We start from the raw sequence: 72,089 nt of genomic DNA on the forward strand, positions 1-72,089 counted from the left end.
AGGGCTGTTTGTGTCAATCAAACCGAGCCCCCTCCCATTCTTCCCCTTCTACCTCTCCCTCTCCCTCGATCGCTCGATCGCCTCCACTTGTGTAGGCGCTCTTAAACCAGAGCATTTACGCACGGCAGTCAGTCGCTAACCGGCAGCCTGATATCGGTGCTCCTCCGTCTACTCGCTGCCTAATCTCCACCTTAAAGAGCCGAGATTAGGGGACAAGTGGGCATAGCGGGAGAGAGGAGAGGACAGCGGGGGAGACGAGAGTAACAGAAAGAGAAGAATGATGAAAGGGGGAGGAGAGCGGATCATTCCGGCTGCCCGCATCTGCTGCTCTAGTGGAGGGTAGAGAGAGAGAGAGGAGATGGCACAACGCTTCAGCATCCAAAACACACGGGAGTGGTGCGCCACCGAGACCGGAGCCCCGGACCCACCCGAAGCAGCATCACATTCACCGCTCTCCCGTCACGCCTCTTCCCCGCGCGGCAGCGCCTCAGCCTCGGCAAGAGGTAAGTGGGCGAGTCGGTGCTCGTTCTTAACATAAACTTCAGCGGCAGGAAGCGGGATGGAAAAACTCTCTGGAATCATCTGCTGTTAGTTTGAGTTAATCTTTCATCCTGTTACTAGTCAGGGGTGTTTATGCAGCGCGATGCTTTCTTTTTCATCTGAGATTTAACAGCACAAACAGAATGGATTTATCACCACTACTGCTTTTTCCTCCATTTTTCTTAGTGTTTATCTTATACTTAACGCCACGACCCTTCACCGTTAATCACGTGTAATTAACGTTGGATGATTTTATTAGTGGCTTTCAAAAGATATTGCAGCCATGAATAACGATTCTTATTAAGACTTCAATACAAAACAAAATGGCACACTCTTGATTTTGAATTTTAGCACATCTTTGGTTTAAATTTGAATTTGAATTTTGAAATGGTTGGAAACTTTTTTTCATGTAGCATTTCACAAAATGCGTGGAAAACACATTGTAGGCCGAGTATATTTAGCTTCTTTTTTTTTCGTATTGCATGATTTAGAACACCAGTGGGAGTTTTAGTTATTAAAACGCCAGAGGAAAACTTCCATGTGAAGTCTCTTGTGCTTATCCAATTCCAGCGCCCTCCTGTGGCTCCTAATAGTGTGACACATGCATACCTCTAGTAACAGGTTAAACCAACGCTCACCTATAGTTGAGACACTCAGCTGTGAGTCAGAAGTAATGTTTCTCCTCGTTTTAAAATGTCAAAACACCAATTTGAATTAACCGTCTGTAATTGTACGCTCCTTATCTAAATACTAGAGACAATTTCCTCCACATTTTTGGTGTGTAATGAAAGTCTAAAGCAACAGAAGGCAGAATTAGTGTAGTCATTCAAATACCAATTAAGATGGCTCGCATTTTATTCAACAAAAAACGACTTTCTCCTCTGTGCTGGCTATAGAGGAAACTGTTAAGACTTCTTTTCCTTCTCTTTTCCATTTTCTGGTATCACATTTAAGGAATATGACTGAAGTCCCTCCTCTATGACCTTCTCCTCGCGTGTGTTCTCTGAAGGCAAGGAACAAGGAGAGAAGGATGGGGAACGTGAGGAAAGACTATTGATATTCAAACAGACAGAAGGAGAGAAAGAGGGGGTGTAGAAAGATAGAGAGAGGGGGAGAGTGAGGCGTAGATAGAAAAGAGAGAGAAAGAGATGCTGTGGGATCTTTTCTTCTCCGTGGCTCCCGGCACATACATTAAGATGCTAATCCTGGTCTTTTTTGTCTCTTTCTATAATTCATTGCATTTTGTTCCTCTCTCTGCTCTTTTTCTCTGTCTCTCTTATTCCTGCACTTTTCTCTTGCTCTCCATTTCCTCTGTGCTGTCATGGGCTCCCCCCAGATTAGTGCTCCTGGCAAAAGGATTCCAACTCTAATTTTGTGGTATTTCAGATGATTAGGTTCAGAAATAGGACAGAAGTGCACAGAGTTTGGAGCAATTAGAGGAATTCTCAGTAGAGCTTTATGGGACTGATTAGTTGAGCTCCCATCCACCTCCCCACATTGCCATATTAACACACAACCAGCTGTTGTTTATTTGTGAGGATTGACTTTTGTGTTGTGTTTGTGCTTTTAACTGTGGTGTCACTTTGTGTGTGTGTGTGTGTGTGTGTGTGTGTGCGCCAGAGGTTGGATAAGCCCTAAGGATGCAAGTTGTTTTCAATCAGCTCTGTAGTTACCAGCTGTGCCCTCACATTCCCCAGGGTGGCACAACCTAGGTACACACACACACACCCGCGAGCACGCACACAGAGAACTAATGCATAGTATTCAACCTTGCCCAACAAATTCACTCTTTCTTTTCTCCTTGTCCCCTTTCTCTGCAGACATTAATCATCACTCGCTCCGTCTCTGCATGTGATTCCTCCGTGAGGATTGGAAGGAGAGTACCGCAACTGTGTTTCCTCAGTGAAGACCTTTGTTCCCCGACATCCAGCACAGCTCCCTTCTCCACCTGCCATGGTGACATGACACACCCCTGAGTGGCTTGTGCTCCTTTCTCACACACACAGACAATCTCTTGGGCTCCTCGAACCCCCCAAACTCGTGCACACCTTCTTCTAGGCTCCAGCAATCTAAAAAAGACATCTCCTCCTCCTGAGCACGACACCTCCCCGCTTCGCGATGACGGTGGCCGTGCGATTCCGTCGCCACTTACGTAGGCTCCTGCTCCTGCTTGCCTCCTGCTGTTTCCTCTCCCTCCTCCTGTCTGCTTACTTTCTGTTTACAAACTCCTCCCCTTCCATGCAGCTTGGACAATCCCCCGAACCTGCCTGCTCCCAGCCGCTCTCCGTGTCCCCGTACCATCAACTTCCATACCCGTACCCTCCTAACCCCCCCCACACAAATGTCCACACTGACCCGGTGGTGTTGGTGCTTGTGGAATCCCAGTACTCCCAGCTGGGTCAGGACATTGTGGCTATATTGGAGTCAGCACACTTCCAGTTTCGCATGGAGATCGCCTCAGGGAAGGGCGACCTTCCGCCGCTCACAGAGAAAGGACGCGGCCGATATTCTCTCATCATTTATGAAAATTTATTAAAGTATGCACATGCAGACACATGGAACAGACAGCTGTTGCATCAATACTGTACGGAGTACAGAGTGGGCATCATAGGTTTCTACCGCTCCACTGAGAACTCCCCACCTCTCCTCAAACTCAGAGGCCTACCTCTGGTGCTTAGGACCAACCAGGCACTTTGGGACTGCTGTGTGGTGTCTAGCTCACCTCTCCTCCACCTGACCAAGCCTGGCACAGATCGAGGGGCTTTACCTGGGGAGGACTGGACCTCCTTCTCGTCCAATCACTCCACCTACCAGGCTGTGCTACATGCACGGGCCAAGGAGGGAGCAGGGGCAGGTAGCGGCGATAATCCAGGGCCTGGCTTTAGTTTGGGCCTCCAAGCCACTGTGGTACAGGACATGGGACTGTATGATGGGGTGAGGAGGGTACTATTTGGCCAGGGACTGGGCTACTGGCTCCACAGACTCATCCTGGTGGATGCCATCTCCTACCTCACAGACAGGAAGCTTACTTTGGGTCTGGACCGGCACATATTGGTGGATATAGATGACATTTTCGTGGGGAAGGAAGGAACACGCATGAACGCCAAGGATGTGAAGGTACTGAGGGTGATGGGTGTGTGATAATATGCATTAGAGAGAGACAGAGGGGAATAGAGAGGATGAATTCATGTCGGGTCAGTGGTGTTGGATTAGATTTTCAACTTCTAAAAGCAGTAATTGTTGACAATGCAGTGGTGAAAATAAGGAATGTTTACTTATTGCAGTGTAAATCTGCAGACACCGCAGCAAAAGCTTTTACCTGGAGTGTATTTCAGAGGATTTTTGCTCGGGCACGGGTGCACTGAGGGGCTATTTGGGAAATCTCATGCGTGTGTGTGTGTAATGTCTGTGTGTGTTGTGGCCAAGTGCATATGTGTTGGGGTACAGCGAGAGGGTATTTATCTCAAATGGAGGTTTAGCCAGAAGTAAAGAGGCCATTTAAGGGAACAAAGACGTGGAGTGAAAGAGAGAACGAGGAGAGATGAGAGAGAGAAAGAAAGGTAGTGAATGAGCCAGTGAAAAGATGAATAGCACTTATTCCTCTTTTCCCACGTTCCTCCTCTGAGGGAAACTAAAGGAGAGTCAGCCATGCAGCCCGCCTCTCAAGACAGCTATTGTTTCAACACACACGCTTGCATGAGCAAACACACACACACACACACACTCAAACACACGCATACTGAGGCGTGCATCTCCACAGATACACACTCACATGCATATGAAACCTTGTTTCTGTAGGAATTTAATATTTTCAAAAAGAGGGGGGAAAAAAGCTTTGCTGGAGTGCGGATAAAAGGCTTCTGCACGAGGAATTTTGTTTGAAATCGGCGGTCACATTCTCCCACTGCGTCCTCACTCAGGGCTACTCAAGAGAAACAAATTGTGTTTGGTGGGTTTTCATGTGTATGTGTGTGTGTGTGTGTGGGGGGGCTCTAAGACAGGTAAGATTTATGCTGTTAAGCTCTTCAGTGATGTGCATGAGCGAAACCCAGAGGCGTCTGGCCGTCTCACTGCAGCCACAGGATATACATGATAGCAAACTGTGTGTGTGTGTGTGTGTGTGTGTGTGTGTGTGTGTATGTGTGTTTGTGCGTGGGTGTTTTCTGAATCACTACGTTAGATTAGAATGTCACTTTCCGTCAATGGCTGACACCTGTCTCTTCTGGCTTTGAAAAAAACAAAACGAGCCACCTGTCTGTGGTTGAAACTTGGGGAGGAGATGAGAGGAATGGGGAGGCTGAGAAAACAGGAGGGCAGTGGGTGGTGAAGTGGAGAGGAATTCCACCCTTGAATATAAAAAAGATGCTTGTATCCAAAAAGGATAAAAGAGTGCATATTCACACACACACACACACACAAAGTGCACACATTCCCGTGCACATACACATTCACAAAATGAGCACACAAACTCTCTCTAGTTGGAGTTTTCATTTTAAGTCTGCCTGACTCTTCAGCTTTGTAGCATAAATATACATGAGGATGAACCAGTGCCATAACAGAAGGACCGGGAGATGGGAATGGAGAAAGAGGTGAAGAGAGGGAGATGGAGAGATAAGAGAGCGAGAGGGGCAGGAAAAGAGAGAGTGATGCCATTTGACACACTCACACTCCCTCCACATTTCTTCTCACCTTCAGGATAGTTGGCAATCACAGAGAGGACTGGAGGAAAAAAAAGAGGGAAAAGAGTTGGAGGGAGGGGAAGGTGGAATTTGGCGCCTAGAGGAAGAGCTTGCAGCTAACTTTGCGATTTCAGAGAAACAAAATGCTGAAGGGAAATGGGGAAGCAGAGGAGGGGAGGCGGAAGAGCAGGAATATGCTGATTTGTAGCAGCCCTCGCCTCAGAGATGGAGAGCCTCAGGTAGATTTGTCAGATTACAGTTTGAACGTGTGACAAGTGTGTGTGCACGTGTAAACCAAGTATGTTCCTAATCATGTGCATCAACCAAATTATTTTGCTGTTATCTTTTCTACATGTCTTCTATCTTTGTTGTGATGCTGATGTTTGATTATATTGATTTGGTGCTGATTAGTAAATCCCGCTGGTTAGTTCTCAGATGGGCTCTTAAATGGAAGTCTTTCTCTTCTAGCAAAGTGCCATTGAGAAGCTGTTGAAAGGATGATTCATATTAAATGACCACGTGTCAAATAAATGTCTAGCTTTGGGTGAAGGCGACAGCTGAAAAGATGTCTCTTCATTTTATGAAAGAAGATGAATGCTCGTGGAATCCAAGGAATTCTTTCATCGCGAAAGCAAGATGTAATTTGGTCAACAAGTTGAGGTTGTGTAAAATCGCCTGGGTGACTGATGGCCATGAGGACATTACAGACCAGGTTTATCCCAAAAAATCTACAGCTGAGCATGTTAAGTCCTCTGTAATTTCATCCTTACTTTTACTAGGACACCACTGTGCAAACACATCGCAATGAATGCTTATGAATGACACACAAGTTATGTGAAAATGTAAATCCTCTCTCATCCCCTGTGCTTCAAAAACAGCTTATGTGTAACACTGCATCAAAGTATGTAACAGGATGTGTTATTGACCAATTAGCAGGACAAGGCGGTTGCAGTGCCAATGTCAGAAATCCCGCCTTACCTCTGTAGAGCCAACATTCAATCTCCTGTTCTCCCTGAGAGAAGAAGAGCGAGGAGTGAGACATGGAGAGAGAGAGAGAGAGAGAGAGGCCAATTAAAATGCCTCCCTCCTTCTCTCTGCACTCTTCATTAGTCTCACCCCACGAGTTCATCTGGTGACAAACAATACCTACACCCCCTCCTGTCTGCACACATACTCACACACACAGCTGTATTTCCTCTATTAAAATGATTCACAGGGAGGCACCCCACGGATGACATTTCTCAAAATGAGGGATGATGCCAGTCAAAAATTCCCGTCAATGATACGCACGTGCCGGTGCTTGTGTTTTTTTTTTTTTAATTAATGCGTGTAGGATTTCTCCTCTTCTCTGCCTTGGAGTGGTCGTTAGGGAGGTGTCCAATTCTCATCTTCAGATCCCTCCTTATCACCTCCTCCTTTCACCTCTTCCTCCACTCATCTTCTTCCGTACCCCCTCCTCGCGTGAGTCATTGATCACTATCTCCGGCCAATTTGTATTCCACCCTAAACCTCTCTATCAACTCGTTCTCACTCTTTTCGTCCCCAAGGTGCTTTCTGAAGCGGTGACACACATACTGTACATGGACTCAGAGACCAAGATACACACTCTCTTTTCACATAGGGCTGCATTTACCTGAACTGACTAGATATTTATACATCTAAAGGAAGGTAGTGGCACGGCGATATGCACAGTTAGCTCATAGCATTGTCCATTTTACGTTGTGGCAGTCAGTCTCTTGTACTCCCGGAAATGAGTAGCTTAATTGGCTAAATAAGATTAAAACAAGCGTTTCCAGACACACAGGGGGGCCGTTTTTTGCTATTTCATTACTTTGTGTAATTTGGCAAGGCAAATAATTACTACTTTCATGTGGCCTAACAAGCCATAAAGTGCTACATTATTTCACCTTCATGACTGAAGAGGAAACCTGTTTAAACATCGTATCCAGCTAGAACAGTGGTTCCCAAGCTTTTTCTCAAGGGACTCCCCCACCCACAAAAAAGGGGAAAAAGTAGCCTACTTCTTTTGAAATATCTTCATGTTTATTTCATTGTATTCATTGCATAAAAAACAATAACAGCATATAACAATTAACTGTATAATTAACCTAAATAGTGAACTTAATACCTGCAGGAAGTTTGAAGTTCGAAAACAATTTTTCCTTATATTTTTGGGAACACAATTCTATGTCTGTATTATGATTTTCTTTTAATTTCACAATCATACATACATTTTAATAGTCCAAGCAGCCTGGTTTTATAATAAATAAATAAAGATATAAACCTCAAAAATAACCCTTAAATTTTGTTGTCTTCTCCACAGAAATTAATTAAATGCATGTATATTATATTTTATATATATAAAAATCAAGAGAGCTTCGCAACCCCCGTGGAGCTTTGGTGACCCATGATGGGGGTCGGGACCCCCAGGTTGGGATCCACTGAGCTAGAAGGTAGTTATTCTACATATTACATTACATTGCACTGAGGAATGTATGAGTGAGGTGGAGGAGGATAATGGGGTATAGGCATTTGAAGTAAAGAGTATAAATATCTAGGCTAAATTGTTTTTCATGTCCTCATGATCACTTTGGTCTGGCAATGACCTAAAATTTGAAACAAAAAAAAAAAAAAGGAATTACACAAAATGGGCAATATTCTGACTTCATTGAAGATTTTTGGCTTAGGAATCTGCAATTTATTGTGCAGTCCTACTTAGAGTTAATCTTTAGACCTAATTAAGTATGATGCATATTTGCCACTTAAGTCAATGGAACTGAGCTCATTTCATATCCGTTTATTACTTTTCCAAATTCTATTACATAAGTAATGAAGAAACATATAACTAAACAATGGAGAAAAAAATTGATAACCAGTGGAGAGAGACAAGGAAATGGGAGAATAGGAGACAGATTTTGGTCTTTTGTTACGAGAGGCATACACATTTGTTTTGTTTTTTTTAGACGACATCATTAATTTAATACATGGCAAAGGCCGGCACCCTTGCCAAGGAATCTTAGGTGTTCGATCTTAATGGTTTTTTAAAATGACAAAGTTGCAGGTGGGAATGGGAGAAGAGGAGATGACATATAAGATGGCAGAGAGGAACAGGATATTGCTTCCAGCATGATGCTTCCTGACATCTGCTCTCATTCGCCCCCCTGATCTGGACAAGTGAAATTATCATGTTATTATGTCAGCCCCGCAGGGAGGGAGACGTTACACAGTTATTAGCTATTAGAAAGAAAAAACGGCTGTTACATGTTTATCTATCAGGGGGTTTTCATTTTTAACATACAGCACAAAAAAAGATGGTCAGCGCAGTGTCATTGTAATGAATACTCAGAAGAAAGCATCTGTCAACAAGAAAATCATCTTAATAACTTTTTTTGTTTAATTAACACTTTTTTTCAGTGCTCTTGTTTCTACTCCAAATTAACTCTGAGAATGTGGCTGTGTGCCATGCATTTTATTCCACAAAATGAGGCAGGTTTTGCGGTCACAGCAATCACTAAAACTCAAAATCCTTGTGGGGCTGCCAAGTAGAATTTAGTGTAAGTATAGCGATGCCAAAGCAATCATAAGTACCTTGGAATCCGTAAATGCAAGTGAAAAGATGATTTTGTAAAATGGTCCAATATAAAAAGCTACACTGACTTGAATCTGACAAGCGAGACTGGAAGTGAGACAGAGAAGGGAAGAGTAAGCAAAAGGAAGACTGGCATTAACTGGTAAAGAGCTCTTCCTGCTCATCAAATAGAGATGCCTGACCCAGTTAAATTTGCTGGTCTAGTGTTCACATTACAGGCACAGATACACACACATAGGCACAAACACTCATACATGCACTCATGTAGATGAATCAAGAACTTTGACCTGCTTTTGCGCAAGACTTAAACCCCCGTAAATGTGTCTTCATTTTCTTGTTCCTCTTCAGATCTGTTTGCACATAAAATCCCACCCTCAATTAAGTTCTTTTTTAATTACTTTTGTTATTTTAGATCTCTCAGCCAGGCTTAAGGCTGTGAAAAGAAAAGAAGCAGTGCAAAGGCGAGAATGACAGAATGGGGATATGGTGGAGAGGTGGTTGGTGTAAAGGGTTTGTGAAAGGCAGTGAATGCCAGCTGTCCAGATGCCTGTCTCCCATCTGTTTGAACCCCAACATCTAGCTGGCACCTCTTCCAGTGCTTACCACACACGCATGCAAGAACACCCAAACACACACACTGTCGCTCTCACGCACACAGAAACAAACTGGCATTGCTTCTGACGCTAGCAGTGTTAGGCAGCTGTGGGATTGGGCACAGAAATGAGGGCTATCGCTAACTGCTAATCACAGTGTGTGTTTACCTTCATCGCAAGGATTGTCAAGATCTCTCACATGCTACATAGTCCCACCACCTGCTAATCCAAATCCCCCCTTCTTTCTTATGGAGTATCTCTTATGGCCCATTTTAAAACTATCTCCAGCTTTGAGGACAGATTGGCTCCATATTGCTGAAAGCCCTCCACTCTCCCGGATCTGCTGCCGTTACCTTCAGAAAAACAGCAGGAGGGGACTTCATTGACTTCTCAGAGCCAGAGATAGGGTTTTATCTTATGCTCCGTGCCAGTGTTTCTGTCCAAGAAGTGCGCTCCTTTTTATTGCTTGGCAAAGTTTGTACCCACACTTCTGCCTCCTCATGATGATCTACAGTCATCCTCCAATAGCTCTCTAGTCTTGAGGGTTTCTGAGATCAACACTCAGGTCTTTAGTTTGAGGGCATGTAAACTGCCACAATTCGCCCAGGACAGTGTTTTTGGTTCACTCAGGTGTTAGCAAAACATCCTGTTACCATTGCTGTGGTGTCCTGATGTGGTTGTGTTGTGAATATTTAGTCAATAACGCACAAATTTTACAACTCTATTATTGCCTGTGACACACAGCTGGCAAAACAAACATATCCCTGTTGTCTGGAGCACGACTGGATAGGACACACACACTGAGTAGTCAAAGGTTAGGACAAGTTAGGAGGTTAGGCTAGGCTTTTCAATCCACCTTCGAGTGTGACCGTTCCAATCAGGTATTAACACTTTCAACGTGATCAGACAACACGTTGTAGGAACTAGTTCTGTTCAAGCATAATCCGACCCTCATTGTAGGGAGGAAACAAAAGAGGATACAAACAAAAAATGTGCTCATAAACTTACTGTTGTGAGTAATGCAATTACTGCAGCATGTTTAAGTTAAAATGCCATATGATAAAGAAATAATGGATAAAGTCGGGTAAAGTTTAGAATATTTTGAACCTTAATAATTAGATAAAATAATTTGTAAAGTCACTATTAACTACCAAATCTCCAGACGAACATTATACTAATATCAAACAGGGTTTGAAAAGGTAAAATTAATTTAATTGAAAAAAAGTCATATTTATACTTATACTTTATGCTTATAATTTTACAATGGGTTACTTGTCAGTAGTGTCCGCTTCATTGGTAACAGCAGCATTATACTTGTCCCTCAAACTGAAATGAAACCAGTAAACTGTAAAGTTTATCTATTAAATGTAGCCCATCACATAATACATCTTTCCATTGGTTTGAAAACCACTTTGCAGAGACTTGAAACTTGCTTGAGAAAGCTGATCCATCACAGTGAGCAATTTGTTGCCTGTGAAAGTTTCATAATCAGTGCTGCGGTTGCAAACAGGGAGTGCTTTGAAAACTCCCCTTGTTAGTTTGTTCTCTGTAAGATATGGCTGCTGAACAACAACTTCTTTAATGCGAGAAATGGCCAAGTTCACATTACCTTTTTTAATGTTTGCCTTTCGGTGTTGGGGATTTGTCAGCGCAATACTCCTTAAAAGTCAACCATCAGTTCTCAGATGAGGAATGCGGCACCTAGAAGAGCTTTGAAAATGGTTCCCTGCTCACAATGGGATTACTGCACAATGAAAAGATTACTTTCCCAAGAAAGAAATAAAGGTGACAAAATGTTCACTGTGATAGTAAAAGTGCTAAAAGATGCAAAAGCACATGTATGGTCGTTTGTGGCTCTGAGTCACTGATACATCACAAAAAGATTTCCTGCATGGCTCTTCTGTTTTCTGCTATGGATGTTAGGTAGCAGAATACAAATGAGGTGTTTAAACTAATATACTGCACACTTGGACACACACCTATGTCGACTCTCAAAGATACCAACACACACGTTAATAATGCATTTCGACCAAGTGCATCGAGGAGTGTATATTGAGTTAAGATGCAAAGCACTCAGCTACAAACTTAATTTAATTCTTAAGTCTTTGTATCTGCACATTTGCCTGTGTGTGGATGGGCAAACGTGTGTGTGTGTGTGTGTGTGTGTGTGTGTGTGTGTGTGTGTGTAAGATGTAGAGGATGTCATAACAGAGGAGACAGGGGATCAGATTAGGGAGCTGTGCACATCTGTCAGCATGCAGCCATCTTCAACACCATTAGATTAGAGCTAATGAAGACACTCTGTGCTTGTGTCTGTATATTTGTTAGTTTGGGACACACACACGCACACACACACACACACACACACACACACACAGGAGGAGGGAGGGTGAAAAGAGAGAGAGACAGTGCCTGGAACCAATTCCCTGCTCTGACATCAGCTGCTCAGGTCTCGTAAATCAGGCAAGGTTCGGTGGGGATCGATTAAAAGCAGCATGACAAAGATTGGTAATAGAGATGTGGTGCGTAGCCCAACAGACTGAAATATACAGACAATTATAAGAGTTTCATAAATAAAGATATTTGCGTGGGACCAAACGGCAAGAAGTGCAACGATAACAAGAAGATGGGGTGGGAGAGTGCAAGAGAAATAGCAAGGGGAGAGAGTTATAGAAAGGGAGAGGGAGCGATCTTTTCCTCCATGCTGCTTCAGCCTTCCTTTCAAATTAGAACAGCCCCGTCTCCTGAGAATGTGACATTTTCACGGAGCAGGCGAGGGAGAGATGGAGGTTCACAGAAGGGTGGGGTGGGTGGGGAGACAAATGGGGAAGGGGAGAGGGAGGGCAGAGAGGCGACTGCAGGTTCTCAGAAGCGGGAAGATGGAAGAATAGAGAGAGAATCAGAAAGAAAGGAGGCAGCAGCAGAGAGAGAAAGGGAGAGAGAGAGGGAGAGAAGGGGGATGCAGGGTTTCACTTGGTAGTGTTAGGGATGGATGGAGAGAATGATGAGAAGGGAGGAGTGTGTGCGGGGGTTATTAGTCCACCCTCCAGAGGCTACTAATGCACTGACCTTCATTAACTCGCATTACTGTCGGTGTGTGTGACTGTGTGTGCGAGAGTGCAACTCTCTTTAGTTAACACTCATTACAGAGTCTTTGTTTAAAGGCCAGTAAACTAATGAAGTCATTAAATAAGTGGAGAAAATCCTGATTCAAGTATTGAAACCAGAGACGGAGGCAACTTTAAGGACAGGGACAGCCACTGGAACACTTGGTACACATTGAAAACACACTGTGAAAGCATGGTGGCGACTGCCATTGTCAAAGCCGTGGGATGAGTACACACGGCCATCATGATAGTTCTCTGAGGACTTAAATATACAACAGAGAGACGTACGACCTAAATCAGACAGATCAGGTGTTTACCTGTACAAGTGCAGGCTGGGGAGAGATTAACCTGATGTACCATGTTCTGTCTGAGTGGTTGAAGGGGTTGAATGTGATTCTGTCACTAATGTTCTTTTCTATCCATCTATCTATCTATAGGCTCTCCTTGACACTCAGAAACAGCTGCGTTCTCAGATCTCCAACTTTACCTTCAACCTGGGCTTCTCTGGGAAGTTCTACCACACAGGTGTGTTCTGTTTATGTGCTTTCGGTCCTGACATATCGCTGCTAGACCTAAACAGTAACTATGAGAAATCTGAAAATGATGACTAAAATTCTAACACTTTATACTTAATTTAGACATGTTTTGTAATTAACAGTTTTTCATTAAATAACATTTTTCACCTTCACATTTGTTGGAACCTAGTAATTTAATTCATAACATATATAATTAGAATTTAAATTTAGATCCTATTCAGTTTTGGTCAATAAGAGTAGCTTATTGTGTGGAAGTAGCACAGTTCTTCTAACAGTAAGTAGAAGTAGTAGTAAAAATCTGTGCCTCATTATTTGAAACATGGCAGTTTACATCACACTGTACAAAATGTGAACTAAATCTTTCACAGTTCAATGTGAACCAATTGCTTTTAGTATGTAGATTTCTGTAGAAATTATTTGATTTAGATACGTGTATTGCAGTAAAATCCCATTTAATTTATAGTAACAAAAGTATATTTGTGTAAACTACATAAAGACTATTACACTCAAGTCAGCACTGAACAAACTACCAAATAAAACCTTTTTTTTTTTTTTTAAAGACAGGAATTTGCAGCACAGTGGTCTTAGCAGGAGTAATCAATCCCACACGGTTGCTATAAATTATAGTTTGTGTGATAAATTATGCTATTCATCATAAAAAAATATATATATTTTTTTGTCTCATACTATTTCTAGATTTTGAGTTACAGAGAAATATTAATACAGACATATTTGTGAGGCGGTGACATACTGCTGTGCATTGTACGCTCTGTTGCGGTTCCAAGGACAGATTTTATTGATTTTCTAGTTAAAGTGTCCTGATCTGCCGCTAGAGAACAACAGAGTAGGATCCAGTGGAAAAGAAAAATAGAGGTGAGACTGAACATAATTATAATTAGAAGAAATCTGAACATATTACCATAGCATTTGTTATTGCTATGGCATCCTTTTTATCGCCATGGTATCACACCGCTACCTTATTTAGGAACTTGACTTAAAAATAATCCAGTTGCTTGTTGATATACTCCTTATAACCCTATACCAGCGAGATGTTGTTTATACCAATAATTTTTTATGCGCTCTGAATATGCATGTGGATGTGCATTTATACATGTTATTTCCTTTCCTTTTGTCCTTATATATGTATGTGTGTGTGTGTTTTTGTGTGTGCAGGCACGGTGGAGGAGGACGAAGGAGACGATTTGCTATTGAAGTATGTGGATGAGTTCTGGTGGTTCCCCCACATGTGGAGCCACATGCAGCCTCACCTCTTCCACAACGAGTCCTCACTGCTGGAGCAGATGGTCCTCAACAAGGAGTTCGCTCTGGTGAGATGGATGCGCACCCACACACACACACACACACACACACACACGTATGCACGCACCTTTCTCGCAGCTGTCTATTTCGTGGTTGCTTTCTTTTTGTGTGTTCTTTTAATCATGCTCTCTTCCCATGATTGCATTTTCTTCAAGGATGTCTGTTGCTGTTAGTGATTGTTTCTTTGCCACAGCAGATTAAAGACATGATGTTGTCAAGTCAAAGCGCTAGAACTGTTCTACTGTAACTAGACTTTACTTGGAGGCTGGTAGTGTCAGAAAAAGAATACACTCTATGTTACATACTCTATTTTTTTTAGGAAAAATAATTGCTGCCTGGATTACGTTGTGTGACATTCCTATACCATAGGACGTAGACAACGGAAACCGGGTTTCATGTCCTATGCCTTGCTAGTTGTTAGGTTGAGGTTAGTCTGACTCACCGGATGTATGCTGTTGGGAAGTCTGCCATTGGCTAACTATTTCAGTCAGAATTCTCCTCCCCCTCCCGGGCTTAGCACCGCCCAAGACGATTGTGATTGGTTAAAAAAGTAAAAACAGAGTGTTTTTCCCCCCTATACACACCAATGGTGGGTTGAGCCAGAAGTCTGGAGATAGGTCTGGCTATGCGAGACTAGGTTGAGGTTTAAAATTAGTTTTAGTTTCCACAAGCCAATACTGTAGGGGAAACACGTGGAAGATATTGACAGTGAATGTTTTGCATATGTGTACAATATAAATATATCCTTGTTATGTTGATAAAAAAAAAACAATCAGGGAAGGATACACTTCACATGTTTGCTTATGCAAATTGGTTGCCTGTGAACGTATTTTTTCTGGACAGGGTTGGGTCAACAACGCTGTAGGAAAATAGATGTACTTCTGTCTGTATAAACAATAAGAATGCTTTTACAAAATGTTTTCTAAAACAAAACAAACAAAAGGTAATATCCCTGTTGGGGAGGGATGCACTTATTATGATGGGCACAGCTGAGCCCTGTTTAATGTCTCCTGTTTAATCTGAAGTCCGCAAGGTCGAGTGCTGTTGTTGCTCTGCTCTGCCTTGTTTCCCTGTGCTTTGTTTGTACATGTGTGAGTGAGTAGAGATGATTTGTATGACCGCATTGGAGAGTCGCATCACACATACAATACAGTGAGGGAGGTGGGGGATGGCTGGTTCATGTGGTTGAAGGTGAACGTGATCATAAAGTGTGATCCCTAACCTCTATTGTACACACACACACACACACTCCACTCCCTCATCTCCTGACCGCTGATGCTTAGCTTTGACAGTGTGTGTAGGTGTGTGTCAGAGCGAAGGACAACACCATCAGTCTGCGAGATGCACCCAGCAACAATCCACCCTCACACTCCCACACATACACATGCTCACACAAACTTTTTTTTTAATTTCCAACCCGAAGGCCAGCATCGTAACAAACAGATCACAAACCACGCGCTTCTTCTGCAAGGTCAGACTGCTGGGCCCTGTGTGTTTATGTGCCACCATGTCCTTTGTCAGAGTTGTAAATGTGCTACAGCGTCTGTGTTTATGTGTATAACCCTCACATACATGTCTGTCTCTGTGTATGCGTATGTATGTATGTCCACCACCTCCAGGAGCACAACATCCCAGTGGACATGGGCTACGCCGTGGCCCCTCACCACTCAGGTGTCTACCCGGTTCACCTGCAGCTCTACAAGGCCTGGAGACGTGTGTGGAACATCCAGGTCACCAGCACCGAAGAGTACCCCCACCTCAAACCTGCCCGCTACCGCAAGGGCTTCATCCACAACAACATCATGGTGAGGAGACAACATTGTTAATCACATGTCTGTGAAAAGCCCCAGGGGTGCACACACATGCAAATGTGCTCATCCACATGCACATCCACAAATGCGCTTTGATCAAATGACGTATTTTTGCACATACATGAAAATTAATTAGCACCTTCACAACTACCAACTGGATATTCATTATTGAAAAGATATTATTTTGTTCAGCAGAATGCCCAAAAGACTGCCACAGGTCTCATTTAAAAATATGTTTTTCAGGTAAAGATCTCTATGATTACTTGATATTTTCCTATTTAACTATTTTGTTGTTTTGATTTTCTTTTTTATCTTCTGTAGGGCTAGAGGTAGTAATAATTTAGCTCGTGTTTCCATAGCTGGTGGATACAAGTCAGTGTTGGTGCCGTGTGTAGACACATTTTATAAAAGATATTGGCCTGGCAGAGGCATAGCTGTGTTTGTTGTCTGACAAAAAGAGGCGAGTCGGGGGTTAGTCAGATAAACATGACAAAGTGCATCGTTGAAGAATTCCTGAGTGATATCATGTGCTTTCCTCAACACAACACCACTGATCATGCAGAAGTCATGAATCAAACCTAACACTCAAAGCACGTTATGTAGTGTCCTTGCCCGCCAGGAGGGAAAATGATTTGCTTAATTCATCTGACTGAAATTAAAACCATGAATTGTAAATTCTCAGAGCAACAAAATCAAAGCCAGCTTAAATACAGAATCATTTAGTACAAGAGCCTGTTTGGAAATGTTGCCTCGCCGCTCTGTTCTTTTGTCTTACTTTGAAAAAGTGTTTTTATCTACTGTCTCTTTGTTCAAGTAAGTGTTTGCTGAATAGTAAATTGTGTGCTGATGGTTTCTTGCGGTCTTAAACAGAAAATCAATGATGCTGTGCGTGGTGTGTAACCTCTGTGTGTGCATGCATATGTGTGTGTGTGTGATATGAATACTTTGACCTCGTCTCACCACAGCATGCTTAGCTCCATGTAGATTCAATATTTAATGGCTTCCCAATGTGGCTAAAGGGGTGAGATTTGTGCAGGATGTCTATGATAGAATAAGGGTCTAGGGATGAGGGCATTTTTACACTTTCATGTCCCAATAAATAATTCATCAGTCACTGTTTGAGACAGCAATAGAATAAAACTCTTGTCACCCATTCCACCTATAAGCAAGTTGTCTTCATCCCTCCCTCTGTCTCTCCTCCTCCTCGTCTTCATTCACTTGTCAGTCAGGCTCTTTGTCAGTGTGCACAACTGCTCCCTTATTGACAAAAGAACCAATCACATCTGACATCAAAATTACCCGTCCATGTTGTTCTGCTGTATTTGGGTCTTGAGCAAACAATTTGAACCGACAGCTATGTCAATTTCCCAATCAGTCCTAGAAGTCTGCTTTTATTTCTTGACATCTTGTCACCGTGTCATAAAAGACAGCCACTTAATCCTACTTCCTTTCAATACAATAACAAGCTGACAGTTTGACAGGCTATAATGTGTTATTATACATTATCAATAGTAAGGTATTGAGAGGCGCCAGTGAATCACTGAATTAAATTACAAGCCACTGAACGAAAAACACACATTCAACACTCAACATGATACAAAACAGGAGAAACAACAAAGAACCAACTGACAGAAACTTTTTGTTTTGTACAAGAAGAAAAGATAAAGAGGAAGTGGAGGCTGAAATAAAATTAAATGCCCAGCAAAAAATTGCTGTTAACTTTGTTCTACTGTCTATCAAATAAAACTTAAGACAATCGTTTTTTTATTGGCTGGACTAAACTTGTTGTTGTGCCCATGCAGCAAAATCACATTGGAAGGAGAGCAAGGATACATGCAAATCAGATTTGTTGCTGAAAGCCGATGATCAAGTGTAGAGTGAGATTTCATCAGCTGAGCTTTCCTGGTCTCTCAGCTTTGTCAGGAAATGAAGGGACTCGATGATCATGTCGCTTACCTTAAGTCAGACTGCAGAGGGAGGGAAACATCCATCACTTCTGGATAGAGACTCTCCAGAGAGGCTACCCTGCTCTGTTGCATGCTGGTTTACATGTTTACTAAAAAAAAATCACATGTAACACTGTTCAGTACAGTCGTGTTATGATGAACTTACCTCTGGGGAACACAGCTGGACCTCAGATCTATGAATTAGAGTGATCAACCAGTCTCAGAGGCATCCAGTATATGCTACACCCAATTCACTCCAACCTCCAACAGTGTCCCTTAAGATAATATATGTTGATGGGACACAGTCCTCTAAGGAATTTATATTAATGACTGTCATGGCCTAGCCGAATATCGTACCTTAAAGCACTCAATTTGGTTGAGTTTCACAATTTAGTAGCTATTCTGGAGCGTTCAATCACATCATGATCCTCATCAGTAGATGGGTTTGCCCAGTTGTCATGGTGTTTTGTATGTCCAAATTTTGTTCTGAGCGATTTGAAGACTCCGTATTAAAAGTAATCTTCATCCCCATCAACAGCAGATGAAGATCATGTGATATGATTGAAAGCCACTCAATGGACCTTGAGGTGACATTGTTCTGTCAAATTTTCACTTACGCAAATACACAAATATGTATTAGTAGTGACTGTTAAATATGTTAAGACGGGGGAGCAATGTGAAAGCAGTGTAGGAAAGTAGTGAAAAGACTCATCTCTTGCTCCTAGACATTGCATGCTGCACTGACTAAATAGAAAAAGGAGGCTAGGAAAAAGGGAACAAACTCAAAACTTAGCTCATGCAGGCGGAACATTTTTTTGAGAGGCAGTTTGTGTGTGTGTAGACATGTGCGCCTCCTTGCATACAAAATTTCTAATTTCACTTCAAACCGGCTGGTGAGCTTTTAGATTCTGATAATTCATCTAGCCTCCTGACCTCTCGTGAAGTTACTCTGGGACATCACTCACAACCTCCCCATTTTCGTTACCCTTCACATTCTTTCACTTTCAATTTTTCTTGCAATTTCTGTCTATTAATCTCTTTCCCCTCTGCCTCTTGCTCCATCTTTGTTTGCTCAAAGGAGGACAGGAAGTTGTCTTGAGGCTGTAAAATTGGTGTTTGGGTGTCTCTGTCAGCAGATTGAGGGCCACCCACTGGACCCACAGTATCACAGCAAATCAGACTGAGATATGGGATTGGGCTGTGTGTGTGTGTGTGTGTGTGTGTGTGTATGTCTGTGTGTGTGTGTGTGTGTGTGTGGGTGTGCACTCCACTCGCACAAACATGCATACTTGTGTGTGTGTATTTCTTTTTAAAATGTACTATATCAGTTTGAGCTATAGCTCTGTGGATAATTGGTTTGGTGAAATAGTGCTGAGTGTCTGTGGCTCTGGTGGCCTTCTCTCTCTCTCTCTCTCTCTCTCTCTCTGTCTCTCTCTCTCTCTCTTGTGTGTGTGTGTGTGTTAGTACGAGTGAACGAGTCTGCAGTGTTTTATAGATAAACCAATATCTGCGCTTCCAGCCTTTACTCTATTTCACACAGAGAAGTGCTCCACAAGGAGCTCACAATAAAGACCTTCTTCTCTTCTCTTCTCGTCTCTTCCCTTCTCTTCATTTAATTCATTTAATGACCTAATGAAAAGGCGATTAATTAATCAGCTGTTAAACACTTGATCCTGCACTCTGTCAGTCTTTTGTGCTTGTTTATATCTGTATGGGAGCATTTATTTTACAGCATAAAATAATTTAAATATATATGTCGGCCAAAATACTTTTTGACTCTAACTCAGTGGATACTTTGACGAATGTGAATGCTAGTATTACAGTTGAGGTAAGCTGTAAACAATGACAATATAAAGCCAAAAACAATGTCATTGCTGTTGAATCCACTGTTGCTGTCACCTTTAAAACCCTCTCCCACCATAACATTGTTAGATTTACTAGGAGCCATAAAGAGAATCTGAAAAATTAACATCTGGGACCCTGCTCTCACCGCGTGGCGGTGTACTTTTGGTATTTTCGTGGCCAAGGGTGCTCGGTGCACCTGCTCGAGGTGGGATTAAAAGTAATCCATTATCATCTCCTCCCGCTTCAGTAAACAGCGAGTCACCAAAATACCAAACAGGTGTAGGGGAGGAAAAAATAATTGACAGTGCCCCAGGAAGATTTAACTACACCACTGCAAATCAAGGCCTTATACTATGCACCTGCATGAAAATAGGCATTCTACTGCTGCAGTGAAGTCATCTCGGCCCGACAGCTCATGGCTCTTGCACATCAGTAAATCGTGTGTCCTTTGACAACCCTAATTTGACTCTAATAGACCTTTTTTCACAGCATGTTGACTTGTCATTACAGGAAAGGCACAGGTGGAACTAATAATATTTAATGGTGGCTTCATTCCATTTAAGTGTTAATTAATTACACCTTTAATTAATTACACCTTTGCTTTTTATCCTATGACAAGTCAAAATGCCAGCTGTGAAAAGGGTCTATTACACTCAAAAATGTGACTTGAACCACCTGTGGAAGTGGCACCTGTGCTAACATTACCATATGCTGGACGACACATCAGAATATCCCTGACCTCCTCTGCTGTCTGCTTCTCATATTTGGAAACTGCCATGTAGACAAGTTGGACTCTATAGCTTTACATTTCCTTACATCTGTCATCTTTTATGCTGCTAGCTGCAATATTTTTGTTATTTTAAGTCATATTTGTACCTGGTTTGTTTGTACTTTGGCCTTGAAACGGCTGAATGATCAGCACTTTCAAAAAACCTTACATGGTGCAAGCTGTTTTAGTTTCCTGTTTAATCTCAAATAATTGTATCACAGTGGTTTCATATGCCACTTAAAGTGGAACTCCACAGATTTTACACATCAAAGTCTGTTTACAAGTCTTGGGGAGTACTACTGCATATGTGAAAAAAGTTGTATAAAGCCTTTTTTGTGGCTCCAGAGGGAGCTGTGCGAAATCTGATAAATGTCGTCTTGTAGTCTTCAAGTGATGTCACTTGAAGTTTGAAAATGAAATAAATCATCTGTGGGTGTGGAGTTTACCAGACCTCTGTAGCCCACTCCTCATCTCTGAGACTAGCGGCTCGAGGCTACATTAGCCGCTGATAGCATAACACCTGAACCAGCTGTCGGCAGTCGAGTTGGTCGAGATGGTTAATTGAAAACAGATTCATCATTTTTTTCCCATAATCTTAGAAATTAGTACCTGCTGATCATACGCTGACTGTTCATTTGTACTTCCTGTGTAAACTTAAGTTATGAAAGATATTAACAACTTCTCTTTTTGTGTGTGTGTGTGTGCGTGTGTGTGTGTGTGTGTGTAGGTGCTGCCTCGTCAGACGTGTGGCTTGTTTACTCACACCATCTACTATAAGGAATACCCTGGTGGACCTAAAGAACTGGACAAAAGCATCCGTGGGGGAGAGCTGTTTCTCACTCTGCTACTCAACCCAGTGAGTCAGAGAAACTACACACACATACACAATCACACACACACTCTCACATGCAAACAGATACACAGAGTGAGAAGCAGGGCGGACTTTCTATTTTGATTTTTGCACCTTAAAGAGGCACCAACTGGGTTTCCCGCTCTCTCTGTAAAGGTAACTTCCTCCCTGTCTGGTTCATTCTTTTTCATTTTTGCTTTGTGTGTGCGCGTGTATGTGTGTGCGTGTGTCTGTCTGTCTCTTTTCCTGTCAGGGGCTGCTTCTCACTGTGGAGCTGTGTTCATCTCCCCACTTTAAATTAGGTCTCACCACAGGGGGGTTGCTGTCACACACGCACACACACACACACACACACACACACTCACACACATCCTCCCCCTCTCGCTTACCCCTGCTGTGTATGTCAGCTCAACTCGATTCTACTTTGAATTAAGGAACAGAATTAGGTTTTGGTGGCAGTTAAGATGCTCATCCACGCGCACGTGCTCAGAAGCGCATGCATGCACACAGTTAAAGGTACGCATAGAAATTCCCAGGAATTATCCCCAACAATCTCTCTCTGACTAAAACCACACATGCACAAACACACACAAAGATGCTCATAGACGAGCAGTAGGCTGTATTGAAGTGTCAGGTGGAGGAGTGCCGAACTAGAGGAGCTGTCAAAACTCAGCGAACATCATAGAGTCAAGTGCAGCTTCACACAACAACCCAATCTAGCCCTTTCTTCTCTCTCTGCATCACTTTGTCTCTGTCTGTCTGACTTTCTTAAGATATTATTTCTTTCTCATTTTCTTTATTTTGTCTCTATTTCCTGACATCTTTCTTTTGTTTCTTTAATTTCTTTCTTTGTTTCATTGTTTCTTTGTGTCTTCTGTTTTCCATTCATTACTGTTTTATTCATTTAGATGTATTTTCTTTCCTTCTGTCTGTCTTCTGCAGCACTATGTTGTCACTGCTTAGAAATACTTTATAAGCTTGTTGTTGTACTCTCAATTGACAGTATATATAACAAAACAGTAATCAGTTTATACCCAGTTCAAAAGAGCTCTTATGATTGCTTAATTGTGATGTCCCTAACTTCTCTGTATCAGGTTGCACTTTTCTGGAAAAAAAGATCCTCTGATACACATGAAGTGAAGTGTTTTACATTTCCCCTAGCAGGGACAATGGCTTTCTAATAATAGACAAAGAACTAGGTGGCTGGCATGGAGTAAAAACGAGAGAGAGAGTAATTTACCCTTTTCTATCTAAGGGAGGTGGAGTGATTTGGGCTGAATTGCTTGTAATATATTGTTACAGCAAGGAGTCAGTGGGGAAAATGTACCAGATGAATAATCACTTGTGCCTGTAAAAGTCCTTCTCACGGCCATTTTGAACATGCTTCATAGAATGAATTGTGATTGGGCCTAATAATTATGTGGCCTTTAGCAAAACTCTGTCGTAGTTAGCATGAGCAGCACAAGCCAACATGAGTGGACAAACATACGTGCTGTTGAGGAATAACAGTAGTATTATATTTTATCTTTGGGTTGAAGATATCAGAAGTAAAGACTTCCTTGAGTGCCTTGTAAAAAGGAAATGCCAAGGTTGTCAACTCTGACAGGGCACTATAACAGTTAAGAGGGTTTTTTTTTACTGGAGATTTAAAAGATGCTGGAATCTTTACAGGCATGGAAGCACGCAGTCCGTAAAAAATATTGACATGACCACTTTTAACGGAATTAAAATCATGGACTTGCTCTTATAAAATTTACATTTTCCCACCTCCCCCTTTAAAACTTTTCCTGTTCAAATAATCACACACTGACCACAGGCTGCCTTTTGGTTGGTGAGAGGAGCTTCTTCCATGATGGCTGGACTGAGTGCCTCCAGAGTAAACACTCCATAAAGTCAAGGCACCAAATGATCCAATAGAGGGTTACCCAAAGGCTCCATGTTCTAAACACTCAGTTTATTCCTCAGATTCTCCATCATGCTCTAAGTGCAAATGCAATGTGAGAACCCTTGCTTTTTCATTCAGCTTCTGCCTTATGTCCCTAAAACATCAATATATTATTCAGTTCTATTTGGAGATGTATAAACGCATGTACCTGACCAAGGATGTACCACTTGAGAATAAAACAAAACATATTTATGCAGGCAGAATGTTTAAACATTGGCTAGCCGAACATACCGACTTATATTCAAAGGTTACATTCATTTATTAAGGAAGCCCAAAACATTACAGTAATTATGATATGGTAACTCCTTTCTCACATAATTCCCTAGCAGACACAGGAATGCTGATGATGTACTAATGGTGATGGTAGTAATGATGGTCCTGGTAATGAAAGTTTGGTGTTTCTCATTAGAATTATAATAGTGTGGTGCTAAAGCAGCCTTGTACAACAATAATGATAAACTGTATTTGTTAACCCAGTTTTCTTAACTGGGTTACAAAATGCAATTAAAAGAACACAATTAGCAACAATGGAAAAATACAGTAGAAATAAAATATGAATAAACCAAGTTCTGCAGTATTTATTATTAGGTAACATTACAGTAAATGTAATCCATTTGAAAAGGTATAACAAAACAGAAAGAAATTATTGTATAAAAGCATTGTAATAATATTATTATATTGAAGTACATATTATACCCAAATTACATCAAAGATATAAATATATTTTCCATCACTGAAATGCCTCAGTTTCCTGACTGTACTGAGCTTGGGTAGAAGCAATCTGTTTTTTAATAATATACCTCACATATTCTCCTCCATCACATTGTTTTCATTACATTTTTGTTGTGAGTGAGATGCGTGTTCCTGAGGTCATGATTAGTGATAGAAATATTTCTATAGATAATTTGTATGTGTTACGTTTGTGTAGCTGTGTCTGTTGATAGCTGCTCAAAGGACCTAATAACGTATTTGCTGGCATCACCAGTGATGTCATCTCAACATGAGCTCACAAACCATGAGCTCACAAACCATGAGCTCACAAACCATGCCTCTGCACGCTCACTGTCCCTCTCTGTGTCTTTCACTCACACGCACACACACACACACACACACAAACACACACACACACACACACACACACACACACACACTCATATATATTACATAAGGGTTTGAATTTCTTCTTGAAAGCCAGAAACACACAGAGGCTAATTACATTTTTTTCCTCTGTTTCCACAATCTTTTGTCCTTCTCTCTCACTGCCTCCCTTTCTTCATCAGTGTAATAAGAGATGAAACTCTCCTCTTGTTGTATCTCTTAATGAAGAGACCTATTAAACATAAAAGCATTTTTAAGAATTTAATGAGAGCTATCTGCCATGACGTACGTCCACACACACACACACACACACACGCTCACACATACATACAGACTGATGAGTTATTTTCGCCTCTCCCTGCTATGTTTCCATTTGCAGACGCAAACGCTTTCATTAGTGTGTGCACTTTGTGCGTGTAATCAATAGTGTTCTGTAGCTCCCTGCTTTAGTCCCCCGGGGGTTTCCTATTGTTTGATGATCTGCACATTGGTAACATTGTCACTTCACATTCAATGACTTTAAATCACATTTCACTGTGGTGGACAACAACCAAAATATTGCATGCGTGTGTGTACATGTGCATGTATTGTGTGTGCTTGCGTGCGTGTGTGCATGTGTCTATGTGCGTTTGGATACTTTTGCATCATTCCTGGCTGCATCAGCAATCATTGAGCTCCCCGTCTCACATAAGCTCGAAAATCGATTGGACGACCTAGACTCTGCAAACAGCCAATAGGGCACAAGTCATTCCCCAATAAATGGCCAGAGAGATGGTGAGAGAGAGGGGGGACAGAGATGGGGGGGAGGGAGGGGAAGAGGAGAGCGAGGCAGGGGAGAGACAGGGAGAGCAGGGTGAGAAGGTGGCAGACAGATTGAGATTTAATTTTCAGGTCACGGCATCTTGTGTCACTTGAGAATCCAGACACATACAGAGAGGAAGTGATGCACATACAGGCGCGCACACACACACACACACACACACACACACACACACACACACACACACACACACATAAACACACACCAGTGCATATGTTTGTGTGTCAGCATCCAAGTATCTGCATATGCGTGCATGTGTATCTTTGTATAAATGTGTGTCTAGCTGACATAAGCAGAGCTGTAGACATATATCAGGGCTGACATTTAGCGCTTAGCTCTGCCACTAAGCTTATTAGCCAAACACCAAATATCAGCACAATCTCCCTCCCTCCTATAGCTCTCTGTTTTACCCACTACTCACCCTCACATCCCTCACCTTTCCTCTCCTGTCCAGGGCTCTGGTGGCCTTCCATCGCTTTCTTTCTTTTTCTAAATTTCAACCTGTTCATCTTGACTTTGTTCACAGGTGTGAATCTTCCCACACTTCTTTTTGTCTCGTTTCCACTCCTTCCTTTTCTTTCTCCGGAGTCCTGCTGATTGCTACTGAAGGCTTTGGCAGCTCATCAACACATGCAGGCTCTCAAACACACACATACTCTCTCTCAGTCACACACACACACACACACACACACACAATAAGCTACAATCCAAACAGGAGGAGAAATTACAAAGTGAGAGCAAAGCAGTGAAAAACGGCAGCATGGAAAGGGCCAGAAGATGTTGACTGGAGCAGGCAGAATAAATTGAATCGAAATCATTTGCTGTATTGACGTTCAGCTTTCAATTATCCACTGATGAGACAGAGACAGCGAGATGGTCTGTGAGAAAGAAAGAGAGAGGGACACTGCAAGAGCAAGAAGGGGAGAGAGGACGATGACAATGAAGGAGAGAGAATGAAACCAGGAGGGGGGGTAGGCTTCTTTTTAGTAGCAATAACAATTCAATCAGGGAGAAATGTATGTGGAACTAAGTGGTCTGTAATGGGAAACAGGCTGCTACAGCTACACATTGAAGGAGAGAGAAGGCAGCAGAAAAAGCAGAGACGGACAGGGAGTGAGAGAGTGCTATCTATAGATAGATAGATAGATAGATAGATAGATAGATAGATAGATAGATAGACAGAATGTGGAAAAAAACAAGTCATTTATTCAAAAATGCAATCATGTTAGAGGGGATTGGAACATGTCACAAACTCAAATACATGACTGGTGGTTCTCTTAATCTTCTAAGACATGGCATTTGTGTGTGTGTGTGTGTGTGTGTAAGTGAGTGTTTGTGTGCCTGTGTGTTCATGTGTGCATGGATTTTGAAGAACATTACTCCATGTTGGACTGACATGCTTCATCAGAGCATCTAGGTCAGCATGAGATCGGAGGGGGAGCGGGGGGGCAAAAAAAACAAAACAAAAGTGACTTTTTGGAACAGACAAGATTGAGTGAGAGCAAGACATTAAAAGGATGAGAGTAGAAGGAGGAAATGAAGCTGCGTAGGAGCAATGAGAAGAAAAGACAAGGGACAAAGATTAAAAGAGGGACGCTGCAGGGTTGGGTTTATTCCTCTAATTTTTACAGTTTTCTCCCAGTCACGTTCCAAGTATGATTTGAGCCCAATTCTGGTGTTAAATTATTAGCACAGTATTCCTTATTAAAGGCACATAGGGGACTCAAAGCAATCCAATATTCAGGAAATGAGACGTGGCAATAGATACAGAGAAAAGGTTTATATGGTTCAGTTAATTGAATTCTTAGCCGCAGTGAGTTCCTCTACCAAAAAGGGCTTGCACTGTGTCGGGAGATTAACACTCTCTCAAGTGGCTTTTTTTTATGTTTTTTTTTTTTTAATTCAGACTCACCTGCCAAGGTTACTCTCTCTGTCTTTCCCTTTGTTACCCTGCTCTCTGTACTTTTTCGCCCCTTTTTTTTCTGCCGTTCTCCAATTACAAACACAAATCATCTTCTCTCTCTCCCCCTTTGTTTAATTTGGCAGCCAGTGCTTAAGCTCCATAATGAATGTTTCCATGTTCAATAACACTCAGATTCTCTCTCTCTCTCTCTCTCTCTCTCTCTCATACATACAGTGCACCACACGTCCCCTCACAGCCTGAGTCAGACATCATAAGGTATTGAGTGGTTTGAAGGGAACATAAATCACTTTTTGATCACCTTGCCTGCTTTTAAAAAAAAAGAAAAAGCACAAAACAACACAAAAAGGGAGAGGTGGGAGACTTGAAATGGTTTATAACATCTTATTTACAGGTCAGATTTGTCTGCATTCACTGTTCATCAGTCCAAAACCTTTTCAACGTACAACATTCCTATCATGCTCTTATTTTCCATCCTCCACTACTGCAGCATGCCATTGCAAATATTCCCTCTCAATCCCAAATGTGAATAAATGTTTCTGGTGAGACACTGTCAAATTAAATTTTACACATTTCTAAGAGTAGTGCTTCAAGCTCTCCATTCATGCTACGAAGAGGGAGGAGCAAGCAAACATTTCTTACTGGCTGGTGTTTCTGTTATTCCTGGTTGTTCCTGGTTGAGTGCTTGGTGATGCCTTGACAGGGGTTCCACATTGTTGCTCTGACATCAACTAGATTGATATAAAGCCGGCAGTGCTGGATGGTGCGCTGCTGGTTTGCTTAAAGTGAGCACAAGGTAAGAAGGTGGTGGCAGATGCACACAAATGCGCTGGCATACACAAACGCACAGATGCATAAACAATTACGTTCACACACACACATAAAAAATGACTCTGACATACATACCCTTGCTCCTCTCTCTTCTTTCTCTGCTGCGTTCTTTGTCACAAAGACACACACAACAAGCCACACACATGTCTGGTTCCTCCTTTCTCCCTCCCACTGTGTTTCTCTCTCACACACACACACACATTCCTCCCATCAGTATTCGGGGGCGATCAGTATTCTGAACAGCTTTCCAGGTCGGCCGGACGCTGATCCATCAAACCCCGACACTGTGTCGCTTTGTATCTACGGCAACCTTCAGCGTTAAAGAGGAGCACCGACAGTCCTCTGTCACCAAGAAATTCACTGTGTGTGCTGGTGTGTGTCTTTCTGTGTATGTGTGTGCGTTCACATTCATAGCCATTCTCCCAAATATACTGAGACACAATCATTCATGCACACACAGACACACACATGCTCACATCCACCAAATAATTCATATCTTAATGGCTGGTGTTACCGTTTCATCCAGACTCTTCACATCCCCAAGCTCCCTCCAATCACAAAAGAAGCATGTGTGTGTTTGTGTGTGTGTGTGTGTGTGTGTGTGTGTGCATTTGTCTGTAGCAGCTGTCTTAGCTTGTCTCTTTGATCAGCCTATAAAAGCACTGAGGCGTAGACAGATAGCCTGGACCAACACACTATCGCTCCTTCACTCCCTCTGAGCCTCTCCTTCCCCCTCACACATTAACCGTCATGAACACACACGACACACTTTCCTGTGTGTAGCCGCATCTCTCCCATCACCCAGTGGCTATGAGGAGTATTGTGCTGCCTCTCTCAGCTTTATCTATCAGAAGTGGTGAATACATCAGTTTCACTTTATCTGTTTTCCGCTTTATACTTGAAACTGTATTGCGCTGAAAGTTAATGTATAATCTTACATAACAAAAGTGAGTGTGTCACTTTGCAAAGTGATAACAAATATTGATGCTCGGTGGACAGCTGCTCTGTTAGTGACTTTAAAACCATCACACACTGAGAAATAATCTGTTTGCTTTCCACTGCAGCCACTGCAACAGTAATTAGATTTACTGCGCTGCCTCAGTTTTTCACAAACATGGGAACTTGGGAAATGAGATTTTGACTTTATCGCAATTTTGCACAACACAATAACTACATATTTCCTTCTCTCCATTCCTTTCCCTTTTCCTCTCTGCCCCCCTACTCTGTCTCTGTTTCTCCACCGTAGATCAGTATATTCATGACCCACCTGTCTAACTATGGCAATGATCGACTGGGTCTTTACACATTCGTCCACCTGGCCTCCTTTCTTCGCTCGTGGACAAACCTGAAACTCCACACACTCCCCCCCGTGCAGCTTGCGCACAAGTATTTCCAGCTTTTTCCCGAACAAAGGAACCCACTCTGGCAGGTGTGTATGCGTGGGTATTTGCCCACCTGCTTGGGCTTGTGTGTTTTTGCACTTGTCTGTACATTTTTTACTGTGCATTTCTTTGGAATAAGTTATGTAGATCCAAAAACATTCAGGGAGAAAACAGATTGTGTGAGCTGTGTGATGTGGAAAGTGAAACCCATTTTCTTTTGTAGTCTACAAATTATGATTTAAAAGAAGGCAAGATGGACTTTTTGCTAGTATTTACTCTGATTTATTATACTGATTGTTTAGGATTTGATTGTAAAGTTGTTCAAGCTGACTTTTCTATAGTATTATTTGAAAATGTATATGCAGCACTCTTGTTTAGGCCCATGCCGGCTGGGAATAGTGGTATGCATGACACAATAACAAAAACTTCATTCTACAAAGTAAATCCTCCATGCAGTGGATGAATGGGCGTGTATATTTTATGTAGTACATGTACATCTTTACGTTAAACCGCTAACCCTTTGTCTGTGTCTCTGTAGAACCCATGCGATGACAAACGGCATAAAGACATCTGGTCTAAAGAGAAAACCTGCGACAGGTTACCTAAATTCATGGTCATAGGACCACAGAAAACAGGTAAGCTACACGCAAACATACACTCAGATGTGCACATGCAACAAAGAGACTCCTTCTGTGTACCCAGGTGTCTAGATCCTCAACATCAGAGCCCATTCATTTAATCCCCCTCGCTCCTTTGGTCCTGTCAGAGGGAGACAAAGGAGGAGGCTCTTACCTCCTTTCTTCCACCCACACACTATCTATTTCAGATGCATAGAGATACAGTACTGAGCTACCACCCTCTCCTTCTTTCTTTTTCTTACTTTGTCTCTGAGACAAAAAGAAGAGGAGATTATTAAAAATCTATAAACGCCACTTGGATCCATCCGTGTTGCCTTCGTGTGATTTCAGGAATTGTAATTGCTGGTGTTTGGTGTGAGAGGTGAGGAGGTCCCGTAATGATGCTAATTAACCGGGTGATAATTTCCTAAATGAGAGGAGGGGTCACTATAGCAACATTAGCTGCCCAACAACGACTACAGTACAATAAATTCTCATTTTAGAACAGGGTATGTCTCACATGTCATAGATGTTAGAGCAAATAGGAAACAGGGTGAGGGGGGAGATGTAACAGGATGTGTGGGAGTAAGTGTGCGGGGAACGGGGTGAAAAGAGAGCTGCTGAGGGTGAGACAGAGGGCATGACCAGAGCCCCAGTGCTGATTGGTGTCAAATGGTTTTGAATCATTTGATGGGCAGGTCTGTGATCTTTGCAGACACACACACACACACACACACACACACACACACACACACACTCACACACACACACACAGTGTATTCTCAGCAAGATATAAATCTTATGGAGGGAAAAATCATCCAGTATGGATCAGTGGATGACAGCTCTCACACAAGCTGACACACACACACACACACACACACACACACACACACACACACACACACACACACACAGACTACTCTATGCTGAGCTGAATTAACGAGCCAGTTATGAATTATGCCCTTTCTTCCAGGAACGACAGCACTTTATCTCTTCCTACTCATGCATCCCTCCATCTCCAGTAACTTCCCCAGTCCAAAGACTTATGAGGAGGTCCAGTTCTTCAACACCAATAACTACCACAAAGGAATTGACTGGTGAGAATACACACAAACACACACAACCACTTACCCCTGTCTTTCATTCTTTTTATTAGCCAGAAACTAAGGTGAAATTAAAGTTTATAAATAACCTTTTTTTTATTTTGCCAAGTTGTTATTGACTGTTATGTGTCTTGCACACTTCAATGATACATTAAGTAGTTCAAAACAGTTCAGCTACGTCTTCAAAATGATCTTTTAAGCCTGCAAACATAAGCCAACAAACATATGGCTGCCTAAATTGACCCATAAATGGGTTACTTAGCTTACAGAGACACAGCTGGTGCAGTCTCCGAAGTCATCCAGAAAAGACTTAACTCTGAAAGTTCTTCATGAAACACTGTTCAAATTATATTGTATGAGTTCATTTTAGGCTCATTGTCTAAGCACAGATTAAGGCCATAACTTTGTGACTTCAGAACTTGAATCTGACTTTGAAACAAGTTAGCAGCATACACTCTGGGGTGACTGAGTTTGCAGCAATGCTGTGTCACTTGTGTATGAGGTGTGTATCATGAGTGTATGCATTTATATTTCTCCTCAATTTTCTGCACGTCTGTTGCCTCAGGTACATGGAGTTTTTCCCGGTGCCCTCTAATGTTAGCACGGACTTCCTGTTTGAGAAGAGCGCTAACTACTTCCCCTCAGAGGAGTCCCCACGGCGAGCTGCTGCCCTGCTGCCCAAGGCTAAGATCATCACACTGCTCATCAACCCCTCTGACAGGGCCTACAGCTGGTATCAGGTACTCACACAATCACAGAATATAGCAGATGCCAGTGACTGTATGTGTATTATTTTTTAACTCTACAGCTGCCTGCTTCATCATCATATGATATGCTTCATCTCTTGATTGATTTGAATTGAGTTCTTTATCAAAGACTGTTTGGACACTGATTTCTGTCTGCGAGTGTGTTAGTTAATGAGCCTCATCTATATGTTTGTGTGTATGTGTGAAATGTCACAAGAACCTGAAATCTTATTTTTAAGTCTGTTTGACTAATGAGACATGAATAGCAACAACGTGCCAGCTCAAATGTTATGTCATTGTCCACAATAAAAATTGACGTTGACAAAGTTGTAATTATATTGCTTGATGTTTAAGATGAGACCAGTTGCACAATAAGAGTTATTTGAAGTTGTATCCGCTATCCTTCCCAGCATCAAAGAGCTCATGAGGACCACGCAGCCCTGCGGTTCACCTTCTACGATGTCATTAGCGCACGACCGGGAGCGCCAGCCGAGCTCCGCTCCCTGCAGAGCCGCTGTCTCATCCCCGGTCTCTACTCCACCCACTTAGAGAGGTGGCTCACTTACTACCCTGCTAACCAGGTATGCACGGCCACAGATACAGGCAATTGCACTCTATTGCGCTATAATACCAAACACATGCACAGATCATACAGTATGTAATGTTAAAGCCTTGCATTGGTTTTGAAAGATGGGATTTGTTGATCACAACTTCTGGAGAAAGGGAACGATAGATGAGATATATTTTTGAGATTAACTTCCTTTAATGATGTTCATTGTTGTCGGGGACATAATTGAAGGAATGGTAAATACTACTAATTACACTTTGTACATTGCCTGCAGGAATTAGTAGCAATACACCATAAGAAGAAAAAGAGTAAAGTGATATATTACATCAGCTGCTATTTTCCAACTTTCGGCTGTCATTAAAGTGGACCTAGTTGCACTGAAGAAGCTGCTCCCGTGCTTTTGCTTTTACCCAGCACCTAAATGAGTTGTAATGCACTAACTATTTGGTTAATAGCACCCAGTGTTACAGTACGAATATATCTGTGTGCAGGTGATGATTATAGATGGCCATCAGCTGAGAACTGACCCTGCGGCAGTGATGGATGAAGTCCAGAAGTTCCTGGGAGTCACTCCTCACCTCAACTACTCCCAGGCCCTTACGTAAGTCTCTCTTGCATTCTCTCTCTTCGATCCCTGGCGTCCTGGAGTAAGGGCGCCTTTCACCTGCCGTGCACTGTGATAGAAATGATTCAAGCTGTAACGAGACTCCAAACCACAATCTGTGTGAAGCCTGACATCTACTGGTGAACAGCAGGGCACTAAACTGGCCATCTCCTCTTTGCCAGTCTTTGGTGCCAGGTGGTCCCATTCTCTGAAAAGCACAACAGACAGTGACATCACCTGGCACCAAAGATCAGCCAATAGCAGATGGGTGGCTCACTACTTGCTTTGAGCCATTACATGACCGCCTTTTCACAGGTTTAGGTTTGGGCTATTGTCAGTATTTGAAGGAAAGAAAAAAAGGTAGTATGTGAGCAAAGAGGATATTGATACAAGATGAACAAGAGATGATGAGACAAAAAAGAGAAGAGAAACAGCAATGAAGAAAGGGAGGGTAACTTGATGAATGGAGGCATTCATTTCACCTCAAATTTGTCACATTTAAGTATAGATACGGCAGAAATTATTAGGTATAATGGCAAACAAAATAATACCAGGTAACATAGCAGGTAATTTTGTGCACTGCATTGCTTTTATTGAGGAATGACTTAATAAGCCTTATTTATTCTGATCTGATCTAATCAGTGATAGACATTTACATCTGGCTGAGGCTGACACTCCTATTTTAGGCATCACTTCCAAACATATTAGGAATATCAACATCTGATTACTTTTCTTGTATAATATATATTTACATTCATGAATAGTATTTGTATTACATTATTAATAGACAAACTTGTTCTAGCAATAACAATATGATGCCTACTCTTGCCAAAAGACAAGTCAAGTGTTGAAGTCCCCTGAGTCACTGGCCTCGGATCAGATCCCAACAGAGCATTAAGTGTCTCACTTACACTTCCTACCTACAGCTGTCTGAATAACTTAAAGTATGAAAGGTTAGTGCACTGCACAATGTCAATCCAAAAGAACTAAAACAGCTAAGACACCTTTGCCAGTAACCAAGATAAATAACTAATGCAACTTCCATGAACTAAACATATTCTTTGCAGTCTTTCACAACAGAAATAAGGGATTTAATTGTGATTTATGATGTTTGCAACCACAAATACAGCATATCCTGTTAATATACTCAAATAATAACCCTAACCCTAACCTTAAATAAGAAATGTGGAAGTACAGTTCCTTTAAATATTCTGATGTAGCCGTATAAAGACCAGCTGGATTGACCAGCATATGAGGCATATTCTCAATAGTTGTTAATTAAACTCGAGAACAGCATCATGTGTTTATTCTATACTACAGATATACTACACTGCACAACCAGTGTATTCAGATAATAACGTAACATAATGTGGAATATGTTGGAATGGATGCCTAAAACATGCATGTCAACAAAATTCTCTAGAGTTTTAATACAACTCAAAAGAGCCTGATGCTCTGTTTCAACTCATTCTTCATTAGAGATTTTGCATGTGAGTTTGGGAGGAGTGGTAAACTGTTTATTTCTCAAGCAGCACTCATCAGAATGCAATCTGCCTGCAAGCCCTCAAATCTCCAGACAGGGACATCTAGAGTTGTAGCTCAGATTGGGACAGACAGTGCCTCTGTCTTGAATCACAAGCCCACATGCATACAAATAATTTGTAAAGAGATGCATTTTGACAGAATAATAAGGAAGCTGTGAGTGTGTGTGTGTGTGTGTGTGTGTGTGTGTGTGTGTGTGTGTGTGTGTGTGTGTGTGTGGTTTGAGTGTGTGTGTGTTTTTGGTGAAGACCGAGTTACACAAAAGCCTAATCTTTCTTTTCTCCTTCTCATTCTTTTGACATGGCAGCGGTCTGACAGATCCTCAACACTGCAGCCTATTTATTTAATCCCCCTGTCCTTTCTTCCTCCTGTCCTGTCAGAGGAAAACTGAAGGAGAACCACTTAACTCTTTTTTTTCTCTCTTATTCACCCACTGATGCATGCAGATAAAGAACAATATTTGCATCTTTCAGTCACATTCACATTAGCCCTCATACACTGACTGCCAAATAGCAGTTAACAATAATGTATATATTTTTACTTTTTCTTTAGCTGCACATTGTATGACTATACAGCATACACAAGTTGCATAAATGTATACATACATAGAAAAAAAATCGACATAATATATGCTGTAGATAAACATACATCCAAATAAACAGTGCATGTGCAGGCATACACATACATGCTGTATACACATGCACATATACACTTAAATACACATACAAAGATACATATACATACATCTTAATACATGCATATGTATTCATGCATGTACTATATATACTGAGTATTGAAAATCTCCCAATGCTTCTTTTCCTTGATGGGTTGTCACATGACATGCTGCTGGGGTGCAATAGTATTTGCACTCTGCTAATAGAGAGGCAGTTTGGCTTCATAAGGGATGCCCATAGAGCCATTATGGGGATGTTATAAAGGCATCAGATTTTATTAAAATATTTCTCCCTCAGTTTTGTGTTTTTTACATTCAGTAATGAATTTAAGTTCCTTCTCAGGCCCACACGTACTGTACATACTCCAGTAATTATATGTTATCTCTCTTATATCATTGTTATTGTGTCTCTTTGGGAGCCATGTTTTCTGATGTCTGCTCTTTCCAACAGTGAAGTTGTGTTCACTGTCCTTACCTATTCATGTACCTGTAAATCACAGCAGTCAGCTAACCTTCCACCATGTTTTGTTTTTTTTACTGGAGTGAGTCTTGATCTTGAGACAGCTCCCTTTTTACAAACGCTGTTATTAGATAGGAACTTATTGAAGATACTAGATCATATTTAACATTTTTCAAATGTATTGTCACATTTAAATGAAAATAGAAATCAGTAAATCAATAAAATGAATGCATAAAAGTAAAATAATCACAGAAAAAGAATGAAAAAAAGACAGGTGTGCTTCTGGTGTCCCCACACTGGGGATCTTGGAGGGCAAAAGAAGTAATTTTAAAAAGAAAATAAATGTGCTTTCATCCATTGGTAGGTTGTAGCTTCAAGAATCCAATTCCAGGTTCAACTGGATGGTTAAAATAAAAAGTATTTGATAAAAATGGACTAGTATATTAAAGGTCCCATATTCACACATCCACTAGAGTAGCTTTGCATGATTCACAGTTCAAAAAAGTCCTTATTTATCTTCTACTGGCCCTTTATGCAGCCCCTCGGTTCACCCTCTGCCGTTTCAGGCAAACTTGACTTGAAGAGTAGTCCTTAGCAAAGCGGTCGAATAACTTAGACGGACTGAGCGGGTGGATGAGTGTGTCCCTGTACTTCGTGGGTGTGCCTGAAGCAGATGACCTGCTGGGGGCGTGGCTGAGTGCAATGACTGTATAGTTGTGACATCACAACCTTACGGAAGTCCTGACAGCTCCTAGACCTGCTTTCTAATCAAGAAATACATGGAAATCTCACTTTCTACAATATGGGACGTTTAAAAAAAATTCATAAACTCGTTTTGGCACAGTTGCTTTCCTCACAATGAACCCCAACCAATAAGTAAAGCAACCACAATTCTAAATTAGATTTACATTAAAGAGAGTAAACAACACAAATTATAGCCTATGCATATTTCTAATTATATTTTACCATCTCATAAAGAACTAGTATGTCATTCATTACCAGTGGATATATACAATATTCATGATTACTGTGTGTCTGCATTGAGAGCGAGAGATAGAGAGCGAGAGATAGAGAGCGAGAGATACAGGCTGCACAATGGAGAGGAGAGACCTGGAGAGGGAGGGCGATAGAGACAGAGAGAGATAAAACAAGACAGCCCGACAGTCAGAGAGACACTGATAGCAAAAGAGTAAGAGACAGACAGAGAGTGTGTTGAATGCGTAGTGACATTTATGTCTGATCTGTGAGTGTAAGATGGCCCCACTGTAATTTCTTCAATGTCTCTGAACTACTCGTTCATTTTTTTAAATTAAGATTTCTCTTCTTTCTCTCTTCTGTCTGTCTCTCTCTCTCTGTTTCTTTTCTCTCAGGTTTGACCCTCAGAAGGGCTTTTGGTGCCAGCTCCTTGAGGGAGGAAAGACAAAATGTTTGGGGAAGAGCAAAGGCAGAAAGTACCCTCCTATGGAGCCAGAGGTAAACTTATGCATTTTAATTAAAATAGATTTTAATTAAAATTACTTTTTAAAAGATGTATGCATTGAGAAAGAGACAAATAAAAAAGAAAAGGCAGCAGCCTGACTGACGGTGACAGCCCACAGTGCCCTCCTTAGCTGTGGCAAAATTTCCCACAGGACTCAGCATTGGGGTGGAAACTGTCAGCCAATAAGATCCAGCCAGAAAGTTACAACCTAATTATGAGGACTCAATAGTGACACAACACCCGTGAGAGAGAGGATGGGAGGCGGGGGGATTAGGATGGAGGGAGAAAGGTAGAAGGAGAAAATCCAATCCATAAATCTTTGTCCTGGGTACTGATTCCATAGAGGAGAGACCGGAGCTGCCGACAATGAATCACACATTTGCTCACACATGAAGACAAACACACATAGATACAATTTGTCTTCCCACATGTGCTGACACATGGCTAATGGCTGCGCCTCAGTGTCACCTGTAATTAAACTGTATTTGAGTTTCCACCAGGGGGACAGAAGGAGAGGACAGGTGAGGAGGGAGGAGATGGAGGGAACACCAGGGAGGAGAGACACGAGAGGGGGAGATGAGGGATGCACACAGGAGGGAGAGAGATAATGGATCTCATGCATCCTTCATGTAATTTTCCCCCTCTCTCTTACCTCTCTTTTCTTAGCTCTGTTACCACTCGGCACTTAGTGGCCCTAAAGTCCTATTGAGAAGAAATAAACTAATCTAAAGATGGTGGCACATCATTAATCTCTCTCAAAATCTTGTTTGCCCCCTGCTCCCATGCTGCCTTTCTTATTTTCTCCTCTAAATATCCCTCCTACCAACCCCTTTTCCACTACCTGCACTCCTCCCCTTTCCTGCTTCCTTCTATCCTTCCTTTTTTCTCCTTGCTCATGCCTCTCCCCCCTTTCCTGCCTATGTCTTTTTATACTTTCTGTCTTCCCCATCTACCACTTATCAAATCCTGACTCACCAACTTGTATCCTTTCCCTATTTGTTTTATTTCCTCACTCCATCTCCCTTACTCCCCCGTCTATGTCTGCTCATCTTCTTACCTACTTTGCTCTCACCCTTCCACTTCTTCCATCTTTTTCCTTCCCTTCTTCTCTCTTCAGGCACATGCATATCTCTCCAGGTACTACAGGGAACACAACGTGGAGCTGTCAAAGCTGCTGCATCGTCTCGGACAGCCCCTTCCCTCCTGGCTAAGAGAGGAGCTGCAGAAGGTCAGCAGCATTAAACTCTGTGACACTCCTCTCACCAGCTTATAAATGAGAGTTAAAATTTCTAAATGAATTTAAATCAGTGGATAGTGAAAAAATGTTTCTTAAAGCTCCTGAAAACGTGGTTTCAAATGATTTCTTTGCAAGATAATCTTTTACCTATAAACCTTCTTAGTTGTTATTTATTAAGCGCTTAACTCTCAAAAACCCCATCCTGCTTCATCAGGACTGTGTGGGCTGTGGTTTGATCGGGGGCTGGTTTCACAAAGATATTTGAGATTGGTCTGTAGTGTTAGGCTAGTATTCATTTTGCTTTTATATCAGTTTACTGCAAGTTAGACAGTTCCACAAAAATAAAGATAGACCTTTTTTAAGCCTAAAAAGTTAGCCACCCTACCCTTAGGCTAACTCAGGGGGGAAAAGGGGCAAAGGGGAAAACATGGCACATAATTTATGGTTTGTCAACACTGTTGGGGAGTGAGCAATGAGGAGGGAGGTCTTCAGAGGATAAATCTGAATCTGATTGATAGAATATGTTTTCAGGGCCTTTAAGGCCTAAATTAAACCATACAAAGCAAACAACAAAAGCAAAATGTTTGGATAGAGTACCAATGAACATTTCAAAATACAAAGGAAATACAAGTATTGCTGGCTTATGAGAAAAAACAGATATCTTTTGAATTTGATTACCTCATAATCCTGTCAAGGTATTCAAAGCATGCACTTAAATGAGGCTTCATGCCGTCCCACCTTGATCTCTGCAGAGGCCTCTTTCTTCTGCAGTGCTCAACATTGTTTGTTTTTATGTCTGCGGATTTGTTTGTGCTGTTTGTCACTGTTTATGAATAAGAGGGAGTCACTTGACAAGTCTGCTTATGTTTTCCATCCATTCACAGCAATCACAGTATGTTTTCTTCCTTTTTTTCATGGTTTGAATTTGAATCAAAAGAAAACAAAATGGAATTAAATTACTTTTCCCCTCTTTTTTCCCTTTTCTCTGTGTTTCCCTCTCTATCCCCTCTCTCTCTTTACCTCTTTCTGAAGGTTAGATAACCTTTGCGTCCATGAACCAGGGTTAAAGGTCAAGGGGTCAAAGACCAGGAAGTGACCAGGAGCACCTGACCTTCAGATGCACTGTCTGTGGCCTTTTAGTGAACCCTGAGGTGAAGACAAGGACGGGGTGCCTTGTTTCACGTAGGAGCTGTGACACTGCTGAAGGGAGCAGAAGTCATGAACGCGCAAAGAAACTTTGATGGGCAGAAACGGGACTCTTGAAAGGATGAATGGATTGATAGATGGACGTGTGGATGGAGGAATGACAGTTTCAGGTGACTCAGAAAGCTCTGAAGAAAGTAGGACTAAAAGGAAAAACCACACTACAATGATGAAGACAATGGGAGACAAAGTGCATTTGGCAAGTCTTTGATGCCCAAACCCTGTTCTGAACTGTGGTGAAGTCTCATGCAGACCTGCAGTGACTTTGATGGTTATTACTACTATTATTACTATTATTATTGTTTTATTTTCACTTTTGATTTATGAGTGGTGCCAGAACAGCGCTGGTCAGCTGTGTGTGGTTCCCATAGAGATGACTTTGCACTAAGTTCTGTTCCATGTATCTCTAAGACAAAAAAAACAACAACAAAGAAACGCACCATATGTGGTTTTGTTTTACTTTTTTTGTTTTTTATTTTTGTCACAATAAGAGTGAATAAGCAGGGAGTATAAGTGCATAGACTCAGGGTGAGTGACAGGCTGTTACTTTCCATTATCGGTTCTCATTGTTTTGTGAGTTAATTTTTTTAAAGTGAAGCTAGTTTCTGGTAGATCTGGTAGCCTTGTTCACCCTTAGAGATGTCACTTGCGGCTTTCACTGGAAAGTATGGACTGGAAATGAGTCACTGCGGCAAGATGCATTGCCCGCTCATTATTTTCCTGTGACAAGCCATGCAGAAGAACGTCGTGTCCATTTAGCAGAGCATGAGCGGTGATGATTTCAGCGCTAAGGACCGAGGAGACACGAAGAAAACTGACCAAAATGAGCCTAATGGATATGACACTTAATTCCAAGACCCTTTAAGTAGCTACTGTAACCGCAGGCAATTTTTGTTTTGTCAGTGTCTCATTTAAGTCTCAACCTCCTTTTTTTCCTTTTTAAAACCAGTGGCCTACATTGTTGACCTTCAATTTGAATGCAAAAAAACCCTTAAATGTCAAACACAGAAACCAAAATTAAAGAAATGGATATGACAGCATAAGATGTTTTTTTTTTTTCTAATGACCAAGCAACACAGATGAATCCTATTGTGGACACACCTGCACACGCACTTGTGAAGTCACATAATCTTTGGCCTAAATCGTTGACAATAGACTGTTTGTTTTCCAAGGTAAGTGAAAATGACACACATGACAGTTTGCTTGTCGAAGAATTTGGCCCTGTCAGGTATTGCATCAGTCACCATTAACTAACCTACCATACAATAATGGTCAGTTTAAACAACAAGGTTATTTTTACTATTCCTGTTTTTATAAGATAACACAGAAATGTACAGAGCACACAACTTGTCAGACTACAAAATGTAGACAATGCTGTTCCACACAAAAAAGACAATAAAAGATTAAAAAAAGAAAACCAACATTGGGCTACGTGATGACAGACTGCTAAAGCCTCATATTAGCTTCAGACAAACTTCTAAATATATTTTTGCTCAAATGATTTTGTGCATCAGTTATATTGAAAGTGCATTAGGAAAATATCTTGTTTCAATAAAGACATGGGTGCCTGACTATTGTTTTAAGACAGACTTTTGTGCATTATGAACCTATCCTTTAAGGCACAACATGGTAATCAGATACATATCAGTTAGAGAGTTAGAGGGTGTGGGTAAGTGTTTTGATATACTGCAGTGAGGGTTGCCAGGTGAGATTGTATTCGTCAATCTGCTGTTGAGCTATTTTTTTTCTCTGATCATAAATGGTAGAACATGTGATGGAGGGCTTCGACATTACAAAAACAACAGGATATGAAATTTAGCCATGCAGTCACAAACCACCATCAGAGTTATGCCTTGGGAGTCTAAGCAGTCCAATGTCTAGAAGATAAGAATGGAAGACTGCACTGAATGAGAAATCAATTAAAACATCTATTACCAATAAGATAGGAATGAAGTCCACTACATGTGAATGTTTTGAGAGGGAACATATGGTCTATGTTTGAAAGACATTTTGACTCTTTTTAAGCAACCCTTAAACCCATCTTACACTCTCTCTCTCTTACACTTTCTGGCAGTTATGGATGAAAGTTGAAATATACAATATGGCTTCCCATAAATCATTATCTTTATCTACAGTAGCTCCGTCCCTACAGTAGCCCATTGTGCTTGTAAGGAGCCAGAACTGACTGTGTAAAGGGATGAAATCATTTCAGGTATTCCAGTTATGGCTCATTTACAGCAGGGTTTGATCTTTACTGCAGAGTTCACAGGGGCGGGTAATTGCAGGATAGCAGTCTGTGTTTTTACTAATTAAGACTCTTGTCTGCATATATTTGATTTTTTTTGGATAGGATATTATGGTTGTAATGTTTTGTGGTTTGTTACGGCATAGATTAAACAGATGGGCTCACAATGAAAGGAGTAAAAGTGTGTAGGGGTGTGGTTGTTGAGAGAAGAGTGATTGCGATATGAAAAGGGGGATTTATTTACAGCCAGTGCAAAGCAGAAGTTTCAGCCCACTAATATGCCACCAGAAGATTTAGCTTGTTGCATCATCTTTTTCAATAGGTGTGTAGATATGTTGTCCCAAACATTTTAAGATTATAGTTTCAAAGATTAAAGTTTAAAAAAGGGCCATGATCCAGATGATGGAAGTGCACTCATGTGTTGCAGATCTAGATATAATCAGTCTAAAAGTAACACAAATCCCAAATCTATAAACCTTCAAAAGCAGCTGGGTGAGGAGGGAGTTACTAGCAGCCAATTTGATGTGCATGAGATCACTCTTATTCAGGTTTAATCATTATCCTTAGATCTTTCCGAACTGGTTTTCCCAAGTGTTGCCAGAGTTTAAGGGATGGAAACAGATATGAGCAGAAATAAATTATCCGTGTATAATGAGACCTTCTGTTCTGCACCACCTCTGGTGACAGCTAATATAAGCTCATTAGTGCAGAGAGCTATAGCTAGAGGTTCAGTGGGAATAGCAAAGAGTAGAGTTGGTAAAAGACAAAAAAAGGCAATGCTGTCTGGTTCCTGTATTCATCATTCTATTTGATTTATGTTTATGCAGAATGTTATGATTATGATTTTCGTATGTTGAATAATTTGAATGGAACTGCAGCACTAAGATTTGAAAAATTTAAATCGGCAGACAAGAGTGTTCAAAGATATCTAACATCAAGACCAACACAAGAACAATGTAAAAAATACACTGCCATGACAGTTTTGATTTAATTGAATTGAATTAAATTTTAGATTCAATTAACATACATGTGTTTTTATATTTGCTAATTTGCTTAGTTAATTGTTTATCCATTTTTTTGTTTCATTTCATTTATTTCAACCAAAAAAAACACATCTAAAATTAGTAATAATTTTTGCAATGTTTAATAATGTTTTTCATGTTTCAAGTCATAGTATTCACAAAGCTATATAAGCTATGCTATTTGATTTTCCATAATATTCACTATATAAAATGAGCTCCCATATTTTGTAATGTGTAATAATGACCACAGGAGGGTACCCTCAGACAATAAGGATAACTGTGTTCTAGCAGAAAGCAGTTCTTGCCGTTCAGGCAACAGATTTAGCAGATGAAAAAAACAAGATAAATTATGATGGAGTTGCTCGTTTACTCCCATAAACATCCCCCCTGCAGCATGTTGTGCCTTCTGAGTTCAGTAGTGAAAAGAACTATCTGCTTCTGTTTTCATGTGTGTGCAAAAGACCTTCGCCTGACTACTATTGTGCAACCATGGCGTCCGCTTGACACATCATTCATTTTTTATAAAAAATGTTGTGTAACTTCACTATGCTTCATCAAAAGTCTATGAAGGCAAAAAATGAAAGGTTCTGAGATACAAAGACAAGTAAAAGCTAAAATCTAAAATCACATTAGTAATTCCTTATTTTTATGATGCCTTTCAACATAATTTAAAGCATTGTCTTGGGTTTTGCTTTTGCTTTTGATGACAAATAATATATCAGGTGTCATTATCTCACTTAAGTCCATATATGAGTGGAAGGTACGTAAACACAAATCATAAAACAGAATGAATGGAGATACACTTTTGCAGCAAGATCAGCAATTGCAATTGAAATCGACATCCATACAGAATTATGGAATCTCTAATGTGATGAGTTAACCACAAGATGGTGCTATTCTGTTGGATATTAAAACACTGATATAAACAGTATTGGGGAAGTATTTGGCTTATATGGACAAAAACCATCGAGTGAATGCATAATAAAAGAAGTGCTTTTATTGATTGCTGAAGAAGCAAAGGTATAACAATATCTTTTCAAAAATGTAATAATTGCACTGAACATAGTTTTGAAGCACAAGAGGAAAAAAACAAATGCTGGAAAGATGAGAATATTTGCCATTTATTTTTCCAAGATGTCATGCAGCGTCTCACTGTAACAGTTGGTCCCGGTTATCAAATGCGTGTTGAGTCAACATGACGTGTTTGCCTTGTAAATGAGGACAACCCAGAAAATGGCTGCCATTCCTGTAGACACTGTGTGTGGTTGTGTGTGCATACACATAGTCTGACATGGCGGCGCTCACTTTGACAGTTTTCAGTCAGAAACAAACCTGAAAGATGTGTGTCGTTCCAGCAGCATTCTTCAGCTTTCAGGTGTGTGGGAATGACAGAACGTGTTACATAAAGTGCAACAACCACTTTACCACAAAGTATGCGTACGCACAAACACCAAAATGTTTTTACAAAAACAGATTATGGCCATTATTCAAATATTTGAAGTGTCTTAAGTAAACACACAACAAACTCAGACTTTTAACAAAATCTATGTTTATGCAGAAAAGTTACAGTACATTGAAATATAACACACAGTCAGTAAACACCAAATAAGAAGGCAGTGTAGTGTATGTTTTTTTCAAGTGTACCCGATTGTCTCCCTTCAGTGTTGTCAAAACCTCATTAACACTAAACTATTCCACCAGGACAAAAGAACATGAATTAACAGTGTCGATACGACAAATCAACACTTAGAAATGCTGTTGTGTGCTTTGATTCAGAGACACTTTAGTCCCTTCCTTTCTCTGCAAATGTCAAGCAGCATTGAGACAAGGAAATATACTGATTGGATGTAAATTATAAATGCCTGAGTAATTACTAAGACCTGAAATCTGCTTTTTTTACACAGTAAAACAAAGAGCACAATGGAGAAACGTTACATAAACAAGAATGATATATTTCACTTTGGCCAATGTCAATATGACTAAAATGCTTAACACAAAAGCACTGAATATCATGCATTAAGTACCTAAAGGGGGGTTCTTAGTGAAAGCTTGCAAATTCATATCATGCCATTACTCACTGTGTATGCATGAGTGCATGCATGTATACTGTATGTTGGTTTTTACACTGTGGTCCCTTTTCAACATGTTCAATCACATATTTCATATCATAAATTACAATATAACTTTATAACAAAAGCAAGCACAGAGAACATTATTTCAAAAGGATAAAGACATTTGGGTGTTGTATGTAATTTCACAAGAGACAACAAAAAACATATATTTAAGTTATGGCATTTTCTTGAGTTGAGTTTTAACACCATCCAAAATTTTTCATCTCATGACAATATTAAATCATTAAAATAAGTGCTAAAGACTTAGATGAGAGAAAAGACATGCCTTCCTCTCTCCAAAAGATATTAAAAGTTTGTAGGAGAAAAAGTCCAGCGGTGTCTTGTCTCTCCATTTGAAAGTCTGGTTAAAACTTACATCACAGTTGTTCATGACTGAAACATGTTGTTGCATCAGTTGTCACCTGACCAATTGAGTATTGAGTCATTCTTTCTGAATGAGAGGTCAATTGTTTCAGTTCGTCATTCACCTTTCATCGCCTTTTCTCTTTTCTGTCATCACGCCCAATCACCTTCCGTATCCAGGAGCTGAAGGCAGAGACTTTGGTGTAGACGCCAGGGGACTGTTGTGTCCGGCATGCATTGCCCCAGGACGTAACCCCGTAAACCACCCAACCCCCTCCCGGGCGCTCACACACCAACGGACCGCCACTGTCACCACGGCAACTGTCCACACGCCTCTCCGACTGGAAGCTGCCGGCGCAGAGCATGCGGCTTGTGAAGGCACTGTGATAATGCTGCTGGCAATGACGACGGGGAAGTAGGGAGAGTGGTGCCTGCTGTAAGGTCTTTGAGTATGAGCGGCCTGAGAAAGAAGGAGAGTGTTACATTTTAGAATGAGAGGTTTGGAAGAGTGTGTGTGGGCATCTATGTGTTTATTAGTGCCAAAGGTCAGAGACTAAAATGTAAAATGAGAGGGGATGCCAAGAAGTGTCAGAAGCCCCAAAATGTATGTAATGTAATTTTTCTGCAGCCTTCTATAATGTCAGCCTTTCACTAATTGAATATTTGTGTTTTAGCCTAGCAGCAAGATTGGATGGATTGCCATGACATGTGGTACAACTCGTTGGTCCCTAAAACTTTGATCCCCTGACTTTTCATCTAGTGCCATCATCATCAAAATTTCTGTTTACCCTTTTGATGACTTGGTCTATGGTTTATAACAAAATACCTGCAAAACTAATGACATTTCATCACCCTCAGCTGTACTGTTTAGTGCTAATTAGCAAATGTTAGCATGCTAACAAACTAAACGAAGATGGTAAACATTACACCTGCTGAAAATCAACATGCTAGCATAATAACATTACTTTGTGAGCATGCTGACTTTAGCATTTAGCTCTAAGCACCACTGTCCCTATATGGCTGTAGACTCTTAGTCTGGGTTTATGCAACCTGTAATCTGTTTTAATTTTTACACTATTTTCAAATTGTTTTGACATTTGTGGATGTGAAGCACACAGTGTTTCCCATGTGCACAACTCGTGCTAAAGAAGTTTTTATATTAAAGTTTGCCTTTCCTCCAGACTCCACTTGACTCAGCCTCATTCATCACATTCTTATCAAAGGCTCTCTGACTTTTTTCAGGCATTAGAAGCCTCTAATGTACAGATTAATCAATTTCAAGGTTTCTGGCACAGTTAAAGAGAAGATATTTTCTTTCATTCCATGAAGGTTTCCATTATACATCTTTTTCTGTCTCTTTTAAAAAAATAAATCCAATTCCCCTGCATGCAGACCTTGAATAACTTGCTAACTTTACTGTTGGCCTGGGGAGGTTTTAGACAGAAATTTGCTTTCTCTAATACACGTGCTGTTGCTGGCCGTTTTTTTGAAACAGCCAGAAAGGAGCTTCAACCCGGGGCCAAAATGTGTGCAGAGGTTCAAACTATTCCCCACACCCTACCCCCTTCTACTGTACCCCCCTTTTATTAGCACATCAAACAACCAGTAGCGTCAAGGACATGATCCTTCCATGGCTTTCCACACGTGAACACGGCCGATTGCGTTCAATGGAACCATAAAGGAACCTCTGCTGAAAACTACAGCGGTGGATCTTTTCCTGGCTCTTTCCATGACCACACAGTGTTATTAACTATCCATGGTAGCTTAGGGTGGTGTGTATGTGCGAAGCGTGTGTGTGTGTGTGTGATATCGGAGTGGCAGGTAGCCAAATGCAAACAGCTGTACAAAGCACACATCTCGCAGATCTCTTAGGTTAAACAGCTATTCCCACCATGATGCACTCCAAATAGACCGTGTTGTTATCACACATTAAGTAAACTCATAAAAACACTCTCTTCCAAACACAAACACACACTCTCTTCCACACACACATTCAACAGACATTAAGGAAAAAAGACACACCAGCCCCTCAATAGGGAGTACATGTTTTTGCATAAGCGTGTACTGTGACCTTCTGCAGCCCTTTGTGACTAAGTTGCTATGATTAATGACATCAGCATGTAATTTAAAGATCACTAACAGATGTGTGTCCCTGTGCACAGTCAAGTGTATGGACAGATACAGAGCATGAAGTCAAACAAATACAATTATGACTTACATATGGTAGGAAAAGTATTGTAGTTACAGCACATGATTGTTTTACTGTCTGTCCAAATATGCAATAGACTTTAAATATCTAGTCCCAGTGTGACATGATTTTCTTTTTTCCTTCATTAACTTACTGTTTTCTTGCGTTTCTGCATTGTTTATTGTTTGTTTTCACTTGCTTTTTTAAACTGTGACATATCTTCTACCTTCCAATTGCTCTGGTAAATATTTAGAATGAAATCTTCTTAAATCAAGCAGGTTTTTCAGTGTGAATTTGTAAAACCATTTCATTTGAATGACTTTAGCTTTAACTTCTTATTCAGCCTGCATTCATTTAAAGACCGAATTAAAAGCTGCTAGATTAGGTGTGACTGACCCAAGGAAGAGGAGTTAAAGAATATCCCTGATCATGGCGCATGGCACATCTATAATGTGAAAAATTACATTATAGAGATGAAAAAAGTATCAACTCAAATTACGCTAGCTACGCAAGTCATCTCTTTTTTCTGCACTGCCTTTAACTTAAAAGAATTTAAAGGTGAAATTAAATGATGTCATGTTTTGATCCATGTGGGCCACCTCCCGTCCACATGCAAACACACACCCACCCTCACCTGTGTCACCCCAGCCGGTAATGTGGCAGTTGCTGGCTTGTTTGAGCACTCTCTCTCTCTTCATGGGCAGACAGGCGGGGAGAACATGGCGGCTGAATGACACACACTCTCCCGGCATCTGGCCCACTGCCCCCGGTGACAGACGAACCAAGGCCAGGTCGTAATCGTTGCTATGGGAGTGGTAGCTTGGGTGGAGGACAATCTGATCAACGGCGTATTCCTCTTCGTGCTCCTCAGGGACGAGGGAGTGGTAGTCTCCCACTCTAACTTTATACTGTTTGGTGCTGTTTCCATACCTGCAGAGAGGGATGGATCGAGAGAGGCCATTAGAGAAAGAGTGTGTGTGCGTGTGTGTGAGCAATACCACTGGTGATACATAAACCATGAGCAATAAAATCACGAGCTCTGGCAGGGGTTACCTCAGCAATAGTTCATCTGGAGCTGCAAAAGTACAAGTATGTTACACTGAGCACACGCAGTCATGAAGTCTGCAGTAGTTGCATATGAGTAGTGGAATAGATTTTAAGCTTTTTTTTTCAAAGTGTGTAAGGCTTCACAGGTTAATCTTCCAGCAATATTTTGGATATGTTAACCCTAACCCTTATGAGAAACAGCACAACCTTCTTCATGCAGCTGTCTCATGGTTGATCCACCAACTTGCCTGATTTTCAAGGGTGACAAGGTGTTTTTTTCACTGGTCACTTTTGGTAATCAGTTGGTATTACCTTCCAAATCTCCTCTTGAAGTATGTACATGAAAACATTTTTTTAATGTTTATCTTTTTATACCCTTGTTTAGACTTTTCTTGTTGATTTTTATATACCTTTTGTATTATGTATTGTGTTCCCCTTGATGCTTATACATATTTAATATGCTTAGTCAGAAAGCCCTAAAAGCTTTTCTCAAATAACTAATCAGCAACATGGTCTCTCTTTTTCCTCTGCTGTCCCTCCTATCCGTCTTCAACACAACATTGTTGTAGTGCTTTTCATACATTCTATCAATTCACTACAAATGATGGCGAAGCAAGGGTTGCACATTTCTTGCACTACTTACAAGGGCCAAACAAATGTCAACTTAGACAGAGAATGAGTTTAGACAAGAATGATAACAATAAATCTGTCATTGTGTCTGTGTGTTTATGCTTCTGACTCATAGGTTGACATAATGAAGTGTTTTCCATGCTTGCCATTTACTTGTTGGAGATGTTTGGCCTTTTTGAAATAAAGTGGGAGTGAAGGAGAAGAGAGGAGTACGGTAAGTCAGGGACAAAGACAGGACCAAAGGAGGAGGGAGGGAGGGAGGGAAGAGGAGATGAGTGAAAGAAGGAGGCCTTTCGATAGAGCCAAGTCTCTGTGTCCAGTTACAACTGGTAGTGTGTTTCCGGAAAGATCTCCTGACCTGGGAATACCACGACGTTCCTGGCAGAGCAGAGACACTGCTGACCAGTCATCCACGTACAGTACATACCCATCTACACGTACACACACACACACTCAGGCACACAAGTTTTGAGCTGGACTGACTCACTCTGTCGGTGTAAAGCTAATGAAGACTGGTACAAGACTGCCAGGCTTGATCCTGTGCTAAATGCAAAATCTGGGGTTTAGAATGTGAATGCGACACCTAAGTTACCATTCACACATTGTTGTTGTTGCTAAAAACAGTTAAAAATATGCTGGAGTTCTGTTACTGCTGGCAAACCCCCAGCTGTACAGCTACAAAGTATAAATAGGTTTAATATGTTGACAGCATGTGACCACTGACCTGAGGTCAATTTTTATGAATCCTACTAATCAGTAATGGCAGTGTCAGGGATAAGGTAATATGATCATGTTAATCACATTTGGTAGGTGTACTTTAACATGTCATTATAAAATCATCTGTGCTTGTGGGCAAATTAGAACAAGCACAAGTGGGCATGCCAACTTGTTGATGTGTTTTCTGTGACTGCATGGGTATATTTATTTATGTGATAGTTGCTGTGTGTGAGCGCATGTGAGCTTGTATGTGTGTGTGTCACCCTATTTTGGTTACCATATATGAAAGGTGACACTGTAAAGTCGGAAGTCCCTATCTTGGTCTGCATGCTCTGGCTTGCATGCGGCAAATTACTTTTCAAAGCTGTCATAGTTGAAGCTAACAGCTTGGAGCACTGAAGACTGATATGTGATCAGGCAGGCAATAGAAGTACTTTGTAGTGTCTGACCTCTCTTGTCAGCTTGCAATGTCTATGATAACGAATATCCTACCTACAGCCAAAAATAGAGAGATACAGAGGTTCTTGTATTAGGTGTACAACTGTGGCAGTGGAAAGGGCCTGGGAATGGCTCGAGAAACGGTGCTGGAACGGATTTAGTGAATGGCCTCTTCCTCTCTTTAATGTGGAAACATCAGGATTTATAGTGGTGGAGCTGCCGGGGCCTGTAAAGAGTTCTGGTTTTCCTACCAAACCCAAACGTTGGAACTAATACCTGGTAACGCAACCAAAAGATATTATCCTTAAATCCTCTGACGACTTTACATGTAATGTATGAATATCAAAGGCAGACTTTAGGGTTAGTGCCCTCACAACCCTCAACTTTCAAAATTGCAAAGTCTCTCTCTGTTCAATTCATTTTCTTTTTTCTTTTTTTTCTGCCTTCTCTGCTGTATGCATTAGATGATGGATTTGAAGTTGGTGGTACCATGATGTGGAGGCCCCCACACCAGATGAAATTGAGATGAAATAACTCTGGCTGGCTCCCTGCCACCTGCAACCACAGCCAAACCACCACTGATTGCTACTCACATAGTTTCAGTGCTCATGCCTCTGTCAGACTTGAATATACTGAGGTAGTAAATAAGTCGTGATAGCAAATAAATAAACTAAATATATGCATACACACACCCATATTTCCATGAATAAAGATAACTACAAAACTCCAACATATTCAGAAAATCACACAATGTAAAAGGTAGATGTGTTTATGTATGGATTTAGAACACTAAATTATTGCATGTTTTATGTTGTACTTAGTGTGTTTTAATTGTATATTTATTTTTTACTGTATGTTTTCTAGAGCTTCTTGGTTGCATGTTAGAGTGCTGCTTGTTTGCCTAACATGCAACGTACAATGTGATTGTCTACCCACATGCAGAATGTGACCACACTTAACAAGCTGCAGACCCGTATCTATCAGACTCTCAGCCAATCACTGTCTTGCTCGGCGCATAGTCACGCAAAGTCATCTTTTGAGTAGAGACTATGGGAACAGCAGGCGAAGTGTACTCCCTGCAAAGCCTTTCAGACTGTGACACATACATATATGTGTGTGAGTAGATGTGGGGGTGTGTGTTTGACCTCTTGAAGCAGTGTGCCGAGGTGAGGACCCAGCAGGTGTCAATAAGAGTTGCTCCACACACCAACCTCCCGTCTCCTCGAGATCCTCGCAAACGAATCGCAGCCTGCCATGGCCAGCCACCCCTACAGACATGAACACACAGCCAAGCATGCACACACACACACACACACACACACACACACACACACACACACACACACATATAAAGACAAGCAATTATAAAAGTTCACAAATAACTTAAAATGCAAACATGGACACATCCACACAACAGCATTTTCACAGGAGCAAATTGGGTCCTATTCATACAATACTAAAGATATTTTACCATACTATAAAGTCAGAGCATATATGGTTGTTGTACCTTGATTTATAACAGAGCCTTAACAGGTAGCCAACATAGCAACATGCATATTCTCTCCAAATATGATTTATTTGGAGGACACTAAACATTAGCATACCTGGCAGAATGAGCGGCTATGTAAAGTGTAAACATGCACACACACAACTCAGTATGAAAAACATTCTTTGGTTTCACATCTACCCATAAATGTGACTGCTCGCACCGGTTGCATACAAATAAGCATAAATGTTGCCATTCTCTCTGTTTATCCCAACCTCTTTCTGTCTCTCTCTATCACACACACACACTCACTCACACACACGCACACAGAGCAAGACAGTCATAACCACTGGATTGGATTGTTTAATTCCAGAGAGTTTTTCATGCACACCTGTTTCTCTTTAATACAAATCATTCTAGATGACACTCTGACATTTGACGCTGACACTCGTACTCACTTGCATGCTTCCATTTACCCATATATAGTGTATGTTCATGTCTGGAAGCACACGCAGTTGTATATTTATTTGCATGTAGCTTCAGATCAGCTGTTTTCCATCTAAGACTTGTTGACTTGAAAATGTGTCCAATACTCTTTATTCTATATGTCTCTGGAAGGCGTTCTCTGTGCTTTCATTAATCCCTCCTGTCCCTTACAGCTTACCTCAGAGAGTTTTCTCCTCCTATGATTCGCCGCTGGCGAGTGTGTTTGAGCCGCAGACCACAAATTGAGTTGACAGGGTCTGACAGAGACAAAAGAGGAACCATTGGGTGTGTATATGTGAGAGTGTGTGGGAGGGTGATGATTGTTAAACCATACATTCAGGCTCAGATGTTGCTCTTATTAAATATTTAGACTGATAGAAAAAATAATAAAGTTTGAAATTCATCTTTTACTTCTACATATGAACCAGCAAATTAAATAAATGAGACATAATTTCCCTCTGTGTATAGGTGATGTTAAAATCTACAAACATAAGTTAAGTGCTTTTTCAGAGGATGTAATTTATCATACTGAAGAGACAAAACACCCTCCTGCACTGGATTGACTGCAGTATGTGCACGTGAGAAATGGAAGTAATAGCATATGTGCAGGTAACAGATATCATTGTATAAGTCTGCCCTGACGTATGACAGACAGGGTGAAGCAATAACATTGCTCTCTCCATTTTACCATCTGGATATATATATATATATATATATATATATATATATACACACACACACTGAAGTCTTCCCTGCTTTCCTCTCAGCATCTTACCTTCTGACTTTTCTTTAGTCATTTGTTTCTCATTAGTTTTTCAGTGTATACGACATATTGGAAATGTTTGCCAAACACAGTATAGTCTCATGCATGCTCAATGCACACTCAGATGCTCCAAATAAATCACAGGAGCACCATTTTTTTTTCAGAGGAACGTTAAGTAAAAAAAAACAAAAAAAAACAGACCTGACTGACCTTTGACCTCTTTGTTGCTGGGCTGCAATTCACCATAGTCACAGATGACCCCAGCATCCTCACTATGGCGACAGTTGTGTGTGCCGGGTGCCTGTTTGATGCAGTCTGCTAACGAACGCTCGTCTCCGCTGCACTTCACATTGTCCACATGGATGGGCCCTGTCCCTTCCCCGAAGTACGCCATCACACGTGCCTTCGCCACGCCACTGGGGAGGATGGAGAGCACACAGAACACACAGACATTTCATTGCCATTGCCATCTAAATTATATTAAAGTGGAAAAACAGTCAAAACAATAGTTCATACTGAGGCTGAAGATAAAAGTGAGTAAAGTTTATTTATATAGCACTTTTCAAAACATGAGTTACAAAGTGTTAAAGCATTGAATATAAGAAAGGCAGGATAGAAATACATTCAAGAGCAACAAAATGGAATTTACAAAACAGATAACATCAAGATTCAGTTGAATTGGATGATCTAACAGTAAGAGGTAAACTATTCCAAACTTTTGGGACAAAGACACCAAATACTACATTGCAGTAATGTGCTCCCTGCACTCTGTTTTTCTTAAGGACAAGGACAAGCTGCAGCATTTTAAACCATTAGCAGATGAGCAACAGCTCCTGTCGGAATTTGAAATGTAGCAATGTCTGTTTTGTAAAATAGTCTAATGAGATTTGGAATGAGAAGGCCAGATTTAAGGATATCTTTTTTGTTTTCTTGGGTTGTAACATGTTGATTTGCTTTAAAAAGAAAAAAAAAACCTTCTGTCATTAAGTGATAAAAACTCTATTATGTATTTTTTTGTATGTAATTCTGTGAATTTTCCAAATGACCTTTAATCATATCACAAACGAAACAGTTCAAGAGATGAATGCTTAGCTACTACATCTTTATCTGTGTGTGTGTGTGTGTGTGTGTGTGTGTGTGTGTGTGTGTGTGTAAACATATAGGTGGTGATGACGTGTTACTTTCGATGTTATGATTTCACATTCTCTGGCTGTGACGCAAACCAGGTCAAACCACTTTTACAATCTGATAACAACAGTATTTGGTATTTGTATCACTATCTCACCTCTGACTTTAATTAGCAAACAGCTAAGACACAGAGGCCTGCAGGTTGTGGTTGTGTATGTGTGCCTGTATAGGCTGTAGCTGTGATTTTAATTAAGATTGATAGATAACTGAGTGAGAGGATCTCAAGTTGCGTCCCTGGGGTTTGGTGGGTGGCAGGTCTCGTATTCCCACTCATCCAAAGGGAATCTCGTGTCTCTTATTGAGACATCTAGCATTGTGTCTGTGTCTCCAATAGCTCCCTGAGCAGTACTTAGCAGGCAAAGGGTGAACCTCCAAGTCACTTGGAACTAAGCCAAGAGACTGACATCAAGCCTGCTGGATGTGTTTCTGTGGCAACACATAGTAACACAACATCAGTCAAAAAATGCAACAAAATCTGCGTTGGCTGCTGAATGCTCAAGTTAGGAAGGAAAGCCAAGAGTTTTCTCAGACATCATATTTCATGTACTGTCCATTTGCCGTGAATTATCTTTACATTTTTGGATAACCATTTTTCAAATGGAATATTTGTTCTGTTTTAAATATAGCAAGGGAGGGTGGAAAAAAAGATGCAGCCAAGGCGACTTTGATAATAAACTGCAGGTACTTATTGCAGTTTGGACAAACATCGAAAAAAGTCTTCAATCTAAGCAAAACCTCTTGATGTTCCATTCTTGTCACATGGCAACACATTCACAGTGTGACTTTAAAGGCAGGCTTACAATTAAACCCTATCTTTAATTATATTTTGAAGTTAAAGTGTATGTAAAGCACTGTCAAACTTCATCAGTATATATGACATATAATTATGCTATATAAATACATTTGCATTTTTGCCTTTTGCCACATTATGCACAGAGTGCAGCATGGCAGATATACAACATAAATGGCTGGAGGTGGACAAAAAAGTTCCCTTTGCATTCAGGTCAGTTGCTGTTAACAAGATATAATAAACTGTAATAGAACCTTAATTATTGCTCCATTGGTTTTTCTACAGTAATAGTATGAAGTAGTGGTACATGTAAGGTTCAGTCCACATTAGAGGCTTTATTTAGACCACTATCAAATTAAATTGTTGCCAAATTATGTTTACAAGTTTCCAACCTTCCCCGTGTGTGTGTGTGTGTACGTGTGTAAGTTGTCCAGTTTCATGTAGGTCCTCATTCAGGGTGACTCTGGGTCAAACTGTTGACTTTGAATATAATTTGTGTGAAAGTATGTGTATGTGTCTGCATATATTTTGTTTTATCAACCCCAGAGCAACCTCTAACCTTTGGAGGCTGTGTATGTAATGACACCACACCCTGTGTGAAAGAGAATGATGATCCTAACATGGCTTTTACACGCCTCAAACACGCTTCCTCTCTCTCTCTCTCACGCTTATGCGCTCCAGATGTGGCTTTCATCTACACACAGATGTGTCACAGAAAATTGGGTGGCTAAGGGATGAGTGTCCCTTGCTGAGGAGTGATGAGAGAGAAAATGAAGACAGTTTGTTACGGTACAGTTTTCCCTTGCCATCCCATTGCCATTGTTTTGGAAAACGGGACAGTGTCTCAGAGGAAGAGATAATGGGACACAGAGAGGATGAGATGAGGTAGTTTGCTTCGCCTCAACATATCTGTCACTGCAAATATGTCATTTGCACAATTGGCCTGCCCTTTCTCTGGATGTTTATCTTGGCTCTGCAAAAGGGCACAGCTAAAACCTCTAATAAAAGCAGCTGGCAGCAGACCAGAGGCTCACAAGAAGTGCTCAAAAACTCGAGTGCACATTTTGTTTTTAAAGATTAATTAATGAAATACAGTAATTCAAAGCATACTGTAGTTTTTCCATTGTAGGTTAGCTTGAAACTCGAGACGTGCATGATGAGGTGCAAACTGAAAACAGGGCAGGGTTGAGAGACAGACACAGAAAGTGGGAGCGAGTGTAAGACAGATGCTAAGTCTAAGAAGTGGTGATTGATTTTGCAAACAGAGACAGCAACCTGGATTAACTTAAGTTTAATGTATAGAGTGATCACATTGCAATGCCACAGCTCCCAACTGAGCTTTTCTCCAACATTTTACCTCTATTCCAACATCCGAACCATGACTGAAAATGAATAAAAAAATCTGCTGAAAATAAGAAAGATAAGAAAAAAGATCTAGGAATAATGGATGGTGTGAGGTGTATGGATGAGAAAAAAGAGTCCTGATGTCCTGATGCACACACCCCCACACATGCACTGTATACATTCAATGTAACTGAATAGCTATCGGTTATCAAAAAAGCCAAATGTAAAGCCAAGACGGATTTGTAGCAGACTGCAATCTGAAAATCTTTCTAGATGTTGAAAAGGTGTAAATGCACTAGACCAGAAACAATTAGCCATTAATTGATAGCTCGATCGACAGAAAAATACGAACTACGTTCATTTTTTTATCAGGTTTTCTTAGCCTTCTATTATATTAAACTGAAAATCTTTGGTTTGTTTGACTGTTGGTGGGACAAAAAAAGTCCCAAACTCCTCCCAATTGGACACTACATCGGTAAGCGGCATGCGGAATTAGCCATGTCTGCCGAAATCGCAAGCAAAATATTCTTCTTGCTTGTTCTCCAAGTCTTTGTGTTTGTTGTAGTTTTTATCCTGTCACCCAGAAACACAAGGCTATCAAAGGGGCTACTGCAACACACATGCACATACACACAAACCTGTATCCCAACTGTCGACACACCACCTCAGCGTCGCGGTCAGTCCATCCGTCATCACACACGGTTCCCCATTGTCTTGACAGATAGAGCTCCACCCGGCCTTCCCTTAGGCTCTCTCCTCCCACAAGCCTTACTGGCACACCTGAAGATCACACACACAAACACAATTTAGACCGACTATACAGACTCACCTTGCAACAGATTTGTTTCTGTTCTCTGAAGTTACCCGAAATGCCTGAGTGAAGAAATACCAGAAGACACTACATACACATTCCCTGACAAACCTGATCTCCCGGGCTAACATACCAAGTGAATGGGGCATGTGCGCTCATGTTCCTTACAAAGGAAGCAGCTTGAACACCTGTCTGTTCTCATGCACGTAACCACTTGTGTGTCCAGAAGGGGAAATTGTTAAGACTCCTGTCACTATGTAAAGACCATTTATTTTCACTGGCTCTCTGTTTTTCACACGCTCCCTCTCTTGTTTCTTTCTCTCTCAAATGGTATTCACTCACACTGTTAATCAAATCAGTCTGGGCTTTAGGTTTAAACAATCCATCATCGTTTGTCGCACACAGATGCCCAGACATGCACACACAAACACACACACACACACATTAATCTCATTTAAGTGAATGCCAATGACTTTTCCATGTGTGGACAGTTTCCGGATCAGTTTACACTCTTGCCAAGTGTCAGGTATTCTTAAGGTATTATATGTATAGTTGGTTGTGGGATAAAACAACTTCAGCAGTGGTCAGTTCAGCCTGAAATTGTTCCCTGTGACTGTATTGAGTTGAATGACATGCTGCATTCAAACATTGTGTGTGTGTATGTGTGTGTGTGTGTGTGTGTGTGTTTGGGACAGGAAGATTAAGATTAGGGGAGTTAATTGTGGGAATGTTTACTTCTTAGTTGATGTTGGCTACTGAGGAAATGCTCATCTTTGTCCTCTCACTTACAAACACAAACTGTTTTTTCCCCCTCAGCACACACACACACACACACACACGTTATATTGCTGCTCTGACACAACCCTAATGTGATGGTCTCTCACAACAGAGAGTGAAAGAGAGAGAGACAGAGTGAAAGCGAGAGAGGGTTCAAAGCACAGCCGGGCTTATCTGCTTTTCCTCCTTTTCCAAAAACAACATAAACCAATCTGCCTGTGGCATGTTGAGGGGGAAGGAGGGATTAGCGTACACACACAAACACTCAAACAAATGCACACAAACAAACACACACAAAAACGCTATGTAGTAACGACATAATTCTTTAGTGGGTGTTTGTGGGGTGAGAATGTCCCTCAGGATCTTGCCAAACAACATAAGCTACCTAAACCCAACTTATCATCACGTGGGACATAAAAACCACGATGAATCCTTTCCGTGACATTCACCAGACTTATCAGACTCATATCTGTTGCATTCAACATCAAGACAGATGGCAGAGAATTCAACAGTTATATACAGTATGAGGTGAAATCTGAGCCACTACTGGTTCCATCCAGCTCTATCCTTACACATCTTTATTGGTGTCTGGAGGCTATAGACATAAGCTTGATTAATGGTGCTACCATTCAACCCTTCCTCCCTGTTTCAGCAAGTAGTAACACAACTCAACTCTTCTGTCTCTTCTTATAAAGAGGTAAGAAGCGCAGTTTTGCAGTAACACTGATTTTGTGTTATGTGATGGTGTGGCAACATGTCTGGAGCCTGGTAGTTATTTTGAAGTTGGGTACAGTGAAGAATAGTGGCATGAGGGAGACTTACTTTAGGTAAAGGTTTGCAGTAGGTCCTTTTAATCATGATGACTTTACAAGCAGCCCAGTTATTAAAGCAGGACAAGCCAACTAACAGCTGTGCTTATTAGAGTCAGGGCTTACATCATCTTCTATTCTGTCGGCTGGACAACGTTGGCTTTCCTCTTCGAAGTAAGAGGAGATCCAATTGACTGCAGGTTGAGTTTGGCAGAGATCTTACAAACACAACTCAGATTGGCTTGCACTTCCATTACCTGGTTTTATTAAGTGAAGGGAAATTACAGGCTTTTATCATTTGGTTTCCTGTTCTTCACTGCCAATAAAGTATGTGTGCTTTTAGTGCAAAGTTAAGCTCCTAAAGTCCTTGTTTTAAGATAACATTATTACTACTAATAATATGAATGTCTTATTTTTAGTCTTGATTGCCATCCTTGTTCTTATTATTACAAAAAGCTTTATGAAAAACAAAAATTCAGTGCATGGACCATAGGGAAGTAAAATATGAATATCGATCAGCAATTTAAGTACAGGAGTAATTTCAGTGTTTCAAGAATAATGTGTTATTAAAAGGGATTTTAAACAGGATTAAAAAAAGCTGAAAAAAAAAACTAGCAAGCCTGTTCTCATCCAGCTAGCCATTCCAGAGTTGAGGGGCCCAGATGGCAAACCCTGATAGTTTTTAGTCTCCTCCTAGGAACCACTAAAAAGGAACAAAGAGAGGATCTCAGGTGGAACTCAGGTAATAGGGGGTAAAAGGTCAGTCGTCAGGAGCAAACCCCGTATGAGCTATAAAAGTGATTAAAATACACATTCAAGTCAACTCGGAAATGCACAGTGTAGAGATGTTAAAATAGTGGTTTTATGCACTCTCCTACTGGATATCAAATGAAATTGGGTTGCTGCATTCTCAAGTTATTAAAACTTGTGAAGATTACATTGTTTTAAACAGTATAGAGCATTTCAGTAATCCAGATTAATTAGATCAAATCTTGTCATTTTCATTACTGCAGGAAACAGAACTGAATAACTGATTTCATGTGTTCATTAAGTTTATTGTAAAAATGTGTATTATTGGTAATATGATAATATTATTGGAGAACAGTAAACCAAGACGAGAGGAGATTCTACTGAGATAATATGGACCTATGATAACAAATCAAAACTAATGTACTGAAATTAACTTCTATGTATGTAGTTTGTGGTTTCTAAAATCAAAAGAGAAATAGATGTTGGTAAAATCATCTTAAAAAACGGAAACTGTCTTTAAATTATGTGGCATATGAATGGACTGAATCTTGAGGCACCCCATAATTCAAAGCGATAAGAGGGAAGCCAATCTAAAACAATACCACAGATGCCCCCTCACTGTTTAAGATGTTAAAAATCAAATAATCAACCATATCAAAAGCTATATGAACTAACATAAGCAAGAGTGCGAAAACGCTATAAAGAGCTTTGCGAGTGCAGCATTTGTGCTATGACCAACTTTAAAACCAGAATGGAATTCCATGGAAAGACCATTACCATTTAGGTCTATGTTACAATTGGCCAGAAAGATCTACAGATTGCCCGCACATGCTCTTGCTAACTTCCCAAACCTCCCACCTCTAACCTCGAACACCCCCAAACGGACATTCCCAGGTGTGTTGTTATAACTAACCTATGGCTTCAAGTAGCACTATGGTAACTGCTCTTAGTCTTTCAAAGTCCAAAAACAGTACACATGTACATACATTATACATAATATCAGTATCTAAACACATACAAAATCAACATTTTAAAAGTCACATTGAGCCTCTCTCACCCATTCATCTGTAACCTTTTACATAGGTCTTATAGTAAGAAGTAAGATTCTGTCTTACTGGTTGGAATACTCTCTCCATTGTGCTCAGGGCTGCATGCGATGTTAACATCTTCATGGTGTGTACAGTCATGACGGAGCCACTCCCTCCTGTTGCACAGCAATAGGCTGGGCTCTTTCCCTGTGCAGCTCACATCATCCAAAAGAATAGGACCTGAACCCACCCCAAAGCGTGGGACTGGGGTGATGTCTAGTCCTTCAGAAAGGAGCGTCTCACCTAGTCTGCAAGGTAGACACACACGAACACGCATTTTTTTAATTCATTAATAAGTAATGAGAGTTCATGTGTGTGTGTGTGTCTGTGTGTGTGTGTGTGTGTGTGTGTGTGTGTGTGTGTGTGTGTGTGCCTGTCTGGGGGCATGAATACTTAGCATTACCTGTAACCAAGTTGTCGACACGCCACATGTGTGTTCGAGTCTGTCCAGCCGTCATCACACACTGTCCCCCACTGACCACGGTAGAAGACTTCTAAACGTCCCTCATTGCTGCCTGCACCCCCTACCAACCTAACAGTACCATCTGGAGAGAAAGAGAAAGACAAACAGACAGACAGAGAGTTAGGCAATGTCCTCACTAATAATATACATTTGAAAATGTACATTTTTTCCATCCAGCTTTTTTAAAAAGACATCAAAAATAGATGTTTCCTTATGGCCTTGCACGTTTTAAATTATTGTTATTGATCACAATACAACAATAAAAATGCTGCAAATTGCATTGCAATTATTCAGAAAAGACACTGCTGTGTCATTTCTGGCAGCAGTAACCTGAGAGATCCTGTTCGGACAGAATAGCCTGTGTCTGTAGCCAGGGTTCAGTCCTTAAGATTTCAGCCTTTACACACTGGTCACCTGGCAACACACCAGACTTACTCCTCCCCACCTTTCCCACATTGTTTGCTGGCCACCTTGCACTCTCCTAAAAGCTCCCCTCCAATGCCTTGCTGGTGAGGAAGGTTATGTTTTCATCTTACACCCTTCTCATGAGGGTCTTTGATTTTTTTTTCTCTCCTAAAACCAATTTGCTATACCTTTTTCAAAGAAAACATTTTGACTTTCTCATAGCAAGAAAAGCACAGGTGTAACTACTAACTCTATTCAGTTTAGGCATTCCAGTAATCCGGTGTGCACAATACCACGGCTGTTGTTATCAGTTACACTTGTGTTTGGCAAGTCAAAATGTCTGCCGTGTGAAAGCTCTAATGTCTCTAGCAACAAAGCTTGAGGCGTCATGGGTACATGCACACCGCCACGATAAGGTGAGAATTCCTGGAGGGCCTTCCGTATCTCTATATGTAAAATATGAGTGCATTTCACTTGCATGTCTTTGTGAATATTATGGATTGCTAATGCTGAGACAGGTGTTGTTCTACCTGTAAGAGGGCTGCAGGACACTCCTGCATCCTCAGTGTGCAGACAGTTGTGTTCCCCCCAGGCATTTTTTGGACACTGCTCCAGGGTGAGCTCATTGCCTGTGCAACGCACCTCATCCAGCCACACCCGGCCTGAACCCCTGCCAAAATGTGCCTGGCCCCACGCCCTCGCCACACCGCTACAAAGAAAAGAGACGGTACAGGAGAAGGGACGGTTTGGTTTTCAGTAATACTGATGCAATTAAAAACAGATGTACTGCCTGGCCCTGATTTACAAAATACAGGGTATGGCATGTTGTATTTGTTTAATCTGGAAATTGAATGGATAAATGGAATAAACCTATTGCATTTCAAATCAGATTGCTTGTCACGCACACCCAAGCATACATAAACATTACAGCACCAACACTACAGTGGCATACACAAAAAAAGCACACAGGAATATTTGCGGAGAGTGTAGTGTTGCTAAATATGCATATCTCTGTGGTACTAGAATTCATGCAGGAACAATGAGCCTGATTCACTATCTGACCCCCAGATGTTCTTTACTGCGCGCTCCTCTCGCTGTGTGTCCGAATGGAAAGAATACTTCTCATACTTTTGGAGACAGAGGGAGAGACAGACGGCTGGACACCCACATTAACTCATCACAGCTTCCTACTCTATCTTTCTGTCACAAATGTTCCTCACTTTCTTATACTCACAATGTATTTCTTTTATGACAATTATTGGTAATGTAAATATGAACATTGATATCTGTGTGTGTGTTTGTGCCCCTTCACCTCAGCCCCAGTTGTCGACACACCACCTCTGCATCACTGTCGTCCCATTGGTCGTCACATATGGACCCCCACTGCCCTGCATGGAAGACCTCGACTGTGCCCTCTGACCCCGATCGACCTCCCACCAGCCGTATAGGGAGCGCCACTACCGCTGAAACGCACACAAGCGTAAATACACACACTTACACGTAGTCTTCTTAAATTATCTATTGCAGGATGACACAAAATGCAGGGACTTTTTTTCATTTTAAAGTATATATTGAGGACATTTCTAAAACTGAGTAGGGGTTGTAGACTTTTAGAGGGTTGGTAGAGTTAATAGATCTCATTATATTCATGCAAACCTCTGTCTATCCATCACAGACCTATAATTCCCCATGAGGAGTTCCTACCTTGCTGCTGGGTGCAGGTTATGGCTGCAGCTAGAGAACACTCCCCTCCATTCCAGGTAGTCTTAGGACACTGGAGCAGGTCTGGCTCCTCTCCCTGGCAATGGACCGCCCTCCAATGGAGCTTGGCCATGCCTGGACGAAACAGGGGAACTGCACGTGCACGACCTGAGATCCTGGAAAGGGATCAATAAGCAAACAAGTCACTTATGCTAATGTCAATACTTCTTTTTTAACCCACAACTGACATCAAACAGCGAATCCAGTCTTATTTGTTAAGTGAGGTGATCGTTAATTAGGTTGCATTTCTCTTGAAATGTTTTTTAATGTCTTAGTATTGCTTGTCACTTCACATAACATCATCTTAGATAAATCCTGCAGCCAGGCTAAGTTAGCCCATCTTAGAGCAAAAAGTAAAGCAGCCGTTTTAGCTTGGTAGCATTAACCTTGAGCCATCTGTATGTTCATGATCTGCCATTCCAGGGCCAACGCGGTCAGCAGTTTTACACCCAACAGCTTTCAATAACTGGCCTCATGAAAGTCATCACCAACGATTCCAGCTGACATATGGCTGACATTTGCCCTCTTTCCTCTTTCCGCTGTGGACATTCACTGACTCCTGTGAGAATATGCACACACAGGCATGTGTTCATGTCGGCATGCCTTCCAGTGCTGGTGTTAGCGTCAACATGTGTAGTGAGTGCACAGAACATCTCTGTTCTCCAGAGAGCTTTCTCAACTGACTACACCCAAGCCTATGGACACTGTCGACATGTATGATCTGTCTACAGGCTCCCTCGAGACCCGGCAAAATAGTGACTCTTCTAGCATGAAAGCATGTCATAATTCAAGACCATGAGACACGGTCGCACATGTGTGTGTGCGAGAGAGAGACAGAGACAAAGAGAGAGCTGGTAACAAGGTAAATAGCCGAGCACTTAAGGTATTTAAATACCTCTGGGGAATGGGGGTTTGGAATGCAAGGGTCACACAAGAAAAAGTACAAAGACTGTGGACAGAGTGCATGCATTTGTAAGTCTGAAACGTTGTGAAATTCTCTAGCATTCCCACCAAATTTCCATCACACTCTTACCATCTGTCAGACCTCTGAAGGCGGCTTCACATTGTGAATTTATAGGGCAGATGGTGATTGTACTTGCACCTGTGTCTGAATATGTATGTGAGAGGGAGGGAGAGGCAGCAGGGCACAGCAAATAGTGCATGTCTGAGCGCATGTGTGTGCATGTGTGCTCTCTCACCCTTTGCCCAGTTGTCTGCAAACCACTGCAGCGTCTTCGTCCCCCCAGTCATCACTACAGACAGACCCCCACACTCCTCCCAGATAGACCTCCACCCTGCCATCTAGCTTGGAGCGGCCTCCTTGCAGACGCACAGAGCCTGGGAGGAAAAGAGGGTTGGAGAACCGTAGATGTATAATAATACTGCACATGCAAAATGGGAGATAAAAGATGATACAAAAGAAATAAAAGATGTGTCACACCTTATCAAAATATATAAAACGAGTAGGGCGTTGGAGCGTAAGATGGGGGGGGGGGGGTAAAAGGGGCAGAACTGCGTGCAAAACTGGGATGTAAAAAAAAAGAGAAAAAGCTCAAGAGGAAAAAGAAAAGAAAAAAGGAAGGCAGGCTGTATTTGATTTTTTAAAGATGACAGGAGCGCACATACACTGGCGCACAACTGCCTTATAAATGAGCCAGTGAATCTATCTATATCAAAACCGTAGGAGTTCTCATTTCACTTCAGTTCATGACATCCATTGATATAACATTTTGTGTGTGTTGTCACATCAACTAGTCTATAAACAGAAAAAAAAACAATAAAGAGCTAGTGCTTGTACATACAGTGCAAGAACGTAAAGCGGCTGTTTTTTTGACTATGTCCTTCTGGTTGACATATTCACACAGATTTTCTCCCTGTAGGGCCCCATACCTCACTGCAATACAACAGATTCTGTGCATACGTTTCCTCATAATAGACATGGTTACAGTGTGTGTGGGTGCATGTTGTTTATTGTCATAGTAGCCTGATTGCTTTGTGTGTGCCTATTTGATATATTTGGGTTATTATGGCAACAGATATAATAATAACCTCTTATTGCCATCAATAAGAGCTATCTGAATTTAAATCAGAGAGAACATCCAGTGTGTGGTTCTTTTGTATTTTTTGCAAAAGGTCATACACATAGAATGAACAGGCTCCAATTTCGGTGACCCCTCTTAAAGGCATGTAATTGTCCAATATCTTTCATAACTGGATCAATGTATGTCAATACCATGTATCAATTACCGAAAGATTATTTATCCATGATGTGCCAACACACTCCAAGACTAAAAATACCACATGCTGCTTGTCTTGTGCCAGATGGAAATCTATTCCTTTCACCACTCTCTCTCTCTCATTGCTCTGCCTTTCATCGGTCCAGAGATGTATTTTAGCAACACCTAGTAGTTCACACCTGCGGACTTGATAGGTATTGATAATGTCATGCTGCCCATGCCAAACTATTTTTATGTGAGAAGAGAGATTTTATTTAGCCTACTGGCTGTACTCTCCTACACTGGTGATCCCTTGGGCTGTGTTATTGCCACACACACCATATAAGCAAATACCTCTGCACTCATTACAGCACAAATGTGCTTAGACTTGCCATCTGCATACACTATGCTCACACCTGGGACACTGAAGGTGTGTCCAGTCTAATTACTTCAGCGTGGTCTTCCTGAGCTGAACACAATGTGTTAACATGGTTGCACACCACTGCAAAAACCGCTGCACATTATCTGCTCTTTGTAAGCCCAAATACAAATGAATATAGCATGTAATCTGTCACATGTCAAGGACGTCCTGTATCATGGCAGCCTGCACTGACTCAATTCATTTGGGGATTTCAGTTTGTAGGTGTCTAGTTCATACTGTGTTTGTTATATTTCCACAGATTAAAGATTACTGCATGGATCCCTACAAAATCCAGTATTTCTGTGTCTATAGGCCTGCATGTTTGTTTACCTTGTTTACAGTCGCAGTAGCCCCAGTCCACTCTGCCTCTGTGGTTCCTGAAAAAGCACCAGGGTCGGATCCTGCCGTCCGGGTTGCGACAGTGATTGTGCTCTCCTAGTCCTTTTCCCGGGTAGCGCTCCTTGAAGCCGGTCACTTCGGTCCAGTTCATGCACCGGGTGCCGGACTCGGTGACGTCTATCGCTCCCCGGTAGAAACCGTCTTTCCCACGGCTCTGCACGCAGTCAGTGAACGGCAGGATGAATGAAGGGACGCTGCTGGAATAACAGAAGCCGCTATTCGCGGCCAAAAGCGCGGCTGTTACAGAAAGAAATGCCAAATTCATGTTGGGTCTCTGATTGTAGGCAGGTGAAGACAGTGGCTTCTATCATCAGTAGCTTCTATCATCAGCTGAGGAGACGATTGTCAGTCAGCCTCATCGCCCTGCCGTGGGGCGAGAGTGAGAGCCGGTAAAGGAAAAACGACGCGGATCAATGAAACTCCTATTTGCGTGGGCTAATGTGCAGACAGCCCCCCAACGAAAATTCAGTAACACATGTTCGAAGTAATTTTCCTTCATTGCGATTTTACACCATTTCATTCGATGTGGTAATTTTATAGGCCTATCATCCAATATAAAGTATTTCTATGGTCTAGAGCAAATTTACAGGGAGTAGGCTAAAGGGGAACCCATCCAGTAGGCCTGTAATGTGAGAATTACTGTAAATAGTAGGCTATGTGTAATCCCAGAATACTATCATCTTAATCCATTTAGGGCTCCCAAAACTTTGAGAAATGGGGTATTGTTGAAACAACATAACCATAACCAAGGCTTTCACAAAAGTTAGTTTTGTTTAGGCCTGTATGCTTTATGACTTCTGATGCTCCTTGTCATCACTAACGTACACTAACGTACACTAACTTCAATCTTTCTATTCTTATCATACTACATCATCTACTCACATGGCTCCATAATAAGGAATAGGGAATTCAAGTAAAAATCGTTTACTATTAGGCTACTCTTATTAACCGGGAAACAGGATAATCCTTTTGGAGCCACACAAGTGAAGCATGAGAACTGAGACGCTGCAGTTTGACGTTGAACAGTAGTGAATGACGGATAATTAAACATGAACACACTCGCTCTCTCCATGTCTCTCTCCCTATAGTATGTGTGTGTGGTGGCAGACAGGCTGAAATGCGCTACATAGCGCCTCTAGTGCCTACAGTATGGTATTCTCTTATTGGAGGAGGGATTTGGAAACGTTAAACACACGCGTCCTATCTGGTGACATCATCACGCCGCGTCTATTCAATCACAGAAGTGGCCACTCTTAATTCAAACCGGCGTACGCCGAAACTCGCCCAGGTTGGCGGAGTCAGCACTCGACAAACCGGTCCGTTAGCCGGTTGACCCGCTCCAATCGGGCTGCCAAGACCGTTGGGGAGGTAAAAAAAAAACTGTCGCAGTAAACACAAACCATTGGATAGCCGCAGTCGAGTTTCTTTCACACTTTATTTTAGCAAGTAACCCCATCTACGTCAAGCCCCTGAATCGAAGCCGAGCGCGCCGGTGTTTATAACGAATACATCCATTGTGATTTTAGCGGCTATTACACATTAGCCGATTGTTGGCTATCGTTATAGCTAGCTAATCATTATTTGTATGAAAAGCTTTGATGTAACAACGACCACGGGTATTAAAAAGTTAATTAGAAAACATTACACCGGAAGAAATGAACAGTCGACTGCAAGAGATCCGCGAGCGACAAAAACTTAGGAGGCAGCTTTTAGCTCAACAGGCAAGTGGACAGTGAGCCGCCTGTTGTTGTTAGCAAGTAGCTATAGCTAATCAAACAACTTAACCAGTCAGCTAACGTTAACTATGTCTATAACAAAATGTTAATGTTATATGGAAAACGCATTTTCGGCGGTGTGGTGAACAAGGACGGAGTTCTGTCGTACAAATACATCAATGAGTGTATATCTCCGCCAAACATTTACATTAGTCGCCCTCGAGTGGACTCGAGGCGCAAATAACTTCACTGTAACGTTAACGTTAAATGTAAATTGAATGAATGACATCAACATGTTGAAGCTATTTGAGTCAATATAGCAAACACAAATGACATCGCATACATATAAATGGAAAATATACGAAGATTAACTTACAGCATATGTAACAGCAATATATAACACTGAGGCAGACAATGCATATACAGTAGTAAATGCATACGCAGGATATGCAATATATAATAAAGGAGACGATACCAGAATTTGAAAATATGTGACTGTACACTTACTTTCTCATTCTTGTCTAATCACAGTTGGGAGCTGAAAGCGCAGACAGTATTGGAGCTGTCCTAAACAGTAAAGATGAACTAAAAGAGATAGAGGAGACAAGAGAGACGTGCAGGTGAGATATAATTTAATCCTCAAAAAAAGAAAAATGCAGCAGAATGCAGAAAGTAGAAAGCAGAAAAAAAGAGAGGATTAATGATGCCCAATGTGTGCACAAATACTAAATGCCATGAAGAACACAACAAGACTTGGATTGCCAAGCTTGCAATCTAGAGGAGCTGCAAGCCTTTTTGAGTTATTTGTCATTTAGTCCCTGTGTTTGTGAACACATTGAGCATGTCAAGTTATCTCACTTTTCTACATTCAAAAGCTACCCTCATTAAGCATAGTTTTGTTAACATTTGTCCATCGTGCTTACTAGTTTTGTGTCGTCATTGTCAGTGTCAAATGTTGATTTTGTGCTTTAGTGAGACAAGAAATCTGGGAATGTATTTCGAATGGTTGTGTTTTGCAGGGCTTCATTTGATAGTTCAGCTGCACCTTCCAAAAGGAAGGCACAGACGGAGGGAGAGGACACAGAGGAAGATGTGGAAGAACAAAAGGTGGGTGTAATCACATGTTGGTGAGCATTATGTATGTACATAGGTGAAAGAAATCTCCTACTGTATGTAATGATACTAATGATTATAAACCAGATTTATGTAACACTGTAACAATATAACAAATTTACAGCATAAAAACAAAATTTAAATTATGATAAAATTAAATTACAGAAGAATACAGGTGACAACAAAAGCAGATAAAGACAAACAGCATATAAAATGGATAGAATGAGAGAGCAGGCAAGTAAAATCAAGACAAGCCACTGAGTAAGTATGTATGGGGGAGCATTTAAAAGATGACGCAGACTGAACAAGGCAGGTATTTCCTCGGGGCAGAGGAAACAAAGATGTGGTCCCTCCTGGGGTGTATTCCAGAAAGCAGGTTTAGTGGAAACTCAGAGTTTGTCAACCTTGAGATGAGGGAAACCCTGGGTTTTTCAGTTACTGTGGTAACATACGCTGTGAACCTAAGCTGCTCACTGGCAGGTTTTCTTCAACAAACTCTGACTTTCTCTCTGTCCCTCCCCACCCCCTTAGCCTAAACCTGTCTGACACGCTGTTAAGTTTCCGCATTTATACAGTCGTTATCAAAGTGAATATTGGAGCACATTCATTCGTTTATGTCTTTAGAAACAGTCAATCAGTTACTCATTACTGTAGTAATCACTCTTTAAGTAAAACAAATCTGTATGAAGTTTTAGACACATAAGATACTGATCAATGAATAATAATTTTTAAAGTTGTGATTGGCTGCACTGATGGAACATTCCTGTCATAGTTAGCATATCATGTTGGAGATTATGTGAATATTTCTGAGTGAGGATGATTGTGGTGCAGCTGAAAAGACTTTTAAGGTTTTAAAACTAGACTAAATGTAAGTGAGTTTTTCTGATATAGGCTCCATAAAGTCTGAATGTGTTTTAACCATTTCCACTATGACTAGACTAGACGTGTAAAAACTGTACACTCAGTTTAAACCTAGAACTAACTCTGATCAGCTTTTCTGGAACCGAAAACGTCCCATCTCAGGGTTCATCAACTCAGAGTTCAGAGTGGTTCAACCTGATTTCATGTGTGTGGACTGTGGGACAGGCCCTTACCTGAGGATCTTAGAGCTATGTATTATTTTCAATTATTAGTTCCAAAGATCAAGTCAGTGTCTGTGGCTTTGCTTCGTTTGGCATGTTGTATTGTCAGGTTGTAGCTGCAGGCTGTGAACATAAAATTTGGTAAGTTCCTATTTTCTCAGCCGTAAGAGGCTGTTAACAAGTTTCAGTTGACTCTGTGGATTTTAGCGTGTATGGATGGGTTTATCAAGTATTTGAGCATAGTGTGAAATTTGAGGTCCATTTATGGATGACTTATGGGCGGAATAAGGGGGTTGACAATGTCCCCTCATGATTGTGAAGTCATGTTTTATAAATTGCTTTTTGACCAAATTCTTTTCAGTTGTATTCATCTACCAAACACACGATCCTCGCAGGTTCTGTTATGCATAAACAAAAATATGAACCTCATTGTGTTTTATGTGTGTGTGGGCGTATGTGTGCTAGGATGAGGTGGAGGTGCAGCCGCCAGATGAAAGCAACCCATATGAGGAGGTGTACAAGGACTCAAGTACTTTCCTTAAGGTTGTAAAAGCTGCTCTCTCTTTCTTTTACACTCAGAATGTCTCTTTTATATCTTGTCTCACTAATTATGTTTTTGTAGACTGTCAAGCAATGTTTCATTTTGTTGCACCACTTAGAAAGCAAATTAGGTGTGTTTCCATTGGTTCATTGAGGTAAGTAAACTGGTTTCCTGAATGTAAAAAGGAGCTTCATTAGAAAATATCAACAAAAACGGACAGAAATCTTGAAGTGGTTCATATTGGGCAGATTGGTATTGTTTTTGTGTTACCAGTTGTTAGCCATGACCTTATAAGCAACCTACAAAATAATACTAGCATCGTTTGAGTAATCAGGCAGCATAACCTAATCTGAACACCTTATCAGGCTCCTCCTCTTGCTACTCTTTTTGGAATGGGAACTGACTGGAATGAGCTGCTGTTACATATTCACCACCTGATAATGCTTTTAGCCCGTAAATAATGTTCTGAGAATTTGTGTGTGCTGACGTGCCTTTGTGATTTAATGGAAGACGGACTGTATTTTAACATTTGTATATTTGAATATGGTTTAATTAATTAATTTATAGTTCTAGTACTGTGCAGTTTTAAAAGTTAAGGTAGTTATTTGTTCTTTTATCATGTTCAGGAACAATTACACTGTTTTGTGTCCAAATCTTTCAAATGTGTTTGTGTAAGTCTCACTTTCAACATTATAATAATGATAATAAACAAGAAAATGAGACATACCCACATCAAAGGGAAGTTAGGTTCGAAACACATTCTACATGTCAGCAATTCTTGAAGAAACAATTCTTGTGCTAAATTCCAACTCACTGAATTTCAGATGGCTTGGTTATGCAAATTAGTCTGTCAAAAGTCTAGATTTACCCACACTGAACCCAAATGAAAAAAAGCCTATATTAAAAGACCAAGCAGACCAAGTTTTGCTTTGTCATTATCAGGTGTGCATCAGGTGATCATCAGCCATTTATATCTCAAACTATGGAGCAGTGAGATAAACAAGTCTTCTTATAAACTGGTGATCCAAAGCTAAAGGACAAGTTTTATTTGGCAGCTCGAATCAATGCCTTCGATCTAGTGGAACATTAGCTGCAACTATTCATG

General features: G+C 41.1%; 3 protein-coding genes across 3 annotated transcripts in view; 2 read left to right on the forward strand and 1 right to left on the reverse strand.

The window, feature by feature from the left end:
• The first annotated feature begins 2,658 nt into the window (after positions 1-2,658).
• Positions 2,659-39,731, forward strand: ndst3 (N-deacetylase/N-sulfotransferase (heparan glucosaminyl) 3). The gene is made up of 14 exons (XM_070917375.1): positions 2,659-3,657; positions 12,946-13,033; positions 14,218-14,372; positions 15,984-16,169; positions 21,463-21,591; positions 29,447-29,629; positions 30,121-30,217; positions 31,173-31,296; positions 31,868-32,042; positions 32,459-32,629; positions 33,108-33,217; positions 37,266-37,368; positions 38,493-38,603; positions 39,650-39,731. Exons 1-14 carry the CDS (start codon positions 2,659-2,661, stop codon positions 39,677-39,679), a joined length of 2,661 nt encoding a protein of 886 aa, XP_070773476.1. The 3' UTR covers positions 39,680-39,731.
• A 5,945-nt stretch (positions 39,732-45,676) lies between these two features.
• On the reverse strand, positions 45,677-66,798 carry prss12 (serine protease 12). The gene is made up of 13 exons (XM_070918698.1): positions 66,465-66,798; positions 64,697-64,835; positions 63,441-63,613; positions 63,049-63,199; positions 62,267-62,445; positions 61,272-61,413; positions 60,896-61,116; positions 57,272-57,413; positions 53,522-53,727; positions 52,727-52,805; positions 51,722-51,844; positions 48,379-48,674; positions 45,677-46,016 (listed from the first exon to the last, which is right to left on the reverse strand). Exons 1-13 carry the CDS (start codon positions 66,796-66,798, stop codon positions 45,685-45,687), a joined length of 2,517 nt encoding a protein of 838 aa, XP_070774799.1. The 3' UTR covers positions 45,677-45,684.
• Positions 66,799-68,188: 1,390 nt separating this feature from the next.
• The window catches only part of mettl14 (methyltransferase 14, N6-adenosine-methyltransferase non-catalytic subunit), a 7,650-nt gene continuing 3,749 nt past the window's right edge, over positions 68,189-72,089 (forward strand). Inside the window, exons 1-4 of the mRNA XM_070924600.1 lie at positions 68,189-68,254; positions 68,780-68,868; positions 69,268-69,355; positions 70,909-70,986. Of these exons, the coding sequence (XP_070780701.1) occupies positions 68,189-68,254; positions 68,780-68,868; positions 69,268-69,355; positions 70,909-70,986 (321 nt within the window). The remainder of the gene's footprint in view (positions 68,255-68,779; positions 68,869-69,267; positions 69,356-70,908; positions 70,987-72,089) is intronic.

The sequence above is a fragment of the Enoplosus armatus genome, chromosome 2 (assembly GCF_043641665.1).
Source record: "Enoplosus armatus isolate fEnoArm2 chromosome 2, fEnoArm2.hap1, whole genome shotgun sequence".
Taxonomy (NCBI): domain Eukaryota; kingdom Metazoa; phylum Chordata; class Actinopteri; order Centrarchiformes; family Enoplosidae; genus Enoplosus; species Enoplosus armatus.

Excerpts from the sequence above, each read along its gene's own strand:
- prss12 (XM_070918698.1), bottom strand. The coding sequence starts at position 66,798 with ATGAATTTGGCATTTCTTTCTGTAACAGCCGCGCTTTTGGCCGCGAAT. Across the intron at positions 63,200-63,440 it reads AACCTGCACCCAGCAGCAAG|CGGTAGTGGCGCTCCCTATA; the intron begins GTAGGAACTCCT and ends TGTGCGTTTCAG. Across the intron at positions 57,414-60,895 it reads TGGAGAGAGTATTCCAACCA|GTGTGCCAGTAAGGCTTGTG; the intron begins GTAAGACAGAAT and ends TGTGATCTTCAG.
- ndst3 (XM_070917375.1), top strand. The coding sequence starts at position 2,659 with ATGACGGTGGCCGTGCGATTCCGTCGCCACTTACGTAGGCTCCTGCTC. Across the intron at positions 21,592-29,446 it reads TCACTCTGCTACTCAACCCA|ATCAGTATATTCATGACCCA; the intron begins GTGAGTCAGAGA and ends TCTCCACCGTAG. Across the intron at positions 38,604-39,649 it reads TAAGAGAGGAGCTGCAGAAG|ATAACCTTTGCGTCCATGAA; the intron begins GTCAGCAGCATT and ends TCTGAAGGTTAG.